Below are 72,089 nucleotides of genomic sequence, written 5' to 3' on the forward strand. Positions count from 1 at the left end.
AGTACATGTTTACTTACTAGCAAAAAAAGAAAGGATAAACAAAAGAGTTACAAAACATAAACAAAAGCCAAGTCTGGTAATAATGCAGGTACACTGTTATTTAATCACAATGAACCTTGCATGAACAATACATTGCTTATTTGAAAAAACACAAATTGGTGCCCCAAAGAGTGAGGGAGAGGTAAGGGGTGCAGGTTGGTGTGATTGCATGCAAGGATAGAGGGTTTTTCAGGATCAAAGTGACGGTCAATGGATATTGGTCAGAATACAAATACAGATAAGTTGCTTCCATGCGGAGCCAGAAGAAAAACACATAAATGTTCAACAGTTTTCAGATTGCCATGCTCAGATGGTCTTCGTGAACGTATTACAACTGAGGCATAAGCTGGCGGAATCATAGGTTGTCGATGTTTCGACCCCAATGTAGAGAAGGATCAATGGAGGCCTTACAGGGGGTCTTCCTCAGGACGGGGGAAGGGGGCAGCGGGTGGGGCGAGGGGGCCAAAAGCCTGGTGTATAAACAACTAAAGTTAAATTAGTATATGCACCAAGCTACGCAAACACTACGTTTAAAAAAAACACACAACAATTACTGTGATGCTGATAATCACAGTGTGGTATACATGGTAGTACGGGCACAGTGGACTCCGCAGTTGCAAAGAGAACGGAGGAGGCAATTGGATTACCTAAAATCAAGATGTGAAAAGAGACAGTGCTTAGGGATTGCGAAAACAGCATCATGCTGGATGGCGGTCGTAATGAAAGTGAAATGAAACACTCACTGAGGCTAGAAGAAATCAAATCTCCCTTCGTGGTAAAATACTTCCCAAACAAGCCGTCGGTCAGCCAACCCGGATTACATCTAAGGAAAGATAAAAGTGAAACTAATAATGGGTTTACAAGTTAGAAAACTTGTAAACCCATTATTGGTTCGCAAGCGTGATATAGGAAATAGGGAGATCGCTAACTAAGGGCAAGTTCAAATACCTGGGAGTGCTCCATGGTCCGAATACCGACAGCCGTAACCGCGCTCATTCCGAGTACGGGCTAAATTACAAGGCTGTTTTATGCCCTGAAAAAAGCAGCGCGTGCACGCAATCCCACACGGTATGCGTGCTACACGGCGGCAAGTGAAACAAGCATTGGCATTGCCAATAGGTCTCGCTTGTGGGACCTTATAAGTATTTAGTTTTGCAGCACAATATCCTTGGTGCAACAAGGATATTGTGCTGCAAAACTAAATACTTATAAGGTCCCACAAGCGAGACCTATTGGCAATGCCAATGCTTGTTCCTCCTGTTTTGCACCGTTTGCTCCTCTTGTATTTTGTTTGCTCACAATTGTCACTTTTGATTCATGTGACTTAACGTTTGCTTTTGTAATTTGTTCACTTGTAATTTTCTCCTCATGTATTATTACTGTTCCTATTGTGAAGCGCTCTGAAGCCTTCGTGTAAAGTCCGCGCTATAAAAAAACGCATAAATAAATAAAATAAACAGTGCACAGAATGTATCCCGCAGGCAGCAGCAGAGTATAGTGTGTGCACGGCGCTAGAGCGGACTCGAGTGTGCTCTGAGGCAGGACAGACTGTACCTCGCAGGCAGCAGCAGAGTACAGGGTGTGCACGGCGCTAGCGCGGACTCGAGTGTGCTCTGAGGCAGGACAGACAGACTGTACCTCGCAGGCAGCAGCAGAGTACAGCGTGTGCACGGCGCTAGCGCGGACTGGAAATCTCCAGTGCTGCAAGGATCAGATGTAATCCCTATGAAGAGGGGGGGGGGCTACTGGGTACGGTAATAATGGGGCGGTGGGGGAAGCGTTTATACAGAAGGCACATGACAAAGGGGTTTGGGCGCAGACAAAGAAAAGTTAGAGAGAAAGGAAAATGATGAACGAACACGACAATACAGAGTGAAAGGGAAAGAGAACAAATGGAAGCAAATGGTGGGGGCCTGTAGGAGGAGGGGGTGCGAGGGATGAGGGAACACGGCCTGGGGGAAGCTGGCTGGGGAGGGGGAGGAGAAATGCAAGGAAGGCTGTGTGCCGGCCGGCCGGCCATCCAAGAATAATTAGGGGAGGAGAAGCCGAGAAGCCGCAGAGCGCACGCTGGGCGAAGCCCTTTGATGTGCTCTGCGGCAAATGCAATTACGAGGGAGGGAGGCTGATGCGCGTTCATGTTTGATCACGTGGTTCACGTGAACTTCATGAAAACCGCCAGCAAAAAGCTGGTGGTTTCACGAGGATTTTCGCTACTTGAATTCTCGCTCCGCTCGATGCGCTTGCGCGCATCGATAGGTCGCGAGACCTAAAAAGACTAGGCACCCACAAGCCGGGAGCGGTAACCATGCCGACTGGGGTCAACAATGTCAGTGAAGGAATGAGTAGCCTTGACAAGACGGACATTAAATGCATAATTAATGCAGAAGTTTAAAAACCAAACAAATCAGCCTTGCGTTTCAAGGGGAGCGTGCACCTCTCGCACAGGAGGGTGAAGGCGCCTGTAGTCAAAGTGCTCAAAATTACGATGGCAAAACAGTAATAGTGTTGCAATAAATCGGTACCATGGAATAGGGTGGCATGTCAACGGGAATAGCACCTCACATTTAAGAAGGTGTATCAGGAGAAAGGGATACCGGTACATAAAGTACACAGAAATTGTCAATATGCAAACAAATGACCCTTGGGAGATCATGAGTCAAATCAGTACTAGGGTGAAATAGCACCAGGTAACGTACCTTTCAACACAGGAGGGTAGAGTTACCAGGCAATGCCAGTGTTCATACAGACAATGATAGATGCACAATGACAAGGAGACACGTACCTCACAACACAGGAGGTGTTGGACTTGGCCCTTCTGGCAGGTTCACCCCTGAACTTTTTGCATTTGAGCTCTGAAATAATTATAATGATTTCTGGTCTTTGCGCACTTTAGCACTGTGGCGCAGTGTAAAGTGCGTGCGCTCTCTGAGTACGTGTGTGAGATTGGCCTGCCCTCCCATAGGAATGCATGAGGAATGTATGTGTCCATGTTAGTTCCTGATGCGTGGGGAGTGCAGGCTCGAGTTTGGTATGTGCGAACTCGTGAGATTGAATGCTGCGCGATGATGTGTGCCGAGTTCATATGTCTAGTGTGGAAGTGCCACTTCTAGAAGTTGGTGTGCCTGTGCAGTGAATGTGCTGGCTTGTGATTGTCTGGAGCTGGCTGGTGAGCCAGGCTCCATGAGTCATGATGGGTCTGCCCCAGTGGTGAGTGTTGAGATTAGCATGCTGATGACTGGGGAGGAGTGCACCTGGGACCTGAATAGGGCTGGGCTTTCCCCACACAATGCTGGCTCCACCCCCTGTGGTGTGTCTGATGACCCTACCCATCCTGTGAATAGAGAGAGGGGCTGAGCAAAAACAAAGTGCTCAGGAACCAGTTGTATCTGGTTCACCCCTTGCCTGCACCTTTAGACAAAGGAATTTTGTGTATAAAAAGAGGCTGTGACCTCTTGTAAAATGTTCTTATTCTTGTTTGGAGACTTGAATCTACCATGGGCGTGCTGCTGCTGGGGCCCAGGGGAAGGCTTGCCTCCCTGGGCCCTGCCCAGCCCCTGGATGCTGGAGGACTCTCTGCCTTTCCTGGGATGATTGGAGACTTTGCTTTACCCTGGAAACCTTGTCCTGTGTTGACTGGGACCCTTCTTGCTATAGGGGTCATCTCTGGGGGCCTGTTGGTGCTATCCATGCCCCCAGCGCCTTAGGAGTGCTTTATTCTCCTTACTGGGCAGAGCGCTGTCGTTTTCCCTAGGAGGGAAGCGCTCCTGCCCCCTTTTGGGCCCCCGAGTGCACAGGTGCCCACCCTGCGTCTTTATTTGCGAATCTTGCGGCGCGGGAGCCCACCCAGTTAATTTGCCGCTTTTGGCCCGTAGTTGTGCAGTTTCTGAGCAGGTGCCACCCCGCATTGCCCCCGTCAATGTGCGCTTCCCGAGGGAGCCTACCCCTCATAGTGCCGAAGTGCCGCCGGTGATGGCGAGGAAAGGGCCGCCGCACTGCCCGTGGTGACCCGGAAATGTTGCCGGCCCAAACCGGAAGTCCCGCCCAGCAGCCGCGGAGCGAGAAGGAACCTGCCGTGTCAGGTCGGCGAGGCTCTCACGAGGGAGAGCCCCAGCCCGCCTGCTTGGTGTTTCTAAAATCCCGAGGGAGCCTACCCCTCATTTGCCGCCCCGATGGCCGCCGCGGCCCGCCTCGTTGTGGGCGGGGCCACGGGACAGAAGCGGAAATGGAGGCGGCGTGTAGTCGGTGCGGGGCTCCCGTGAGCCCGAGGGAGCCCCGAGATGTATGACGCGGGAGGACGGGAGCCCACCCCGCCTCCCAGGGCCTGGCAGCCGAGTCCCGGTCCCGAGATGGGGGACCGGGTGAAGTCTGGCGATCCGAAGGCGGGGCTCTCCTGAGGAGTGAGAGCCCCGCAGGTGCCACCAAGAGTTGCAGGAGACGCGGAGGGGCCGAGGCACATTGCCGGGGCCTGCCCCGCCGCACGATGGAGAGAGCTTACCCCCCCTGCGACAAGCTGGTAAGTGAAGCCGGGGGGGAGGTATTGGGAAGCAGCATGCCGGTGCCTCTCTTCAGGGCAGCCCCGCTTGACAGAGGGCTGCCCCAACGATACGCCCCTCATCTTCGGAGCCCCAGTGAGTGGGGGGCTCCATGTTGCCGAGGCCGGTCAAGGTCCCGGGCCGGTGTTGTCACACGAGCGGCCCCGCCTGGCTGCGGGCTGCTCCTACGTTGGGGAGCATGTTTGTTTAAGGAGCTGAGTTGGCTCACCCCCCCCTTATTTTGAGAGGAGCCAGAGTACTCCAAGACCCACATACCTATTCAGAGCCTAGAAAGTCTCCCACCGTGTTGCGCATTGGGAGTTCCTTAGCCTTGAGGGCTCCAACATATGGCAGTTGTTTCAGAGGGCCTGTGAGGGCTCTGACCGCAGTTTTGATCCTACAGCTGCCCAGCAAGTAGTGGGCAGCTGCTCCGTTTAGGTTTCTCTTTTAGGAGGACATTTACTTGGAATCCAGGAGTGAGACACACTCCTTTACCCCCTGCCCTACATTGGCCTTCCCCAACTGCGCAGCACTTAGTGCCAGCTGCAGCGTTTAGGCCCCTTGCCATTGTCCCCAGCTGCCCAGCAAGTATTGAGCAGCTGCTACGTATAGGTTTTTGGCGCAGTGGCGCAACCTAGACTTTGTTGTGAGTTATGTGCTTCTTAGGGTGCTAGGAAATGTACTGTGTGTTGTATGTTTTGCGCACCCTGTGTTCTGTTACCTCTGGATGTGTTTTTATGCATCATGTACAAAGTTGCTTTCCTTACACCGCTGAATGTATGTTTATGCATCATGTGTTTTCTTCCCCTACACCTCTGAATGTTGTGATGCATCATGTGTAATGTTCTCGTGTTTATCCCCCTAAATGTATAGGTGGTTGTTCTTCCTAGTACAGGTGTTGCTAGGGAGGTCCTGGTTCCCTGCGTGACATTCTCGTAAGGAGGTTAGGGTTGCGTAGGTGGTACTTACCTTTTACCAGTGATTACTGGTTGGGTGCTCTATTTTCTATTTTGTGCTAAAGTGATTATTATTCTAGTTCTAAAAGTGCATAATCCTGACAGTGGTCCATGTGGCCCTGTCCTGTACATATCCCCTGTAAATTCTGCCCGTGCCTGTTGGCACATTGTAAAGTGTGTGTTTCTATCTAATGTGTTTTGTAATACAAAGGCTATTTTTACATATACCTTGTGTGGAGTTCCTTTTGTGGGGGGCCTTGGATGTTGTTGCTGGTGGGTGCGTGCGCAAATGCTTTACACATCGCATCTGAGATAAGCCTGACTGCTCGTGCCAAGCTACCAAGAGTGTAAGCAGGGGTTGTCTTGGCGGGTGACTTCCTTGCCCTAACGTAGGAATGGTGGTTTCTGCCTGGCTTTGGCGCAAGCCTTAGCCAACCAGAAATCCTATTTCTAACAGGAGGGTATAGGTGTTTGTACAATTCATTCGCAGGGTGAGGAAAAAAGTGTATGGCATTTCAGGGACAGAGTGTGGCTTGCTGTGCATTGCTGCTATCTAATTCATTTAGCCCATTGTTAACTGAATCAAAAAGGGACATCCACTTTGATTCCCTGGTGTTCAAGATTAGTCCCATGTTACCTCCTCTTGGTCCCAAGGACCAACCATTGCAGATTATCCGGGGCGTGACCTAATCTTTTGAAAGGTTCTACTAGGGGTGCTCAGGGTGCCTCACAGCGAATCTGACTGCAATGCTGTAGGATTCTAACTTTCACCTTCTGCTGAGTCTGGCCGATGTAGATCAGGCCACATGGGCATACAATTCCGTAAATAACATTACTTGTATTGCAGTTGGTGTGGCATTTTAAACCAATCCTGCGTTATTTGTACTCAAATTCCTTCGTCCGGATCGTGGTAGCACATGCCTTACACCATCCACAACGATAATGACCAAGAATCCTTGGTAAATTCCACAACGATTGAACTGTCGCTGGGTCAGGGGACTCAAGAAAAGACAGGACAATGTGGTCTCGGATGCTTTTGGCCTTTTTGTATGAGTGCATCGGAGGTGCATCCTGTCCTATGTCGTCAGATATCAAGGCCCAGTGTTTGTTAATGATTTTCTTGATGGCATTGCTTCTGGTGGAAAAGGCTGTGACACATATCATCCTCTGGTTGGTAGAATCCGTCCCGTCTCTCGGTTGCAGTAAGATTTCACGTGGGCTAAACCAAGCACGTTTCCTGGCCCTCTTGATCAACCTGGTAGGGTAGCCATGTTCCATCAGTCGGTTTGCCAGATCTTCAGATTCCGACATGTAGTTTGTTTTATTGGAACAATTCCTACGCACCCGCAGGAATTGTCCAAATGGCAGATTGTCCCTGAGGCCTCTTGGGTGGTGACTGTTGTACTTGAGAAGAGAGCTGCGCTATAGGTGGGGAGGCGCTGTGAAAGGGACGTCACTTAGAGATGTGAGAAAAAGCAAGGGGTGTGAGTGGTTAAGCCTTACCAGCTCTGCAGCGGAAACAGGCACACTCACACAGGCGCAGAAGGCCTTGCAAAACTGCATAGCTGTCTGACTGTCGCTCAGAGGGAGGGTCAGGCAGTAAGCAGTCAATCAACTGTATTTATTTTTAATTTTCTTTGTTTAAGTAAGCCACAAAAGGAAAGGGGGTGAAGCCCTAGTGCCTTTATGCGGGAGCCGCTGCTTGCAAGGTGATGCAGATAGGTTCTCCTAGAAACCATATACAGTGGCTTTGGGCACTGCAGAACTGTTATGGCACAACAGTTGCCAATAGTTTTGGGAGAGTTAATATCCACCCTGTGCTCGGGGCACTCTGCTGGCTTCCCATGCCCAGACTCCACTGACTTCCCATCACTGAGAGACAGAAGTTTAAGGCTTTGACTCTCATATGTTAATATTTGGGCCCCTTCCTAAGCTTCACATTTCTAGAATGAAAGAGGGAACTCCAGCTGTGTGTTGGGCAGCAACATTCTTCTGACTTACATTAGAATTAATGCCAAAGATGCAGGTAACTCTTTTGCCTTGAACACTGAGGGACTGGGTCTCAGATGCATTTGTAAGTGTGGGAAGTAGTAGCAAAGAATTACTTGTTCACAATCTAAAGACTTGCTGGTTCCACACCTGGCTACACTGTTCGAAGAGATGTTCATTGATGGCATTATACCACCTTCGATGAGAGAGGCAATCATTGTAGCTATACTTAAGCGGAACAAACTCCCGACTGACTGGTCTTCGTGTCGAAATTTGTCACTAATGAATGTAGAGGTTAAGATATACGCAAAGACTTTGGCGTCCTGGCTTACTCAATTGATCCCTACACTAGTGGCTCCAGAGCAGGCGGGTTTTGTACCCAGCAGAAATTTGACATATAACCTTAGAACTGTGTTCAAGGCGATACAGCACACTCGTCAGGATGTGCAAGCAGTAGCAGTACTTTTTGATATGGAAAAGGCGTTCGACTTGGTTGAATGGCCATTCATAAAGCAAGTTCTAACACGATTGGGGCTGGGAGGCATCTTCCTGCAGATGGTGGGGGTATCATACAACTCTCCAACTGCCAGAATCAAGATAGGCAATCACGTCACTACCCCAATACATATGACTAGAGGCACAAGACAGGGGTGTCCTCTATCCCAGATACTATATGCACTAGTGGCGGAACCACTGGCTTGCGCACTGAGGGAATAGCATAAACAGAGGGGAATACGGTTCCTGGGCTATGAATTAATCTTTTCCACATATGCGGGTGACACTCTACTTTACGTTAGGGACCCTGACAGCAATCTGTCCCCCATATTGAGGGAGGTTGAGAAGGTTGGCACAATGTCGGGCCTTGGGTGAACTAGACAAAATCATTAGTCTTCCCACTGATGCCTGCCACTCAGCCCTTTACACCTGATTACCCGTTACAAGGGACGACGGAACCAGTACAATACCTAGGAGTCAAAATACACACTGACTCAGAAGTAGTGTTCAGAGAAAATTATGGGGTTGCGATTAGTAAGTACGAGGAAGTGATCGACAAATGGATCCGACTGCCGCTGTCGCTAATGGGCAGAGTTTCGATTATGAAAATGGTAATACTCTCCCAATTTCGGTTCCTTTTTTCCAATATCCCTATGGTCCTCCCTGGGTTTTTGTTTTAGCACACTAACCTCGTTACTGATAAAACTAACCTGGGCAGGGAAACAAGCTTGAGTCAGATGGGATATTCCCACACTTCCCTACTGTTTGGGGGAGTTGGGGGCACCAGACCTCGACTTATGTTACAGACTAGCACAAAGCGCTCACACTCATTGGATGCACGGTGCACCTGATACACCTCATACACAGATAGAGAAGGTAGTGGCATTGCCACACCTGCTTCCTGCACTGTTGTTTTCCCCCACCAGACCGGAGGGCTGGGATTCTTGATTCTATAAACACTACTAAGCATGCTTGGCACCACCTGCTGAAACTACAAGCTGGAGCGATAATATACTTCCCGCTGACCCCACTAGAGTGGTGTCATTGGCTGCCCCGATGTAGAGATCAGGGGGTAACAAGACCACTAGGCACTGTTAACGTGCAGATGATTGGAGATATATTCAATGAGGGCGCAGCAAAGAAATGGGAGGAGGGAGGAAGCTACGAACAATGCAACATTACTACATAGGTTCCAGTTTCACAGAATCAGACACGCCCTGACGGGAATCTTAGGCAGCGATCTTGCAGAGCCGCCTGTATTAGCCCCCTTCACATACATGATTAAAGCAGACTCCTCTACCCAAATAGTGTCTAAGCTTTACAAACTGTCTCTGGGATATCAAGAAAACTTATATACTCAGACTCGTCTGGCAAACTGATCTGGGCAAAGAACCAGACGACACAACGTGGCGATACTGTTGCGTAAGCACAAAACGTATTTCCCTGAATGGTAGACACCGGCTTATACACTTCAAGTTCTTGAATAGGGTATACTACACACCTGAGAGGTTATGTAGATATGGGCTGCAAGACACTGCGAGGTGTGAACGCTGCGGCGAACACCTAGTGGATAGTTTTCTTACATTTTGCCTGGATATGCCCGGGGATAGCCAACTTTTGGGTATTGTTATTCAAGGAATTGAGCGATATTATAGACCTAACAATCACACCTGATACTATGCTTACATTGTTGGGGTTTTCCAAGCCTCTGCCGAAAGCAGTGAGGCTTCTGGTATGTTATTGGCCAGGCGCAGAGTAGTGATGGGTTGGTCAAGGGGCCTGATCCCCACTATTGCTGGGTGGGCTAGAGACATGATGTACTGCAGCACACAGACCGAGAACTACAGCATGTTCCTCCCCCCATGCAGTCGCCCCAAAAATTTCTGGGCATTGTACAAGACATACCTAGCGCTGAAGGAAACGAGACTAAGAATGCTGATACTCTTACATATGAGGAAGAGGGGCTGGGTACTGATACACAGAAGAAATAAGGAAATTTAAACTGTCAAACAGCCTGCCGCTGCTGAGTTAGCTAGTAGGAGGGACGCAGGGTGGTCCTGTGCTATGTAAAAGAATTGTAAGCAATGTGGTATTGAATGTGAAAAATATCATTAAACCATGTAACCATTTATGGAAAGTAGACAATGGAAGATACGAGCTGACTTGATAGACTATGATGTGGTATACTGTGCTTGATTTATTTTTTGTGCTACTCTGCACCTATACTGCGCTGAGTTATGTCTCTTTGTTATTGAGAAAATGTTAATAATAATTATTTTAAAAAAATAAGAATTACTTGTTTACGTGCTCTTTCGTGCCTTTGTGAATCAGCTCTAAAACATACAACTCCCTTTTAGTAAGAGTGCACATATTGCACAGTCCTTTCTGTCTATACTAAGAGGCACATTCATCAAAAGGCAGCTCAGCAAGTCACCTTGCTGCACTGTGCTGCATGACAGGGAAATAGCAGTACTGTGCTGTATTTATCACAATATGGTGCATCCCAGCACTGATGCACAATGGGCTGCCTAAATGAAATGGTAAATCTGGGAATGCATCAAAATCCTTGGGTGTAGTGTGAAAACACCCACGCAATGCCCATATAACACATCCCTGATGCTCAGTAACGCAACCTGCCGATTTGCACTGCATTGCGTCACCCTGAATTTATCAAGTCACTCAGGGCCATGCAAAGTGTCCTTGCGTGACTTGATAAATCGCATTTTGGGTTTGCGTCAAACATGCACCATGTTGCATGGTGTAAAAGTGACACAACCCCAGCATAAATATGACCCTAACTGTCTATGAAGATTGCCTGAATACTCCCATTTTAGACATTCTGTTGCCAATTCTCAAATGCATGTAAGATTGCATTAAACAGTACTGCAGGAGTATTATTTTACGTACTCTTTTGCCTAGGATGGTGTTTACTTTGGGAATTTTCTACCTTGTGCTTTGAAGTCAGGGGTGGTTTCTCAATTATGGCTCTGTGGCTGTGACCCTCTGAAATGCCTACTTGTTTACTTCAATACATATTAAAAAGATTTATTTATTTAGAGATATGGTTGCACCTTTAAACAAATCAATGTATTTAAGTCTGGGCTGTCTGTCCTAGGCTGTCTGCCTCTGAAGCATGAGACAGAAGCCAGGAAGTAAATCAGCTTTCTGCAATATGATGCATGACACAGAGCTTAACTTTATAAAGCCCTTCTTTGTCATTGTAGTCTATGGTGGTATGCACTGTAGGTCAGTGATAATGTCAGTGTCGCGATTTTGACTGTCAGAGTCTGCATTCCTGCATAAGGCCAGACATCTGTCAGTCACAGGCATGGATCCCACCCTTTCCCATTCATCCCACAATAGGACCAGATGCAAGCACGTTTGATTTGGAGCCTTGTCATTGGTACTGGTTAGTGTTATAATGTTAATGTTAAGTATATTGTGCTGAGACCCCTGGTGACGCTAACCTCCCACACAGTGATAACGCAGGCCCTGGCTGCAGGTCTCTGGCCCCTTTAGAAGTGGAACTGCTGTATTTGTTCCACCACAAAATTGATCCAAAAGAAGAGCAGGGATTTTGTTCCCTTGCTAAGTAGATCCAAATATACAAGTCAAACGCAAATGGAGTAATATGTGCTTACAGTAAAGACTGTTACATGCTGTATGGCATTAAAACTGGCCCTATCTTCATGTCATTAACAGTAATACCAAAAACATGTAATAATTTTCAAATAATTAATGTTATGAATGTCAACTATTTACTTCCGCTTTTATTTTCACATGCTTTACTTAATCTTGCAGTCCCCAAGAGATATTAGCTATTTCATAATTTGATGTGTTCTGCATTTTTTGTGCATCTTATTACTCTTGTATAGTGAATATATTCAGTTGTCCCAAGAGTTTATGAGGGGCTTTGATTGAGAGATCTGGCTCTGACGCTGAAGGCAAAGCAAAGCAAAGCGTCTGTCAGTGGGTTGGCCTCTCTGCAGAGTGTAAAAAAACAATGGTTGTGTATTGCAGTTGCAATTGCAATTGTGTGTAAATGTGTGTGAAGGGGGTGCAGAGATGGCAAAATATTTTCAAGGCAAAAGTAAAGGACAATAAAGTGGTGAAATGTGAGTGAGTATAGAGTATGTTGGGGTGGTGAAGTGAGGGAGATACAAGGAAGTGCATTCGAGGGACAGTGAAAAGAGGATGCTGAGAAGGAAAGAGATCAAGTTAAAGATGTATGGATGGGCGAATTGTGCAGAGAAAAAGGGCATACATGTCTACGATAAAGCGCACATAAGAGAAGGCCAGTACTCCTTCCACAGACCTCGATAATATTTAAGTCACAATCTCACAATTAAAACATTTCCAATCTTAATTATTTATAACAAGTCATTGCTGTTACTTATTTACCTTAAACAGCTAACAATTGACAATGCCAATACTACTGACAGTATTTAGGTGTATGTCAGTTGTTATATCTCTGGATGTCGTAGTATCTCAGAGTGAAACCAAAAATACCGGTGGGGTAGCACACTATGACAATCACAGAAATGTATTTTACATGTTCCCTTTTAGAGAGCCCCCACTTTTTTTATTCCATTTAAATACCTGTCTGCACATATTTCTATATGACTGATTGCAGCACGCAACTGTGGGTGCCTCCCGAAGCCTGGTCAAAGTTTTTTCTTCCAAAGTCCATTCTACATGCAGTGCAAGACACCGGGCAAGCACACACTTGAAATGGCCTGAAGCTGTTGCACTGTACAATTTGCACATTACAGTAATTGTTGAACATATTAATGCAGCAAGTTATGGGGCAGTTTTTAATGTGTTTAATATTTCAAGACTATATCTTCCCACTGCTTTATAAACCTTGCTTTCTTACTAAATTTACAAATATACAAGAAGGTAGTAGTGTTCCCAAGATTGGGAAAAGACTGCACATCAACAAGTAGAAAAACAAGTATCTTGCTATTAGGTAAATGGCATACAATATAAGCAATTGCTGTAAGTACAGCGGGGTGCTAAATAAGCTGTGTGCACTTGCTACCAAAAAGTGCCATAAGTAGATTGAAAACAATCCACTGGGAAATTCATAAAAAGATCAGCGAGTACAGCACACCCATAGATAGTATTTTAAAGTCTGAATCACAAGAAATATAGTTAATTAACGACTAATGTTAGATATGCAATTGTTATAGAAATCTTAGTCTCAAAAAACAAAATGTCCAGACAAATTCCAGAAGATAAGATGAACAGTCCACGCCGCTTCAGTGGATATTGTTATTTTTATTTTTATTCCAATATTTGACAAATCATACACAGCCAACACGTGTTTCGTCTGTATCAAATGAGTACAATGACTTTCTCAAGGCTAGAACAAAATTTCTATAGGTGTTGTCAATAACCCGATGGGTATAAGTAAGGAAACGTCTCTGCAATAAAAGTGATCCACAACGTATAAGTGATCATTAGGGTAATCCACAATGTTTATAGAGTAAGAACACCATGTATATTGTCCAAACTAAAGTATATGCTCCACAATGAGTACGACTCTATAAAACATCCGTGACCATATCACTAAAAAAACTGTGCCTGGCATCCAATACACCTCATTGGGGAGTCCTGGTATTAAATTCAAGTAAAATGTAGGCAACTTACAAAGTTCTAATGTTTCAGATATCGAAGATAGGTCACAATGTAGTAAGCAATCCCCCGTTTAAGACTTACGCCCCTTCATAAATAACTACAAGATGCTCGTAAGGCCTCTTTATAGCTATATAATAACGATGATGCTAGCCTCCTGCTGACTCCTGGTGAAAGTGCAGAAAGTGCCAAGCGGTAGAAACAAAGGAGAGGTATGGGGTGAAAAACAATGTTGGGGCCCAAATGAGCTTGAATAGAAGGGCACAGATCACATTTTTTAGTGTAGTTCCTATTATCCCAATAGGCTCTGCGCATTGGAATAATACCTTCAATAGTAAAGGCCTAGACCAGACGTTAACTAGGTCTACTACTGACGATATTAGACTTAAAGTTTTGGGTTTGCCAGCTAGCTCAGAGTTCACTAGAAACTTTCTCGAATGTTCAGGAAGGAATTAACTTCCCTGATTAGACAAGAAGGGATTTAGTTTCTGACAACCATAGAACATGACAACTTTGCTCTCCCCTAATCAAGAGTGTATCTCGAGAGTCGTGTGAACAAAAGGCAATTTATTTTACTCAGTCAGTACGTGCATTCTTAGTCTCATCAGAATGTAGAGAAAAGGAAGAGACGGGCGTGTTCAATAAAAAGGTGTTATTTATTGATCAGTCTCTTTTCTCATACAAGAGAAATGGATCGATATTATTGCAATACTTATAGTTAAGTAAAGTGCATACATTAAAAGCAGAAGTATAAAATAATACTGTAAAAACATTGATATGGTTTCTAAGCCATAAGATGTTTTAAAATGAATAAAATATATTTTATACACATATACATTTGACTAAACGTACTCAACTGGTGTTTCTAAATACGCCTACCCCGTGTACCTGACCTAAGCCTAATACGTGGGCGGGAATAGAAAGTTACAGTTTAAGTTAAGTTTGTTTTTGCCAAGTGAATAACTAAGGAATTCTCTGTGAGGGGTTATTCAGTTCTGTACCTGGAAGTTAGGATGAATGAGGGATGGTATCTCTCTCTCTGGTCTCGATATTCCAGGCTGCCTGCGAGGGCTACCCGGAAGCGCCGGTGCTGGATTTCTCGGCAGGAGAAAGCAGCGCGTCTCGTTCTCAGCGCGTCAGGAAGGCGGGGCTGTGCCAGCGGGGTCTGCTCTGCTCTGGGCTTCGGCAAGTATGGCTGCTCCGTCTCGTCACCACCGCGTGTGTTTGCATAGGGCAATATCGGTAATATTTATACCTTTAAGGTGCCGAGATTGACGTAAGGATGGACATAGATACGTCAATAAGGATGTCATACGACTTGCTCGTTAGCACATTCTTTTGCTGAAGTTCTAGGTGAAATCAAAACAATGGCCGCAGGGTTTTGCCCAGGTTGTCATAGGTTTGATTTGTTATGAGAACTCCGTATGCCTTATCAGGGGCTGGAGGAATATCGCTTGTCTAATTAGATCGCAAGCGTTATGACCTAATCAGATAACACGTTCCTGTGCCGTAGTGTAACTGCGTCAGATAACGGTATCTGCATCATGGGGGTTTTCTGCCTCATGGGCTGACTGCTAGTTAACTGGTTGGTTTGTTTAACCAGAATAGGGTCAGGAATAGGGGGATCGATTCAGAACCTATAGAAATACATCACACCCACTCCACGCTAACTATGGGCATATTTACTAATCTATGCATAGTAAAAACATACTATAGAGTATAGTGTATACCTTACCACCCCAAAATACATAATACATAAATGCATTTTGAAATTTTTCAAATATACGGAAGAAATTGCAATCATTTGTATTGTATGCACTCAAGCTGTAGAATAATGCCAAAGTAATCACGCATTTGTATACATTATTGCTATTTGGTATATGAGAATTTACACATGAAATGGCTCTTAATACAGAAAAAAAGTTCGAGACCATTCCATCACACAATAAAATATTTATGAACATACCAGCGGGCAGCTAATGTCTATAAGCTATCTAAAATTTAGAAACCTTAGTTCTCTAAGAATAGTTCTTACTTTAAGCAGAAGATAGTGTCCCGAAAAATATGCAAAAATATTTTGGGGCTGCTGAAAAATTGCTGTCCGTGAACTGGAGGTAAAATTGTTCATGTGACTTTATTTTTAAAGTTGAAGGCCGAATTCAGGGAACGCCGTGTGCGAGCTTGCTCAAAAGTCTCTATTTCTGCTCTGGTGAGAACATCATATCATTTAGGCTTTCGAAAAAGCTGTCAACAGCTTCCTGGGAAAGTTCCACTAACTCGGAAAAAGGTGTAACCATGCATTCGTGCGCATGATTGTCTCCATTGACATTCTGATTCGCATTGCTGACAGAAGGTCGTACCTGTTCGATGCTGCTTTCATCATGAACTTCACTACCCCTTAATCGTAGTGGTGAAGCTTCCACGAATGCCGTCATCAGGATTGGTAGCCTTTGAGGGCAGCACAAAGCGTGAACCTTGATCGGGCTCAACAATGTTTCTGCATCCATTGGCGCATCCGATTGTAGCGTCAGACAGGTGTCTAACACGCATTCTTCTCCGCATAGCAGACACCTTAATACAGGTAAAACACATCTTTGCCACATTGGTCGAAATGATAGAAACCAAGTCATGTTCAGGTCTCTAAGCCGGGAGAGTCCCAGGATTTTTGATATCCGGTCCCGGTATCCAATGGCTAGGATTGTTTCTTCCCTTGTCGCAAGAGTTTGGTCTTTTACATGGGTTGCCATAACGAAAAATTAGGACCAAGAATAGGATTCCTGCAATTAGTCCCAAGATCAGGGGAAGTCCGCCAAAAATCGAATGGACGAAATCTGGAAAAATACCCAGTATGGCTTTGAATGGTGTTAATGCCATCGAAAATACTGTCTTAAATACCTTTGAGACCCCATTGGTATCAGAAATATTTAAGATTTCATTCAGGATTTCTGCGAAATGTAGGGGGGAATTAGTCGATAACAATGAATGTATCTTTGCAGTCGTCCTTGCGACTTGTAGATCATACGTTTCTTTTGATGACGTGAGCCTTGTAGGCGTCTTAAGAAGCACTGTTTTCATTCTGCTTAAAGTATCTATTCGAATAGAAGTAATTTTCAAGTTGGGCCATGCCCTTGCCTCCCTGTCTGGAAAGGAGCTGGGGAACAATAAGCGTCCACAGCACTTGACCTTCGCAGTCGTAGTTACGAGATAAGGAGTCCCGGGCATAAGACTACAACATCTGCGATCTACAATTAGAATGTAACTCCCATTATAGAGTCTTTGAAAGAATGGTTCTATCTCTGTTGCAGGTGCGCCTTGCTGGTGACATGAAAGGTTGTATGAATTCCCTTCACAGGCTCCATGCAAACTAATTCCGTTACACAGAAGCGTGCCGCTTAGTGACATCGCACAATTATTGCCACTAAGAAACACTTTCTGTCCTTTATTACTGACGCACTGTTTCCAATCTGGATGTGTTCTGTTTTGGTTTAATACATAATTTACGTCTATCTCTTCATCTATAGTGCTATTGCTGTACATTGTTGGTTTTGGAATAGACGGTTTATTTAAGTCTTTAATTTTGGCTAGGCCAAGACAGGTAGTTTGTTGAACGGTGTCATTTAAAAATATCATTTGTTCTGGGATCATGCAGGCTCTAAACAAAGATTCTATACCCTGTACATGCCATTCTTTTGTACCCCAAACACTTTTCAATTCCACATTTTTGTCCCAATAATCAAAACCAAAAGTATTCATTTGTTCAAAAAATGAGTCCGAATATATCAATTTTGTGTTTGTTATCATGGTCTTAGTTCCTGTCTTGTTTGACAATTTGAAATAAAATGCTTCAGCATTACTTATGTTAAAACCTGAAAAGTATGAATATTTGTCATAGAAGGTTCTTGAGCTTCCTTTTGGAGGGGTTGCACAATGTTCCCATTGATTATAATTTAAAACATTTCTAGGTTGTACAGATCTATGTAAAAAATGGTTACCATAGTGGTTATAACAGTACATACTATCATAATTTGTAGAACCCTGCAAATAATCATGTTTGGTAAATTTAGCAGACATTACTGAGTCAGACATCATATTATTAATGCTTTCGAAGTCCCAATCATCAGCAAATGAGCTTGGTTTTGCAAAGTCACTCAATGAGATCTTAATTTGGTGTGGATATTTCAGGATTTCGACCGGACCATAAATTTCATAGTCAGTGTTGTCCCAGGCTACCCCACCCGGTATCGGATTGGCTGTGAAGTTGACTGAAGAAAGTTCTCTTTTCTCGACGTGTGACGATGTGTGTGGTTTGAGGATCAAGTTGATTTTCTGACTTGCTGTGTCCATTTTAGCATATTTTCCCTCAATGAAGCGTCCCAAAGTAAGTACCATGATGAGCCAAAGTATGAGGATAAATGCACCAAAACCCACCCAAAATTCGATCCATGGAGAAATCAGATATGTTTCTTTCAGTTGTTTCAAAAGTTCTTTAGCTTTATCTTTAAAGGTTTTTGATGATGTCTGTGTCTTTGATTCACTGAAGCCTTCAGAGGAATCATCGAAGTTTATGAAGTATCCGGATGCAGTTCTGTCAATTGTTCCAATTGGTTCAGGATTACTGTTTCTTGCATTTGCACTTGGTACTTCATTATAGATTGGTGTGTCTCTGCTAAATGTTTTTATTTGGGTTGTCAGAGGTCTGAGTTCTATTGCATTGTTGCATAGTCCTTGTTGTTCTTCTGTAGGCATTTCGAATGTGATGAGCCTCTTCGTTAGGACCTCTGTACTGGTAGCAAACCTTGGTGTTCGGCTACTTATTGGGAGTCCACTTGGCCTACTGTTTGTTATCGGCCACATGATTGTGGTTTTACCAGGTCGATGGATACAACTCGGTTCTCCTTTTTACCAGCAAGTGGCGGTAGTACAACAGATCTTGTCCCGTTGATAGACAAGACAGGAACTGCTTTCCTGTAAGAAGGCCCAAATTCCTTCTTTACCGCGATCTTTTCCCTGACTTTTGGAATCCAGACAGGTCTTGCTGGGACAGGTGGTGGTTCTTCAGTGGTTGTTGGCTGTTGTTTCAATTTTATGTTGCTCAGGTCTTTTCTTGTTTTGTTTAAGTCCTGCAAAATAGCCAAACGGTCTTTGATATCAAAGCTTTTTTCTTTCACCACTGAAGTCTGACTATCAATGTCAGAGATCAACATCCTAGTTCCAAATAATAATTTGTACGCACTGAATCCCTTCAGAGAATTTCTTGGCAAGTTATTTAGACTACGTTGGACACTTATTAGATGTTTGACCCACCCAGCTCCCGAACCTAATATCCTTTCCGTTATAGATTGCTTTATGCCTTGTTTTTTTCTTTACACCATCCCGTATCCCTCAGGAAGGAAGTGAGAAGATTCCCGCTGTGCTATGCTCATTTGGCCATGTTCCCCATCAGGCTGGAGGGCTAGAGTGAAAACAATGGTCAAACGTAGCATGCTCTTAGCGTATATGCCATTTAGACTCGCTAATCTTTGTATAACAGTCCAGACGTCAGCCGAGTGCTGGTGATCTACATTATAAGTGGAAACTAGTCTGTATATGTTAATCGCAAGCCTTCCTTTTTACTCTTGATTTTTTCTGGAGTAAAACGACGAGGTATTAAACTGTTTCTCTCCCCACTGCGATCTCTGTTGCAGTTTGGGCAGTTTTTTACAAACATGGTGTGACGCAGGCTCATGCCTGGCCACCAGTACCGTGATTGTAATTCTTCCAGAGAATCTTTTAGTTTGAGGTGTCTGAGACCCTCGCCCATATGTGCGTCTGCGATTAACAAGTTTCTCCTGTCCATGTTTGGAATCACTCTATCCCCCACTCCAGGGATTCGGGCAAAAGGGACGGAGTTTGCATCGATTATGTATGTATAATTGAGTGGATAGTTGATCGGTAGCGCTGAGCAGTCGCCTTTTGATGACGTTTTCACCGCCAGCACTGTTTCACCGTCAATGTATTTTAATGTACGCTTTTTTCGAACTACGGGTGCCGATTTAGTAGCTGCCGCTGTGGCTGTCTCAGCCAATGAATTCCCTGCAACGTGAACGCCATCACGCTGATGACTCAGTGAGTGTGTCACGTGAGCCTTTGGTAGCTCTTTTTGTAAAAGAGCTATTTGTTCCCAGAGCAGTTTCTGCTTTATTGGTGCATCTGTGTCATCTTTGTAACCATTTTGAATCCATGTCTGCAAATCCTTGTTATATGATTTGACGCAGTAATATGAATCTGACACTATAAGTGTCGGGAATTCGCGATCCGCATTATCTAGCGCCATTTTCAATGCTATTATTTCAGTTTGTTGTTCTGAATTAGTTTCTACTGAGTGTGTTTTTGTTAATAGAGGTTTTAGTTTACCTCCGCGCCACACTTCTTTTGTAATCCCACATGTGGGGTTGTATGCCTGTTCTCCCCAAACGGGGGGTTGAGCATGTCCGTCTGTATAAATTACACAGGCGTAATGTCGTAAAGGCAGAATGTCGATTGGCAGAGGGAATGTTCTTTCATATTCTAGTTCTTTTAATTCTTCTAGTTCTGGATCAAAGTAATAGTATACTTTGTCCGTTGTGATTGAATTCACCCATTGTATCCATTCCGGATTCAATGTTGTTGTTGGTAAATTACACGGTGTTGTTAGTGCCTCTAAGGCTGATTCTGCTGTTCTGACTGTGATATGTCTACCGTCAGCTTGATCTTTTTCTCTAGCTATTGCGGTTTGAACTGCATGAACAATTTTTTCTTTTTTGCTGAATTTCTGTTCAGCTTCTGTGTACAAGTGTGATTTGAATGCAATTGGTACCTTTTCTCCCTCATTAGAGGTCAGGTATGTGAATCCGCATCTTCCTGGGATGACTCGAATCACTAGATTGCGTGTGTTATCACGTGTTTCTAATTTTGTTTTAATTAGCATGTCTGTTTGTAAGGATCTCAAAATTTCTGTGTGTATTTGAGTCCAATTGGATATTTTAAAATCTGGTTTTATCAGATCATAAAGGGGTTTGACCCTTTCTGCGTAATTTGCAATGTATGTTCTTCCGAAATTTAGGAAGCCTAGAATCGGCTGTAGGTTTTTTAGTGTTCTAGGTGCTTGGATTACGGCACATTTCTCTAGGAAATTGTCAGCCAGGCTTTTGCCTTCACTTGATAATTCATATCCTAAGAACAGGAATGTCAGATGGGCAATTCTGGATTTTTTAAAGTTGAATTTGTAACCCTCTGCTGCGAACCCAAGTATTATGGTGTTCACTCTCTTCAAGTGAGTCTCCAAGTCATCATCTGTTAAGTAAATGTCGTCGACATAAGATAATGCTTCATCATCATATATTTGTAGTAATTCTGTTACTCTCGCTGAGAATACTCCCGGGCTGTTCTTGTACCCCTGGGCTAACCGACAGAATTGTTTTTGAGTGCCATTTATTGAGAACGCAGACAAATATCTGCTCTCTGGTGCTATGTTTTGACAAAAGAATCCATTAGAGATGTCTAATGTTGTTTTGTATTTTTTGCGCACTATGTTATTCATTAGTGCAGCACTATGCGAATTTTGCACTGCAAAAGTTTTGCAACATGTGTTAAGGTGTCGGTAATCCAAAACTAGACGATATGAATTGTCTGGTTTGGAGACCGGAAACAAAGGGTTGTTCATTTGTGAGGTGCAAGTTTCAATCACCCCCTGGTATTCTAGCTGATCTAGTATTTCTTTTACCTGTTTTTTAGCTTCTTGCTTAATTGGATACTGCCTTTGTGCAGTAGGTTGTGATTTTAACTGGATTTTGTGAGGAGGAGAGTCCTCATCCCATCCCACGTGATTTTTATATAAAGCAGGGGCTAGAGCCACTGCCCACTTTCTAGCAAGTGTGTATTTTTTATGAATTGGGATATGATTTGAGAAGGCAGGCATAATTACTTCTTCGCCATGAGGGCAATCCCTGACAAACTCTGGTGGCCAGTCTTTTTCAGCTAGAAGGATATCATAGCCCTTGGAGAGATTATCCCAAAATAGTCCCCTTATTTTTCTAGTCTTATCTCCCTCTATACGTAATGTTATTTCGTATATTTTGTGAGGTTTGCTAACTCTGGTGTCTGCAGTTTCCACTTGAAGATATTCATTCGTGTCCACTGTCTCCAGATGATTCATAAGGACTTTGCGAGCTATGCTCACTTCTGCTGCGCTGTCTAGCATTGTCTGAGCCCATTCCCCGTTTTTCAGTTGTGTCCTCAGAATTCTCGGCATTGTTAACTATTTTAATGCTGGCTACCTTCTTCTTTGGAAATAGTAATTTCTTTTTTAGCTGAGCAGGTTCCTTGTCTTTGGACTTGGCGTGCTCTTCTCTTTGTTCTGATCGTCCTCTTCTTTCCGATTTCTGCGAGGAAGTCTGAAAAGATTGAGAGGGACGTGTATCAATGTCTTGATATCTATCAGGCTTTTTTATATTATCCCTATTTCTAAGGTTATATCTTTTCCCAGAGGGGTCACTCTGGGGTGACCTGTGTCTTTGGTTCGGAGATTTCTCTCTTCGCCTAGGAGACCTTCCTCTGGCCTGGAATTTCTTTTCTTTGGGATTGGATTGTTTGTTTCCATCCCAGCTCTTTTTCTGTGATGTTGAATTATTATTAAAAAATATTTTTTCAGGACTTTCAATTAGTTGTGGTTTTACTGGTATTCCACCTAAACTATCTCTACCTAGTTCCTCATAGGATTTTTCTATGATTCTGGCAATTTCAGCTGGTTGGTCTGCTATATCTGTTTCCTTTAACCTCTGGCGGATCGCCACGTTTGCTGCTTCTCCCTTTATGTTGGCTAATAATATAGCCGAGACCTGCTTGAAGTCTTTTAGTAATTTCATACCAAGAGTTAAAGCGGGTTCTGGACCGTATTCATCTTGAATTTGTTTTAGCACATCTGGTATTACCGAAATGGATGGAACACCGTGCGTTTTTGTGTAGATGGAAGCAAAGACTGTACCCCAAGTGTCACAGTCCTCAATGTGTGGTGCGATTCCCATTGGAAGACAGATAGTCAGAATCCTGTGCTTTTCTAGCGGGGTGGTGTCTGGAAACACCGCCTCTATTTGGGTGATTTTCTGCGCTAGCCAGAATGGTATTTGTTCCCGTTTAGCCGGTACTTTACCTAGGCAGGACTGGATGTTCTGTGGTGTAATTTTATTTGTGTTCCCCTGGTGAGGGGTCAGCTGTGGGAGTTTAATCGCTGGTTGAATTGTTGAAGTCCGCATCACATACTGGACTAATTGTCTATGTATTTTTATTAATTGTTTTAGCTGTGTTAACAGGTTAGCTGCAGACATCCCGTCGATGTCTGGATGTGGTGTGTATCCGGCTAGGACCGGCCACGTTGCTCCTGGTCTACCTAAAGGACCGAGCCTGGTGATGTGATTATTATGTTTTAGGGCGCCATCAAATAAGAGCAAATGCTCTTGAAATTTGAGTGGTACTTCCACCTCCTCGAAAGGAGTGTACGTTTCAGGAGGTTCCTCTATTTTGTAATAGTGGAAGTACTTTGTTACAGGATTTGCTGCTGGAAAATTTATCCATGAATAGTATACCTCTGTCTGCCGATATTCGTGTGCCTCAATTACGAATATGACTGTACCACCTCTAGGTGTCAGTCCATTTTCTATAAGTTTTATGGTTATAGATTTCCTTTTAATGACCGGGATGAGTATTATATCCGGGTCAGCTTCCTGTATGGTAGCATCAGCTGCTGCGAGTTCAGTTGCTAATCTAACTGCCTCTCTTTCATCATCACTGTCTACCATTTTACCGACAGGATGGTTATTTCTTTTGTTTGCAGATCAGGTTTCTTATGGAAACAAAGATTAGATGCACAATATTTTGGAACAGTGTATCCTTCAACGTTGACTATACCAAGAACCATACATAGGAGTTCCCTCCTGCGAGACCTGGCGGATATAACCTTTTACCCACTCCAGACGTCTTTGGAGTATTATGGGAGAAAGGGGTCTGAGTGAGAAAGCACGACTGAGTTACTTTAAATGTCTTACGTTAGTTTTATCGCCCTTTCCAAACGCGTTGGGCGCCATGTAGTGTAGTTCCTATTATCCCAATAGGCTCTGCGCATTGGAATAATACCTTCAATAGTAAAGGCCTAGACCAGACGTTAACTAGGTCTACTACTGACGATATTAGACTTAAAGTTTTGGGTTTGCCAGCTAGCTCAGAGTTCACTAGAAACTTTCTCGAATGTTCAGGAAGGAATTAACTTCCCTGATTAGACAAGAAGGGATTTAGTTTCTGACAACCATAGAACATGACAACTTTGCTCTCCCCTAATCAAGAGTGTATCTCGAGAGTCGTGTGAACAAAAGGCAATTTATTTTACTCAGTCAGTACGTGCATTCTTAGTCTCATCAGAATGTAGAGAAAAGGAAGAGACGGGCGTGTTCAATAAAAAGGTGGTATTTATTGATCAGTCTCTTTTCTCATACAAGAGAAATGGATCGATATTATTGCAATACTTATAGTTAAGTAAAGTGCATACATTAAAAGCAGAAGTATAAAATAATACTGTAAAAACATTGATATGGTTTCTAAGCCATAAGATGTTTTAAAATGAATAAAATATATTATATACACATGTGTTTCTAAATACGCCTACCCCGTGTACCTGACCTAAGCCTAATACGTGGGCGGGAATAGAAAGTTACAGTTTAAGTTAAGTTTGTTTTTGCCAAGTGAATAACTAAGGAATTCTCTGTGAGGGGTTATTCAGTTCTGTACCTGGAAGTTAGGATGAATGAGGGATGGTATCTCTCTCTCTGGTCTCGATATTCCAGGCTGCCTGCGAGGGCTACCCAGAAGCGCCGGTGCTGGATTTCTCGGCAGGAGAAAGCAGCGCGTCTCGTTCTCAGCGCGTCAGGAAGGCGGGGCTGTGCCAGCGGGGTCTGCTCTGCTCTGGGCTTCGGCAAGTATGGCTGCTCCGTCTCGTCACCACCGCGTGTGTTTGCATAGGGCAATATCGGTAATATTTATACCTTTAAGGTGCCGAGATTGACGTAAGGATGGACATAGATACGTCAATAAGGATGTCATACGACTTGCTCGTTAGCACATTCTTTTGCTGAAGTTCTCGGTGAAATCAAAACAATGGCCGCAGGGTTTTGCCCAGGTTGTCATAGGTTTGATTTGTTATGAGAACTCCGTATGCCTTATCAGGGGCTGGAGGAATATCGCTTGTCTAATTAGATCGCAAGCGTTATGACCTAATCAGATAACACGTTCCTGTGCCGTAGTGTGACTGCGTCAGATAACGGTATCTGCATCATGGGGGTTTTCTGCCTCATGGGCTGACTGCTAGTTAACTGGTTGGTTTGTTTAACCAGAATAGGGTCAGGAATAGGGGGATCGATTCAGAACCTATAGGAATACATCACAATTTCGAGTTGCAGTAACCATCCCATAAAACATCACCAGCAGGCAATCATAGACCCTGCACCTCATTCTCTTTAGACCATGGGTATTCTCAAACTTTCTCTCGGGCCAAATTTACAGTGTGGTTTGTGGCCGAGGGCCGCACCATTGGGGGTGGGGTCAGTGGGGTAGGGGAGTGGGGTTAGAGCAAAAAAAAAACTGTGACCATGAGGTTGAATACAGGCCCCTGCAGCGGACGCCTTCGTCCACTGAGCCACCAGACCCAGCACACACACATCTTTCTCTCTCTCTCTCTCTCTCTCTCTCTCTCTCTCTCTCTCTCTCTCTCTCTCTCTCTCTCTCTCTCTCTCTCTCTTTCTCTCTCTCTTTCTCTCACTCTCTCTCTCTCTCTCTCTCTCTCTATCTATCTCTCTCTCTGTCTCCCTCCCTCCCTCTCTCTATCTCTCCCTCTCTCGCATTGTCTTCCTTCCTCTCTCTCTCCCCCTCTCTCTCCCTCTCTCCCTCCCCCTCTCTCTCTCTCTCTCTCTCTCACTCTCTCCCTCTCTCTGTCTTCCTCTGTCTGTCTCCCTCCCTCTGTCTTCTTCCCTCTGTCTCCCTCCCTCTCTCTCCCTCTGTCTCCCTCTGTCTGTCTCCATCTGTCTCCCTCTGTCTCCCTCTATCTGTCATGCTTCCTCTGTCTCCCTCCCTCTGTCGCCCTCCTCCCTCTGTCTGCCTCCCTCCCTCTGTCCGTCTCTCTCCCTCTGTCTGTCTCCCTCTGTCTGTTGCCCTCTGTCTCCCTCTCTCTGTCTCCATCTGTCTCTGTCCCTCTGTCTGTCTCCCTCCCTTTGCCTGTCTCCCTCCCTCTGTCTCTCTGTCTCCCTCTGTCTGTCTCCCTCTGTCTCCCTCTCTCTCTCTCTCTCTCTCTCTCTCTCTCTCTCTCTCTCTCTCTCTCTTTCTCTGTCTCCCTCGCTGTCTCCATCTCTCTCTGCCTCCCTTTCCCTCCCTCTGTCTCCCTCTGCCTCCCTCTGTCTCCCCCTGACTCCTTCCCTCTGTCTCTATCTGCCTCCTTCAGTCTCCCTCTCTCTGTATCACTCTGTCTCCCTCTCTCTGTATCCCTCTGTCTCCCTCTCTCTGTATCCCTCTGTCTCCCTCTCTCTCTGTCTTCCTCCCTCTCTCACCCTCTGTCTCCCTCCCTCTCCCTCCCTCTCTCTCCCTCTGTTTTCCTCTTCCTCTCCCTCTCCCTCTCTGTCTCTCTGTCTCTATCTCTGCCTCTATCTGTCTGTCCCTGTCTCCCTCTACGTCTCTGTCTCGGTCTGTCTCCGCCTCTATCTGTCTGCCCCTGTCCCTGTCTCTGCCTCTATCTGTCTCTATCTGCCCCTGTCTCAGTCTGTCTCAGTCTTCCTCTCTCCCTGTCCCCCTCTCTCTCTCTCCCTCCCTCCCTCTCTCTATCTCTATCTCCCTCCCTCTCTGTCTCCTTCTGTCGTCTCCTTTCCTCACTCTCTGTCTCCCTTTGTCTCACTCACTCTGTCTGTCTCCCTCTCCCTCCCTCCCTCTGTCTCCCTCTCTCTGTCTCCCTCTCTCTGTCTCCCTCTCTCTGTCTCCCTCCCTCTCCCTCCCTCTGTCTCCCTCTGTCTGTCGCCCTCTCCCTCCCTCTTTCACCCCCTGACTCCCTCCCTCTGTCTCCCTCTCCCTCCCTATCCCACCCTCTCCCTCCCTCTGTCTCCCCCTGCCTCCCTCTGTCTCTCTCTGCCTCCTTCTGTCTCCCTCTCTCTGTATCCCTCTGTCTCCCTCTCTCTGTATCCCTCTGTCTCCCTCTCTCTCTGTCTCCCTTCCACTCCCACTCTCTGTCTCCCTCCCTCTCTCTCCCTTTGTCTCCCTCTCCCTCTCTGTCTCTGCCTCTATCTGTCTGTCCCTGCCTCTATATGTCTGTCCTTGTCTCTCTCTGTCCCTGTCACCTTTCCGTCTCTGTCTCAGTCAGTCTCTGCCTCTATCTGTCTGCCCTTGTCCCTGTCTCTGCCTCTCTCTGTCTCTGTCTGTCCCTGTCTCTGTCTGTCTTCGTCTCTCTCTCTCTCTGTCTCCCTCCCTCTCTGAATCTCTCTCTCTCTCCCTCTCTCTCTGTCACCCTCTGTCTCACTCACTCTGTCTGTCTCCCTCTCTCTCTCTCTCTCTCCCCCCCTCTGTCTCCCTCCCTCTGTCTGTCTCCCTCAGTCTTTCTCCCTCTCTGTTTCCCTCTCCCTCCCTCTGTATCCCCCTGACTCCCTCCCTCCCTCTGCCTCCCTCTGTCTCTCACTCTCTCTGTCTCCCTTTCTCTGTCTCCCTCTCTCTCTGACTCCCTCCCTCTCCCTCCCACTGTCTCCCTCTGTCTGTCTTCGTCTGTCTCCCTCTGTCTGTCTCCCTCTGTCTGTTTCCCTCCCTCTGTCTCCTTCCCTCTGTCTGTCACCCTCTGTCTCTTTCTCTGTCTCCCTCTGTCTCCGTCCCTCTGTCTCCCTCCCTCTGTCTTCCTCCCTCTCTCTCTCTCCCTCTGTCTCTCTGTCTGTCTCCCTCCCTCTGTCTCTCTGTCTTGTCTCCCTCCCTTTGTCTCCCTCCCTCTGTCTCCCTCCCTCTGTCTCCCTCCCTCTTTCGCCCTCCTCCCTCTGTCTCCCTCCGTCTGTCTCCCTCCCTCCCTCATCTCCCTCCCTCGTCTCCCTCCCTTGTCTCCCTCCCTTGTCTCCCTCCCTTGTCTCCCGCTCTGTCTCCCTCTGTCTCCGTCCCTCTGTCTCTGTCTCCCTCTCTCTCTGTCTCCCTCTCCATCTCTGTCTGTCTCCCTCTCTCTCTGTCTCCCTCTCTCTGTCTCCCTCTGTCTGTCTTGTCTCCCTCCCTCTGTCTCCCTCCCTCCAGCTCCCTCTGTCTTTCACCCTCTGTCTGTCATCCTCTGTCTGTCACGTGTGTGGCGGCCAGGGCTGAGACAGCTTCCTGGGTAAACACACAGCCGCACCCCAGTACTTCACAGGTCTTTAAAAGACCATTTACTTGTTAATGAGGCCTTGCTGTATTTCACCTCTTCTTAGTCGCCTCTGCATCTCCATTGTGACTATCGCTCGAATCGCCAGACCCCCATAGAGCAGAGTCTGCGGCGGTGTTTGCTGACACTCTTCAAAAAAAACATACACAACAAAAACACAGGTACAATGTCTGCAACGTCCGCGGGCCACCAAGGAAGGCTTGCCGGGCCGTACTATGAGTACCCGTGCTTTAGACCCTCATTGCATGTACCCTGCCCTAGCACAGTCATGTGAAGAGTATGAGAAGGCGGGATTTTCATTCTGGAACCCGCTTACCACTTTCCAGAATCCCGTCACAGGTCGACTGGACCTTTTTATCTGTCATAGAGTGAATTAGGCAACCTATTTACCAACAATCAATACTTTCTACACATCCCAGTTGCTTCCCCCAAAGAACCACTTATGAATAATACGAAAATCAATTCCAGAATCATCAGGCTAACAAAAATTGCTGTAACTTGAGTTCTGGTATGCATTGAAAAGAAAAAGTCAGGTTAATCTATCCCTACGCTATACTAAGTGACATCCCTACTCAACAATAGCCCATCCTAGCAAAAGGTGTCAGCTGTGGTGACTTCCAAAGAAGTTCACTCACTTCTCTTCAGTCTAGAGAATCCTCAGTCCTAGCTAAGCTCTCTGCCCATCCAACCGCTCTCTCTAGCTCCTCAGCCCATCTACTCTACCTCCACCCTTGGGGTGCTGTCCCTAATGCAAAACCCCACAATACTGGTGACACACCTTCAGGTACGCCCCTCTTGAAGGTGTTGGTTTCCAGAATTTTCCATTATGGCACCTTTCCATCCTTGTCGGTTCAAACGTCCTTGGGTCCCAGACTCTCCGTCGCTTCAAGTTGTATCTTTAAATTCCTCGACTACTCCTCCATGTCTGAGTCTAACATTCTAACACTCATACACAATGGGCCCTTCTACTCTACTGTCTACTTGGTCCGACACCTGCAAGGAAATACATGAGAATCGTCTCACACATTCTTTAACGTTGATTAGTTTTAGCCAAAGGCCGCTTTTACTAAACATTTCGACCATTTCATGCTAAGCAAAATATTTCCAGTCAGGCCTACACGATTTCCATGGACTGAACCTCTGCACGTTCTATAGGCCAAACATTCTACATTAACAATCTTTTCGTTCTTTAGGCCTCCAACCTTAAAGTAAATGCATTTTCTACTTTAAGCAAGCTTATCATGAATATATATAAATGCAAATATGAATTTTAATAAAGCAGACCTAAACACGCAATGGTAATCTATTAAAACGGCATCATTAGTGTTTCAAAACCCTTAACATCTGTTCTGCATGTAGTTCTGACATCAAATACTTCAGTTCTCAACCCTACATCGCATTTAAACATGATTAGTAAACCCTTTATATATACGGGTGCTGACTACTTGTACATATGATGCACCCCTACAATTTTTCACTTCAGTTTAGCGCTCTCTCAAGTTTGTCCCTCAAAGTGCATCACAGGGGAATCCAAAATTGCAATCGTGAGAAAAGGAGTGGAATTCCACCTTTATGACCCCTGAAAAGTGCTAAAATGTACATAAATACTTTATGACTTTATCAGAATGATGTTCACAACATTGTGCAGTTGTTTTGTTTAATTCATGTGCAGTGTGTCTACAATTACACAAATAGATCTGTTCTGGAAAGCACACAGGAATGGATCTGTAAAGTTTTTTCACCGTTAAGAAATAAACAATGCTTGTTATAGAAAGTGTGGCACTACAAAGCATGCATCCGAGGGCTATTTACATGTGTCTACCACCTCCAAATCTTTTACATTACACCTTTGAGTGATCACACACCAATGTGAGTGTTCAGGGAAATTGAATCACATTCAGGTCAACCCCCTAACAGCTTCAACTTCATGGTATTCATAAACATTTTGCAATACATTTGGCACCTCACCTAACAGCACACATAATATATACTGCAATAGCCACAATGTAAGTGAAGCACCGCATCAAAGAGTCCAATGCAATTGGACTTCTTGACAGTAGGCTTGCTAAGATGGTGCAAACAAATTTTAATAATTGGACCATGTTCATCAGAAGGGGGGATATAATCCTTGGTTCATGGTTTAGGGCCTAGTTAGTAGGGTGTTTAAGGAAGTTCTGACACACCCGGAACCAAGATGCTACCCAGGAGACAGCTCTGTGCTTAGCAAGTGTGCAGGGCCGCTTAATGTTTGCAAACCTGCAAATATGCCTCTTTGACTGTCGAGGCTTGTCTTAGGGCAGCTAACAAGGCCAGACCTAGATTCCACATAATGTATGCTCTCAAAAGACAGCTCTTAATGAATCATTTGTCCTTACTTCTTTACTTGTTAAATATGGAATGGTGCCTGTCTGAGATCAACTCAAGTGACTCACCATGGGGGACCAAGTGAACATGGTGACTTCATCATGTTTCATAGTCCTCAGAATCATCAAGAGAATAAAGTTCTTCCTGACTAAAGATAGCCTTAGGACGGTGGTGACAGCACTCATAATGTCGCGACTGGACTATTGCAACAGTCGCTATCTCAATGTTCAAAAACAACATATGAACAGGCTGCAATTGGTCCAGAACGTGGCAGCTAGTGTGCTGAACGGAACATCCAGGTTTACCTCTGTCAAAGGAGACTTGAGAAAAGTACACTGGCTCCCAATACCATTAAGATCACGCTTTAAAGCATTATCTATTGTCTTTAAAGAGTTCAACGGTATTGGTCCGGAGTTCACTAGGAAGAAATTCTCTTGGTATATCCCAGGAAGAACACTAAGATCCACGAGAGCTAAACTTGTCCAAATTCCCCTTTTCAAAAAGACCAACTGGGGAGGTAGAAGTTTTGTTTATTGTGCAGCTAAAGCCTGGAATGAACTCAAGTTCCAACTTAGAAATGCTCCAGACTTCATATCCTTTCGCAAGGGCCTTAAGACATGGCTTTTCTCTTACTGTTAGGCCTACGTCTGATGGGTGATCAATACTCAGCGCCAGGACCCCATAGGGTAATCGCAAGCTCTACAAGTATTAATAACATAACATAACTTAATCTGTCTATGACCGATTTCCTCAAGACAACTCAGAGGTCTTTTACGCCGTACCTACCCTGTCTGCCGGAAACTCATGTCTTCTATGTTTTTTAGGTCTCACCTGAGCCAGCGCAAGCGCTGATCTGCAAGACATTTAGTAAGTGGGGTTTTTAAAGTGTAACCACATGCTTTTGGTGGCCTAGCGCTTGCGGTTATGTGCGCTTGCACGCGCTCACCCAGCAGTTTCCCGCTCCAGAGGTGCCATCTGGAGCGCGATCACTTTCACTATTTGCCGCTGCTGCGCGCGCACCACTCGTGTGCTTTATTATTTATTGCTCGCCTCGCTCTGCCTCTGTTGATTTGCAAATGCTTGTTTTCGCTTGAAAAAGTGTCAACCTTGGTTCCAGACAAATACTTATTTTCACTTGAAAAAGTGGCAACCTTGGTTCTAGACCCTAATACAAACAAAGAGAAAATACCAGCTCCTCTTTATTTACATCGCGAGTCCTGAGCGCCCTCTTGAAGTACATTACAATTTCTTTGACTTAATCTTCTACTGAACACAAAATGAAGACTAGCCTCCATGAATTTCTTTCTCTAGTTACATACAGCCTATAAACTTCCTACAATGGCATAGACCGGAAGTTTTATATCAGCTGCTCTTACCTTACGCCAGTATCCGGACAACCCGGAAGAGGAAAGGCTTATAATAATAAGTCGTTTCCCATGCAAAATCGACCCAAATTGTAAAGAAGAAGGGAGCGGCAAATAATCTTAATTTCCACAAGAAACGTCAACTACCGTGAAACTGTTGTCTATCGATAAAAAGCTTGAATAATGCCGGCTACATATGCTAAAATGATGACAAATGCCCCCTTACTGAGCATGTACCAATGAGCAGTGTCTCTTATCCAAACATGCCCAATCACAACCGAGCTTGCTCATCCTGAACACCCAAACTCTAATTCACATCAGCATTGTCGCTGGAATAATATTTATATGGTAAAACTATTCAGAGAGCCACGCCTGAGTATTTGCTTCTCTGTGCCGGTAGTTGGATTTTGTCTGCGGTTACCTCTTGCGCCATATTTTCACCACTGGAATTCAAAATGGAAATCGGGAACGGGATACCACATCAGGATTTGGATGAGCTTCTACACGGAGGCACTGCTACTTTTACTTATGGCATAGACGGGCTGGCGTGTTATAACGATTCAAAAGGGGGTGGTGATGGACGGAGCATCTGAACCAATCAAACACTCACACCCAGTCAAAAGATCTGGGTTTGATCCATCACCGTTCTTTAGCCCACTCTGCCACCCCAGTTCAGACATGGCTATATGCAAATCAGTCTGACCCTGTGCCTCATGGGAACAGTCCAGCCCAAACTGCCAAGCCATGCCTTCCCTGGACCGGAAACAAGCTTCCGAGGACCGGTTTCTGGCATTACAGCCGTCTTCAGCCCGGCTTGCTTGAATCCAGTGGCAAAGTGAGCAAGGGACTCACGTCTGAACTGGGGTGGCGGAGTGAGCTAAAGAACGGTGATGGATTAAACCCAGATCAGTTGACTGGGGGTGAGTGTTTGTATTGTCAACGCTCCGTCCATCATCACCTTTGGTTTTTCTGTGGTATAACTATTGCCATTTGCTACTGAGCACCTTCAAAGTTGCTCCAAAAGTGTCCTGTGTAGGTCACAAAAAGACACAGTTTCAATTCTTTGTTTGGTCCAAGAGCTGGCATTTTCTGCTTTGCATGCTGGTTAAAATAGGCAGTCGGCTTTAGCAAGCGCATGCAGCCTTTTAAATTTTCCTGAGGGCAAATTCTTGACATTTTTTTATGGCACAACAGTCCAATACTCTAATATGCCTAAAATAAATGTTTACACCTCCTTTTGTCGTAAGATAGCCAGCCACCTGTTTGGCCAGGTAACACTGAAACTCACACTTAGATCTATACTGTAGGAACATGGAAAGGCCGGATTTCCATTGTGTTTTTAGATTTTGCTTATATAATTGTCATTTGGTGGCCCTATTTAGGCAAACAGTGTTTACAGGACTTGTGAGTCATGCCTGGATTGAATGGTAAACATCTTCAACATCGTGAAGGAACTCTCCAACCCCAGCTCCAACACCAACGACATCCCGCGTCGCAAGCCCTCTGCGACTCCCTCGCCACCTTCTTCCACCACAAGATAGCAGACATCCACAACAGCTTCAACACCCAGACAGCCCCAGCTGACAGCAACACATCAGACCCTCCACATCAGTACACCATCGACCACCACCCCCTGCTAGCCTGGGCCAGCATGAGCATCGACTCGGACAAGACAAAGGTCCTTATCCTCGGCTCCAACCCTTCAGCCTGGGACGGCTCCTGGTGGCCGAAGGCACTGGGGGCAGCCCCGACACCCACCGATGACGCACGCAACCTGGGAATCATCCTCGACTCAACGCTCTCAATGACCAAGCAAGTCAACGCCATCTCCTCCTCCTGCTTCAACACCCTCCGCATGCTCCGCAAGATCTACAGATGGATCCCGACAGATACAAGAAAGACAGTCACCCAGGCCCTCGTCAGCAGCAGACTCGACTACGGAAAGCCCTCTACGCGGGAAGCCCGACCAAGCTCATCAAACGACTACAACGCATCCAAAACGCCTCAGCACGACTGATCCTCGACGTACCACGCCACGGCCACATCACCCCCCACCTGAGAAATCTGCACTGGCTCCCCGTCAACGAGAGGATATCCTTCAAGTTCCTCACCCATGCACACAAGGCACTCCACAAGATTGGCCCAGCCTACCTCAACAGACGGCTCTCCTTCTACATCCCCAACTGCCAGCTACACTCCGCCAACCTCTCACTCGCCACCGTCCCGCGCATCCGAAGAACAACCACTGTTGGGAGATCCTTCTGCCACCTTGCCACCAAGACATGGAACACCCTCCCACTGAGCCTACGACAGACCCAAGACCTGCTGACCTTAAGGAGGATACTCAGGACCTGGCTGTTCAATCAGTAGCGCCCCCACCCCCCAGCGCCTTCAGACTCGTGCGGGTATGTAGTGCGCTTTACAAATGATTGATTGATTGATTGATTAAAGCATAAAGATAAGCATCGTGATTTGACATCGGGTGAATTTGTCCTGTCATTTCTTAAAATGACTTCTAGGCAGATGTATTAACCGTACCTTCAACTGTATGTACAAGTGGTAAAAAATACATCACGTCTGTGAGAGTTCACCTGGCAACAGTGAACATTGTATGTTGGCCTAAATATCAACGAATCACACACTCATTCTTTACTTCAAAGAAAAATGTCTTGAGTCTGTACCAACAACTGTACTACTCTGTGCCACTATACTCGGTGCCAAGCCACTCCACTCCACAGCACGCCACTGTTTTTCTACACCTATCTACTCCACTTTACACCACTCCAATCTGCTCTGTGCCACTCCACTCAACTCTTTGGAATGGCTCTCTACTCCACTCTACTACATTCTACTCTATGCCACTTACTCCACTCTGCAATCTGCCACTCTACGCCATTCTGTGCAACTCCACTCGAAGACACTCCACCCTACACCACTCTTTGGTACTCTTTGCCATTCTGCGCCATTCTACACTCTATGCAACTCATCTTAACTCCACTTTACGTCACTCAGTTATGCCACTCCACTCTACTTTATGCAACTCGACTCTACTCTATGCCTCTCTACTCCACACCACTAAATTGAACTTTACGGTGCTCTAAGTCCCTCTACTCCCTTCAGCTCAACTCCACACCACTATCACTATTTCCTTCTCACACTGTCTCTCTGACCTTGCTTCTCTCTTCCACAATCTCACACATTCCTTGCAGTTCCTTCCCCACGCTGTTTCTCCTCTCCCTCGCTCTACACTGCAGCCTCCCTCTCTGAACTCAAACTAGTAGGCCATACCTGCTTGGATTATGTTTTAACCGATCTTTGATTCTCCAGGTAGGTAGCATACATTTTCTGATACTGCACTGTGGCTTACTGCTAAAATTATTTGGCGTGACGTTTTCCGTGTTCATATCATCTCGCATTCCTTCTACCAGTTCAGCAACAGAACTGCTTCAGGGAAGGGAGCGACTGAATGATGACTCCCCGTAGACTCCCCGTAGGAAAGTTTCTTTCTTAACCTTAGCAGTTTACAATGGTAAGCACCAGAACTGTGTTGTTAGATTAACATAGAAGAATAGCTTTCTTGATTGGGTGTGAACTGAACCACAGAGAGCACAGCTAGCAACAAAACAAGCATTGGAATAGCCAATAGGTCTCGCCTTTGGGACCTTACAAGTTTTTAGTCATGCAACAGTTGATGTTGTTGCACCAAGGATATTGTGCTGCTTAACTAAATACTTACAAGGTCCCAAAAGCGAGACATATTGGCTATACCAATGCTTGTTTACTTTTAGGTCTGTGCAAACCAATGAAGCTCTATATCACAGGAGTGACGAGATCACATTTGTGTTTACAGCTTTGTAAGATGACATGGCGTTTCTTGTGAGTCTTATTGCCGTGGCATTACCATAATGGATGCTCAAAAGAGCTTGGACAACTGAGTGAGGGGTCAGAGGTTTGAATCTTTAAGGGAATTATAGCCAGGCCCTGGAGAGGCGGCAGCATAATATTGGCAGAGCATCTGTCAAGAGAGAATGCAAGAGCCATTATCCCACTGTCCTCTTAAAGGCAGACCATCGGTAAACTGCATTGTACCACTATCAGTGGGCTCCCCCCACTCCCCAAGGTAAGAAGCCTGAGTGGACTAAATAATTCATTTCAAGTTAATCAAGCTAACCTCGACCCTTGCTAAAATGATCTCCCTTCTGAACCATTTTGGAAGCAAGAAAACACAGGAAGTGTACAGTCTACCTGATGGGTGAAGACTGACAAATGGCGTCCCTGCCACTTACTTTACTCTGCTTCCAGGACTGGAGGCCAGAACTTGGAAAGGCAGTTTCTTGTTTTAGCCTCCAGAGACATTAGTGCCGGAGTCTGCTTGGGCAGTGTCACTAGACTGCAGAGGACAAAGGTTGCTGGTGATTGGTCTTGGCTGTGGCTGATTGGCCTTGGCGGTGGCTGATTGGCCCATTTAGCGAGCGAACCATACCCGCGGGAATTCACTGGCTACATAATGTGGAAAAACTTCCATTAACCGTGGGAACTCCAGAAAACTTTTGCAAGAGGACTGGAGGGCAATGAAATCAGTCCGGAAGCAACCAACTAACACAACTGCTTGAGAGGTACAAGCACTGACTGAGTTCGTGCATTTGTAAGACCTCTAAACCCCCGACCAACACACATTCTCCCTGATGCAATTAAGGCCTTACCCAGCCCCCACAACCTCAGTGACTACACGTGGGCTGAGATGAACTATTAGGGATGTTTTATACACAGTTACCGTCAGTCCACACTTGTGACATAAGCCTGTTCTCTTGAGTGATTGCATCAATACCAGAAGCTATTCATTGATTCCTAAACAAATGATATTGCTTTTCGAGCGTCACTACGAATTCCCACACTGACTTTCTCAATTATCATTTTACTTTTCTTATAAAACAATGATCTTTTTCTTAAAATTGGTGTGGGCATTGCACATTTTTTATCTTTTTCTGCATTGTTACTTAATTGTTGGTGCACACTGCAGAAACAAGCAGATACCATGACCACTGTGTTTCATCCAGGCCAGGTCAGGCTAGGTGAGCTGAAGTTACATGCACTGAAGCTGGTTTGCGCAGAACGGGGGACCTCTGGGAATACATCTCACATCACGACTACCAATATACGGCTATATCATGGACAGATGCCAATATACCAGTGCCATAATGGTGCCAGTGAAGTGTTCTCTAAGGCCAAGAATGCCAACAATATACCAGAGTTGACCAGCATTGTACACTTGTGATCAACCTTACACTAATAATTGCGCTAATGTGCCAAGAGTTGCCATCATCTTGTCAGGGCAATCATTTTGAATAAAAGTGATGGGTGCAGTGCTTTGTTGCTTTGTTGCCATTCCTTCCATCGCTTTGTTGTTGTTGCAGGGCAGTCGTTTTTTTGCCAGCGGAGGGGCACCATCACATCAAGAAGGATAACAATCATCCACAAATCACCATCAGCATGCCAGGGCAAGCATTAAAGCCAGGGGTAGACCCAGGGGCGCCTCCTCTGTATTGGCGTTGAAGCATCACACAACTGGCCAAAGTCAGTCACAGAAAAATAAAGTTATATTAATATAATTTTATTTTTCTGTGAGGGGCTCTAGCTGACGGTTCGTACATGCGGGCGGGTCCGGCCCTTAGCAGCCAGGAGTGGTGGGCACTTAGAAATGCGCATGTAAGTTTGGACGGCCATCTCAGGCCGGCAAAAACAGGCATGCACACTTCTATTTCTCCAACCCAGCTGTGTTCACAGCCGGGTTGGAGAAAAGCCGCAGGCTCAGAGGCAGTGTCTGAGCGGCAGAGCAGGCCGCTCAGGCCAATCCTGGCGCTGCTCTCATAGCATGAGAGCAGCGTCTGGATTGAGTGAGGAGCCTGTGCCTTCCCAAAGGTGCTGTTGGGGCAGCAGAAGGTATGTTTTTTTCAAACATTATTTTTTCCTCAATCCCACTCCACCCCATCAACCCCTCTTCCTCCACCGTGCCCCCCAACTTTCATTGTGTGGCGGCCGCCATTGGTAGACTCCATACATGACAAGAATATGTAAAACATTCCAGCAATTACCATAATTATGCCAAGCCAGCATTATGCTATGGTGGGCATGCAAGTAAGATCCACAAATCACCATGTATTCCCACCACAATGCCAGCCTAGGGCCACTTTTAAGTCAGGGTTGGGTACCATCATCAATATGTACTCTAGATATTGCAAACATTGCCCCCAACATACCAGGGCCAACAATGCTTCAAGGGGTATCTCCATTACGCGAAAGACGGCCTTATGATGCCAGGTATGACCACTTTTGTACCAGGACCAGCATTATACAAGTGATGGCCACTATTAGGCAAAGAATGCCTTTAATATGCAAAACACTGCCACCCTCATGCCCTGGGTAGCCTCTTTAGGCTGTGGGTGCCGGATACCTGCGATGTCAGGGGCCAATTGGGAGCACCAGGCTGAGGGACACTACAGACACCAAGAATGCTCGTACCCTCTCCTACTCATGCAGACACCTACACATGCACCCATACACATACATGCAGACACATGCACCCATATATATACACATTTTACTTGACCTGAACAAACACTTAAATTTACATGTTTCTTAGTCAATGTTTTGCTTTTTTGCAGTGAATTGCTTTGTGAGTGTTTTTGTGGTGTGTGGGTGTGAAAAAATGGAAAAGATGTAACACCCCTCGGCATAGGGAATGCCATGCGAAATTCCATACCCACAGTTATTCCTCATTCTCAAGGGTCTGTATTTGTTTATTGTTTCAATTAATTAAAATTGTTAACAAAAAAAATAAGCTGGCTGGAGAACACTCCATCCAGACACTTTTTGGGCATAAATAAAAGATGATCATTTCATTTAACAGAACTGTTAGTAATATATAAGACATAATCGTTTCTTTAAAACATTCTGGTAATTACTAACTTAAGAAAAAAGGGAACGGCAAGTTTAAAACTACAGTTTGTCTCTAGTCTTTGACTGAGTCATTATGTAATAGTTCTTTCACCTTGTGGGCATATTTCGCTAATCTTGCTAGTTCCATTGGGATCTCCAGCTTAAAGAGATGTTTCATGGCATCTAAACAGGTGCGTATCCCATATTTTAAAAACATGGGTTTAAGTAAAGTGCGACGTTCATAATTCAAACGGTGACATATACAGACCATGTGGGCCATGGATTCCTCATACTGATGACACAATCTGCAAGTAGTAACAACCTCTAATGTTTTCCAACGGCTGTTGATGTCTTTTATTGGTAGTACCATCAATCTCACTGACAGAATTTGCTTTAAAATTTACTTATTCAGGGCAGAGTCAAGGTATGGCACCCTCTGAATTTCTGCCTCCAAATCAATATCAGGCCCATCTTTCAAAACCCCGTCTTTTAGCAGTTTACACACAAATCCCTTGATATCCTCCACCTCCTCTCCTCCGGGAATCTTCAAGATTCTGAGGTTATTCCTACGGGCTTGCATCTCTAATCTTTCCATGCCCATCATGAGGGACCAGTTCTACGTTTTTAAGGCATCAATATCCTTAGCGTTTCCCAGCACGGACTCCGACAGTGTAGTAACTTTGAGCTCAAGTGATCCCGTCCGGGTGCAGATGTCATCCAGCCTTGACTCCAAAAGATCAAACCTATCATGAATACTCTTTTGGTTGTTCTCAGAAATTTCGAACTTACTCAAGAGGTCCCCCCTCAGTGACTGAAATAAAGAACCTAACCTGTCCCCGTCATCGTCTGAACACTCTGACCGCCACGGGAAACTACGGACCTGAGTCAACAGCTGGACCTGAACTGGAGCCTGGGGTTGAGCCTGAGCTGGGGCCTGAGATTGAAGTTGAGATTGACAGTGGTCAGCTCCAGCCCGGGGTGACAGAAGGTCCGTGGCCCCGGATGTAGCCGGTGGAACTTGTGGAACAGGTGGAAGGAAAGGATCGTTACTAGGGGTGACTGCTGAAGGACCTCCAGCTGTACCCCCATCGAGGACCGCTTCCAAGCTCTCCGTATTCCCTGAATCCGGCATGGTCCCTAGAAGTGCATAGCAATTTCCCAGCACTAAGGGAGGAGCGCTAGGCGCCTGGGCTAATACAGCCGTCTCTGCTGCACCTTCGGACTTACAACTTGCTCCATAATTTTAAAGAAAGTCTTAAGCGATGGAGTATTCTTTTGCGATTGTTGGGCCACCTTAGGACCTTTTACCCTTTTAAAGCCTCCCGACTTTTTCTTGCTTTTATAGGGGATTAACGGTGTTGGGCCCTCTCTCTCCACAGAGTCCAGTATTCCCTTTGACCTCAAATCTTGTTGGGACCTTAATTGGTATTTATTTCTGTTTTTTAGGGTTAACATGGCGGCGGCAGGCTGACGCCGGTCGCAGGGGCTCCGAGGCGGCACAGCGGTAAAAAGAAAAGTTGTGGCATGAAAAGAAAAGCGGCATTTACTCACTTCATCCGGTGAGAAGAAGATGTTTCTTTCCTCCTTCGTTTCGGATATATATTTTTAATCGCCATTTTTACCTACAGCTCGGCTGTTTATGAGGACCCGCGGTAGCGCTCTACGGCGCTAGGACCCTGGAGACGCATGGGCTTTGAGGCAGAGACCAACGCGGGACAAGAACTTCAGGAAGCCGGCATTACATCAGCGCGGCTATCAGGAGGGCGTCGGAGGAGTCTTTGGTGCCGAGCACGGGCTGCTCTCCTGTTCACCCAGTTTCGAGGCCCAGTTTGCGGGGGGTTTTCAACAGCATTTTAACTCTGCTCATCTGATCACGGTAATGAGCTTCCAAGGAGGGGAGGCCGGACAGTGGGACTGTATGGAGTTTGATTCTTCCGTGGCTCAATCAGTTAACCCCTTAAGTGGGGAGGGGGTAGTTCCACAGCTGGTAGGAGACTCTGGTCCGCAGGCAAATATCTTCGCAAACTGCAGCAGGAAAAAGCCCAGTGGGGCTGAGGAAGAGTTGCTCACGTCACACCTAAAAAAATTAATTAAAATTGTTAACAAAAAAAATAAGCTGGCTGGAGAAAACTCCATCCAGACACTTTTTGGGCATAAATAAAACATGATCATTTCATTTAACAGAACTGTTAGTAATATATAAGACATAATCGTTTCTTTAAAACATTCTGGTAATTACTAACTTAAGAAAAAAGGGAACCACAAGTTTAAAACTACAGTTTGTCTCTAGTCTTTGACTGAGTCATTATGTAATAGTTCGTTCACCTTGTGGGCAAATTTCACTAATCTTGCTAGTTCCATTGGGATCTCCAGGTTAAAGAGAAGTTTCATGGCATCTAAACAGGTGCGTATCCCATATTTTAAAAACAAGGGTTTAAGTAAAGTGCGACGTGCATAATTCAAACGGTGACATATACAGACCATGTGGGCCATGGATTCCTCATACTGGTGACACAATCTGCAAGTAGTAACAACCTCTAATGTTTTCCAGCGGCTGTTGATGTCTTCTATTGGTAGTACCATCAATCTCATTGACAGAATTTGCTTTAAAATTTACTTATTCAGGGCAGAGTCAAGGTATGGATGGCTCAGTTTATCATGGAAGGAACTGGCTAATAGCCTGATGTTGCTGCTGGAGGACTCCAGTTCCTTCAGGTCCTCTTCCTTGGATAGTAATCTAACTTGTTTCTTTAGAATGTTTTTTAAGGTTCCAGGTTGATAAATAAAATCCTGCCAGTTGGACAAGTCTAGGTGCAATTCAGTGCAAGCAGTTAGAAGGCTGTTGGCCCACGAGTTGTTACTTTTCACAAAGATTTCCTTCAAGATTGCCTTCATTGTGTTTGGGGGGGCAGCACAAACCCCTCGGTAGTACCGAACAAATGATGCCCAATGTTCATAGCACTGTTTGCTTAGCCCAAATTCAAGGTGTACCAAGGTGTTCCGGGCATAGTCAGGGACATGGAAGATCTGTTTAAATGCCTGGCAATTGGCGCGTTCCATGATGTTGATTGATGCCGCGGGAAATGCTAGTTGGCCGTATGTAATCGAGGGGAGTAACTTAACCTTTCTAATGGGTCCCGTTGTCGAACTGCTTAGTTTGGAATTCAGTTTTCAGAGGGCATATGTCACTGCTTTGGCTTTTGCTTCAATGGATGCAGTGTGTGCTGCAGACTTCCCACTGCTCATGATCCAAACCCCTAAGTAATTGTATTTAGTTGTTGTTTCTATTTTCAGGTTACACATTCTCCACTGTTTTTTTAGTTTATTCGTATACTTCCCGAAGATTACTACCTTTGTTTTCCCTACATTTGCTCTTAGGTCATTTTCATTGTTATAGATGTTTAATGCATCCAATATTCGTTGCTTACCTGTTTTGGTATGATCCATAAGCACCATGTCGTCTGCATACTGCAGTAAAAACTGTCTGGTTGACCCAATTTTCGGAGATAACAAATTGGCTTTGGAAATTGTTTTGCCGAGGTCTGCAGTGTAGAGGTTAAAAAGCAAGGGTGCCAGTACGCACCCTTGTTTTAGACCACGGTCTGTGTAGATTTTTTTGGTCACCGTGTTCGTAGTTACCTTCACTCGTACCCAAGTTCCGGTGTAGAGAGCAGTGATTGCTTTCAACAGGGTAATCGGAATCCCCCAATCTTGTAATTTCCTCCACAGCAAATTCCTGTTGACGCCATCGAATGCTGCAGAATAATCCACAAAGCATGCAAAGAGAGGGGGCTGTTTTTCCTTAGTAGACTGTTCTACCAGGTAGGCAAGGGCTAGGATGTTCTCAATGGTCTAACTTGTAATTGCACTGTACTGGTGGGGTGTTACAGCACAGTATAGTTAATCACGAAGGTGAAGCTTACCAGTGCTTAATTTGTAAACGAAAGAGTGCCGTGCCCGAGGCTGTGCTGTGAAATTAAACGTCAGCGAGCCAACTACCAAGGCTGGTAGGCTTATTTCCATCTCATGACTCTTTAATCCACTACCAGATACTCCCTGCCCCTGTATCGGACTGCGGGTTCCTACTCTCACCCTTTGTGACGGTTTTGCATCTTTTTCTTCTTCTGTCTTTCTGATCTGTGTATTTTTCCCTCTCATGCCCTTGGTAAATATCCGATGTGGAAAAATAAGTGCCGGCCCACAAAAATAAGTTCTGTTTTTTTTGTACTCTGCAAGTACTCTGCAATTCAAAATCGGGGCCAGAGTCAGGACTATGGTAATCTTTTAAGGAATAAATTGTGGGTGTAACTGTATTGCGTACGTAGGGTTATTTTTGGGAAAATCTCAATGCATGTTAAACCACATAATGATAAAAAATGTAAATGTGTATTTAGCAGCATGCTCTTGTAGACATGCTTGCATGCAGGTGCAATACATGGATTTTCGGCGCCCTGGGTAAAGTATTATATTGTACTGTTTGGTAATTGCATTTATAGCATGCTTACTACCACTGGCGAGGTGCTCAAGGGCTGTACAGAGTGCAGCACGCTACTACAGAACCCAAGGGCCATGGGTTATCAGGTGGCTATTTTAGGTCATGAGTCACTGTGGGGGGGGATGGGGGGGGGTGACCGCTGTGGCCCATCGGGAGAGTGCTGCAAGCCAGAGGGGCATAGCAAGGAACTGACCAGGAATGCCAAGGGGTGGGGCTTAGAGGTGTTCATCACTCAGGGGTTGAGGACAGATTGTCCCTTTCAGTGGCAGGTAGCGAATGGTGCTAATAATTGCAAAGTGCAATGTTATATGGCCGCTGACGGGCAGGTGGTAGAGTTGGCAGGTTGTAGGATCTTAGGTAGGGTGCCCTCAAGATTGGATTCGCAACAGGTGAGGTGGACGAGCTCAGGGGAGGGCTGGGGTGCGTGCGTGTTATGAATCCAGCATGGCGGGTGAACAGAGGGGCATATTACCAAGCAATAGCAATAATTATCGCTATTGCTTGGTTAGAGACAAAAATTTACCGCTGAGCTGCGGCGATTTTTATCGCAGATAAACCTTGGTATTACCAAGGTTTATCGCAAATGCGATAAAAAACGGCCGCAATGCATGAATATCGCTGAAAAGTCAGCGATATTCATGCATTACCGAGCTAATGCTCTTAGCCATGTTATCCACCTCCCATTGGATAACATGGCTAAGAACTGCTCACGGCAGGTGTTAGCTTTTGGAGATATTCGCGCTTAGCGCGAATATCTCCAAAAGTTGGTAATAGGAGATAGCGATGCTAGCGACTGTTTCCAGTCGCTAACATCTTGGCACGCCCACTTTGCATGTCATTAGTGATAAATATCACTGACATGCAAAGTGGGGCCCAAGATGGTCGCTATCTCCTACTAGCTGTCGCTAACTGGTGTTAGCGACAGCTAGGTAATAGGGAGATAATTTTATCTCCGCTTTCTTGGCTGTTAAAGCCAAAAAAGCGGAGATAAACCCCCTTGATAATATGCCCCAGAATTCCTTGTTTGAGTGCACATTTTGTAGGACATGTCAAACTCTGCAGTGAGGTTTCAGGCAGTCTGTAAGGCGGTGGCCAGAGGTGATCGTTTTTTTATGCGCACCTTTCTCGTTAAAGCCGCCTTTTTTCGCACTGAAGGTGTGTGCTTCCTTTGCCCACGACTTCTCTCCCGGTTGATTTGTATGGGATTATTCTTGTGCTCTCAAGTGACAGTTTGTGACGGCTGCCTCTACTTAGGGCACAGCCTCCCTCCCCATGCTGGTGGCACCATACGCATCTGTCTGCCTCTGCCTCGCCTTGGGGCCAGACCTGCACGCACAGGCCTCGGAGACGATGCTTTCTAATGGTGGCCTTAGATTGAGTTGTGTGTGCTTTGCTTGATTCTGTGCCTGCGTGTGCACGTGCGTGTGGACGTGCGTATGTTGTTTCATACAAAGGTGACCCACTCTGAGTGGCTCCGTGTTTAAGTTATTCTAATGATGCTGCACTGGGATCCCGTGACCTCGGTCCTGACTTTGCTATAAAAAAAGTCCCTTCTGTGGGGGCTCGGGGCCCAAAGACAGTCCAGGCGGAGGAGTCACTTCCTCTCAGCACTTTCTCAGGCGTCCCCAAGGGGAGAGGGCCGGGCGCCCCTACCTTCCTTTCAGTTTCCCACCCGTTGCCTTCCACAGTCGGCCTCCGTGAGCGCCACAGATGGGCCGCCGTCCGCGGAGCCGGATTACACACAAATTCTTTTGCAAGCTTAGAATCATTTGTTTATATGTCATGAGCTGCAAAACTTAGTGAAGATGGCCGACCTAGAGGGATAGGCCATGAGAACGAGAGAGAACCAGAGACTGAGAGGCTACAGGGCTCAAGAGAGGGGTTACAAAAAGCAGCTGAACAGAAGAGAGGAGGGAATTGAAGAAGCAAGAGAGTGTGAAATACAGAAGAGAAAGTAACGCATTGTGCACAAGGAGAGAGACCACAGTAAATACATAGGAGAACAGGGAGCTCACACCTCTTGTAGCTGAATTCCTGGAAGCTATGACAGGGTGCATCCTCACTCTGTTGTTTATACCAGGAGCACCTAGAAAGCACTTTATAAATACAAACAATTCAATAATTGAAAAGAAAAGCAAAGTAAAAGAAACAAGCATTTGCAATGCAATAAGTCTCGCATTAGGAAAGTTTGAGCTATTGGTATTGTAAATGACAAATTTTGTATTTATGTGTTGGTTTTGAAAATAGCTAAATTAATAGCTTTGTCATTTACAATGCCAATAGTTTTAACTTTCGCAAATGTGACACCTATAGCATTTGTAATGCAATATGTGTTGTATTTACCTGACTTAGACGTATTGCTATTACAAATAACAATGGCTTCTGTTTTTTTTTTAAAATAATTAATACTTAAATAAAAGTTATTGTAATTTATAATGGCAATAGCTTAAACTTTTGTAAATAACTTTTGTGAAGATTATGTTCATTGTATTTTATAGTGACGAAAATCCAAGAACCGAAGTGAAATATAAACATCTTTTTGTGGCATTTGTAATTAAGCTTGAAACATTGAGAGAACATATTTGAACCAATTGTTGTTAAATGGTTGCACAGATTGATGCTGTGGTGGCGCTGAGTGATGTTGTGGTGGCGACGAGTGATGCTGTCGCGTTCAGTGATGCTGTGGTAGCGCATAGTGATGTTGTGGTGGTGCTGAGTGATGCTGTGGTGATGCGATAGATAGAGGGAGCGCGATAGACAGATAGATAGAGTGAGATAGATAGATAGATAGATACATAGACAGATAGATAGAGTGAGGGAGATAGATAGAGTGAGGGTGATAGATAGAGTGCAGGCAATACATAGATAGAGTGAGGGCGATAGATAGATAGAGTGAGGGCGATAGATAGACAGATAGAGTGAGGGCGATAGATAGATAGATAGAGTGAGGGCGATAGCTAGAGTGAGGGCAATAGATACATAGAGTGAGGTCGATAGATAGATAGAGTGAGGGTGATAGATAGATAGAGTGAGGGCGATAGATAAGAGTGAGGGCAATAGATAGAGTGAGAATGATAGATAGAGTGAGAATGATAGATAGAGTGAGGGCGCTAGATAGATAGATAGATAGATAGATAGATACATAGATAGATAGATAGATAGATAGGTTGAGGGCGATAGAGAGGGGTGTACAGAGAGGGGTGTAGAGAGAGAGAGGGGTGTAGAGAGAGAGAGGGGTGTAGAGAGAGAGGGATGTAGAGAGAGAGGGGTGTAGAGAGAGAGAGAGGGGTGTAGAGAGAGAGAGAGGTGTGTAGAGAGAGAGGGGTGTAGAGAGAGAGGGGTGTAGAGAGAGAGAAGGGTGTAGAGAGAGAGAGGGGTGTAGGGAGAGGGGTGAAGAGAGAGGGGTGTAGAGAGAGGGGTGTAGAGAGAGGGGTGTAGAGAGAGGGGTGTAGAGAGGGGTGGTGTAGAGAGGGGGTGTAGAGAGGGGTGTAGAGAGGGGGGTGTAGAAAGAGGGGTGTAGAGAGGGAGGGGTGTAGAGAGAGAGGGGTGTAGAGAGAGAGGGGTGTAGAGAGAGAGGGGTGTAGAGAGAGAGGGGTGTAGAGAGAGAGGGGTGTAGAGATAGGGGTGGAGAGGGAGGGGTGGAGAGAGAGGGAGGGGTGTAGAGAGAGGGGTGTGGAGAGAGAGATGGGTTTAGAGAGAGAGGGGTGTAGAGAGAGAGGGGTGTGGAGAGAGAGGGGTGTGGATAGAGGGGTGTAGAGAAGGGGGTGTAGAGAGGGTGGTGTAGGTAGGAGGGTGTAGAGAGGGGGGTGTAGAGAGAGGGGTGTAGAGAGAGGGGTGTAGAGAGAGGGGGTGTAGAGAGAGAGGGGTGTAGAGAGAGAGCGGTGTAGAGAGAGAGGGGTGTAGAGAGAGGGGTGTAGAGAGAGTGGTGTAGAGAGAGGGGTGAACTGGGAAAGTTAGGAACTCTATGAAAAGTAGGGAAGGTTGACGAGACTGCCGACTTTGGTGCTGGAAACCAGGGTTCCCAGAACCTGTGATTCTGGGCAAATCACTTAATCTCCCGTGCCAAAATGTGTAAGTAACCAGTGCACATGTAAAGCGCCCCAATACCTCGAGTTCGCGCTATATAAATATGCCCCAAAAAAAGCATGCTTGACCATATTTTAGAAGGACTATCGGGCTTGCCCTTCCAGTTGAGGAACTGTACTAATTTGAGAGCTAATGTTCCGTTAAGAATGATATCAAACAACTACAATAGACTATGCAATCACTGGAGAGATTCTCGTTACTAAACGATACGTTTGAAATCCTCTGCATAGATGCTGAAGCTCTTACTACGTCCGATTTAGTACCAAAAATAACCGACCGTGTGATTCCTCCAAAACTTTCTTGGGATCACTCATCTGCTTAGCAGTAACCCCACCTATTGTACGTCAATCTACCTCTGTCTCTACTGTTTACAAGCAGCAACAGAAGTACAGAACTTGGCGTCACCCCGATGCCACCGAAACCGGAACAAGATGCCATATCATTGAGCAGAGGAATAGCCAACAAATGTGAAAATAAATATGACAAAGGCAATAGTTTTGATTTCGGCAACAAATTAGTTTGTATTCTTTTGCAAGCATGTGAATTAGAAATTAACAAATTAAAAAACGTTGTCATTTATGATGGCATGCATATGTTTGCAAAGAAAATTACATTGAAAAAGAACTACTGCAGCTGGAGGTCAACTTAGAATGGTATTCTGAAGCCTTTATTCTAGGTTTATCGTTCCAGGATGTCTTCCATATTTAGAAACACTCAGTTGGTCATCTTGGAATGATAAAACCATCATAAAGTATCTCAAATATTATTCAAAGATGGTTGCCTGCTTGTGAAACAGTGGCTGCAGTGCAAGTTTATTAGATGACGTCCTTCTTTCTTACTTTTAATCTTGATGTAATCATTTTTTTACTGATTTTATAGTAATGCAACGGTACCTAATGTCTTTTTAATGTATCTAAAATGTATCTTCCCTGTATTCATCTGATGTGTTTTATGGGCTGTGCCCGAAATAAACGATTACTAACAAACAAATCCAAATCTTAGTTGGTACAGACTATTTACAACTGAAGTTCAACACAGATTAAAAAACTGCCCTGCAAAAATGATGCTAACATTGAATCGTTCTTTTTGAAAATGACGTTTTACTTTATCTGTTATTATTGGCCGCAGCTTAGGTAGCTGAGTTTACCAGCCGTTTGACCTTCATTAAAGAAAGACACGCCTAGGGCAAAAGGCCAGTTAAAATGTCAAGGGAGGGAATTTTTGCACTAGGCCAGCTATACATGCGTGACCAGCAGCACATAATACGGTTAAGTGTGAATATGAGCTGCGGGAAATTGATTGTAGTTGTTAATACAGCTGAGAGATTCTCCAGAGCAATTCAATTGCAGTAAAAGATAGGTCTTGAGCTTTATGAGAAAGAACCTAATTGGACGGAAAGCAGAGTATGACAACGTTGTTTAAGTGTGGAACATCCTGTGCAGTTTATTAAGTAGATGACGCGGAGCCACGTAAAGCTCGAGACAGAGACCAAGGTTTCCAGTGGCTTTTACCAGCAAACGTACGCTCCAACCTCAAGAAACGCCCCCACCCCTTTAACATTGATTTTCAAGACAATCCAGCACACACAACAATACCGGCCCTGTAGTGTAACAATTAATAATAAATTCCTGCAGAACACCTTGCGGACACAGGAGACAGCTAGTTGCCTCGGTGTGGCGGAAATAATTCCTGAAAGATGTAACTTTGGAGAAATTTACAACATCCACCACCGAGGATCCCGTCGCCAGTCAAGACTCCCAACTACCACAGCCCGAAGCAGAGAAGGAGGGCACTGGGTGGACGACAGGAAAGCTACTCTGTGATTGGGAATGAGAGGCAAAGAGGAAGTATCCCTCTGTAATTGGTCAGCCGCTCGCACCTTCGGACTGATGACCTGGTGTTAATATGTTGGAGAAAGTCTCGTGAAAAACAGTTTTAGGTGGAGCAGTTAAAATGATGCAGAGAATAAACATCAAAGAAGAGAAAAAACTTAAATAAGCACTAGATCGTAAATATTAAAAACACCACTTTTGTCATGTGAGTGGAGAAGAAGCAGATACGAAGGGCAGAGGATATAGGTAATGGCCAGAGCTGCTGACTCAGGAGCTAGGGAACCATGTTCAAGTCCACGCCATTAACATCCAGTGATTCATGGCAATCACTTAATCTCCCCGAGCCTCTACCAAAAAAAAATGAATGTTAGACTATGTAATGAAACCGGGGCCTGTGTAAAGCGCTCCAATACCTACGGTCTGAGATTGCTTTGCATAAGACTGCGAAAAGGGAGGAGGGAAGTCAATACGCTGCCGAAAGAGGTCTGTGAATGCAGCGACCTCCGAGGGAGGGGTGGGCATGTGGGAGGGGTGAGATGGTGTTGGGCACTGCAAGGGAGATCGGGTAGATGAGCCATGGGCAAGCTGAACAAGCACCTGGCATTGCGCGAAGGGGGGCGGGGGATCGGCTTCCTTTGAAGTCTGAAGGGGGGGCGGCGGAGCGGCTTCCTTTGAAGTCTGATGCCGAGGCCTGGTGTGGGATGTGGCTGGCGATGTGCACACGCCTGGCTCACATGAGCTGTACCCGATCCGCAGCAGTTTGGGTAGACTTTTGAAAGCCTTACTATAATCTCGACAAACACGCATTGCTAAAGCAATGCTGTAGGTCGAGACCTAAAAAAGAAGGAACAATAATGGTTTCTATCAGTTTGACTTACAGAGGCCCCCAGCATTTGCCGACACCATGTGGTGTGGCTACAATGCAGCCTCATCATAAATGAACAGGCCGGGCCTGTGTTTTTTTTATGTATAGTACGAGAGCAGGGCCCTTAAAAGGGAGGGAGAGTGTATGTGTGTGTGTGTGTGTGTGTGTGTGTGTGTGTGTGTGTGTGCGTGTGTACATGTGTGGGTGTGTTTTTTTTTTATATAGCTCACAGTTCATCATTTTGAATGGAGCTTTGGTGTTGTGTATCGACCTTGTAATAGGTTGGCTCTTAATGGACTTCAGTGAGAGATCAGGTCTCATGCATTGACCCTCATGGTATGGCGACACGAGTTAGGTCCGCAATAGTAGAAAAGGCCCTTGAGTCCTCAACACAAGTGTATGCATGGGAGAAACTCTACATCACACAGCCTTCAAACATCATCTCCACAGTGCTACAGAAACGTTTGATGACACTCACAGAGGTCAAGGTACAACCCCAGACTCCTAGTTTATTTATGTATTTATGTATTAAATAATGTAAAGCGCATACATTTGCCACAGGTGTTACAGTGCTCTACAATATAAACAGAATATTACATGAATGTTGTAAGTTACATTCGTTATAAATATTGGCGAGGTTCATGGTAGACTATAAATCAGAAAGGGGTGTGTAGGGAGAAGAGAGATTAACCTCGATGTCTTTCGAACAGAAGTACCTTCAGTTCACATTTAAAGATCGTCTGAAATATTTTCCTGTTAAAGGGCGGGAATTCTAGGAGCAGTGCTGCAGCATTTTGGGTTGGTCTGCTCCCACCAGATCTCTTTAGCTTGGCAGCCAGGTTCGGTGGATTGGAGGTGTGAAGAGTTATGTGAGTGACACAGGCCGTTTACTTAAATGCTGCAGCAGTTTATCACTTTACAACTTTAGCTATCTTATGTTAAAAAAAAACTGCATACATTCTCTTTGACAGACGTTTCACTGTACTCTCATAAATCTGACTGGAAGCAATGTCCAGCAAACAAGTTTTAAATATGAAATATGCACTTGTTTCAAGATGACAAAGAACCTCTAATAATAGGTTTAAAAATAACAAAGGAGTGGAAATGTCAAGTTCCATGGGATGCACTTACCTTTGCGTGCATGTCCTGCGTGGAGATAAGTTATTATGAACCTCTGGAACATACTCTTCATTAGAAACAGAAGAGGCTGATGGGGCGCACAGAGGGTTATCACTGCCTAGAAAGAGACTTTGCACCTCTGGTGGATGCGCTATGCTAAACACATGAATGAAGGCAAGGACTTTATGTCCCATATAGCCACTGGGCTTCTCGAGGACTTGCTACTGGTAGCGGCCATCTTCAATGCTTTCAGTGTGGACTCCTTATGGTAAGGGGTCTGACGTCCTTGGTAGGCATCTATTCCAAAAAGGAGCCAAGAGGGAAAAGGGAGAAACAGGGTTGCCCTCCACTCAAAGACAATCCAATCCAAAAAAAAACCCTGTCCCTTAGACGATAAGAATTGGTATTTGTTTTCAGCAATAGAGAGGCCAACTGTCAAATTCTACTGCTGCACCACCAGACTTTACCAATTTAATCTTAGGGTGTAATACCGTATCTCGTCCAAAACTTCTAAAAAACTAGAGAGATTCCTAGTGAAATTTCAAAAAGACAGTCAGAACGAACAAAAAATGATGTCTGTACCTACAATTTGCACAGTACATCAACAATCAACCGTGAAAAAAATGTGTGGAGAGCAAAATGACCCCTCACGGGTGCACCACCCTCGGGGCAACTGGCAGGTACTCACCAGATAAGGCCCATTTTATCATCATAGGTAGTCATTTTGTTAAAAAATAGAAGTGTCCAAAACAAAAACAAACAATTAAAGAGTGCAAGGAGTAATCAATATTCACTCCTTTCGTAACAAACAGTGATTAAAATCAACAGGCACACCTTACATAAAACTTTATTCTGAAATTGTAGGCGTGATTCGTTGAATTAAAAAGGCTGGTAGCTAACTCTGCATACCATTACCTATTGCCAACATGTTTCTCTGCCTTTCGGAATTTTTGACAGATTCATCAGGGCTGGACACTTTGTCACAGCACCAATGTTGGACACCTTGTTCTCTGTGACTGTCAAATTGAAAGAACACACTCATTAAATAGACCCTATGAGACCTATTCCCTAAATATACCTCGTCAGAATGTCATATTTAAAATAATTACCCTCTGCCAGCACTCTTTTCTCGTACCAGCTGAAGAGGTAAATCTGTTCGCTCCCACTGTGAGTCTATACTTGAATTGCTTGGCCCCTGCGATTGTCTCATCAATCTAATAAAAGGAATACAGCATATATCACGATTCCTAATTTACACTCACAGTTGTCATGTCCAGACTGTTAACAACATAACAACCGTTCTCCAGCTTCCAAATGACTTCTGAGAGCCGGCAAGCGTTATGACGCTATATGTGCCAAGCGAGCGAAACCTCATAATTTGTTAAGTTCCCCTCGTGATTCGATATTCCAACAGGATTCCCTCTTATTACTCTCCAACCTTCAAGTTTCACTGCACGTGTAATCGTGCACGCTCATTCCCATGCTCGACTCTATTCATGATATCACATGGGACGCCGCATATGGTTAAATGTCTCGCGGCCACTATTGTTAAAACACTGGATAAATCAAATCAAAGCCATTTGTTTGCTAAAACCCGGCTCCCCCACTCCTCACAGTATAGAGCTACACGGAGCTCTACGTCTCCTCCTATGGCCTCCGTGTTGATCAGCCCTGAATAAAAGCAGCGTCGGCGTGTGACGTTTTTCCGTGCTGGTCATGTGACCAGCGTCCTCAACGCGATCCGCCATTACTATTTGGTCTGTAAAATTGAAAGACCCTATTTGGAATACTTAGAACGCCAGCGCTTTCGCAACCCATGTCAGTGAGAACAGAATGGGCGCCGGGGGCGAAGAGCCTTATCTAGTGCAATGTAATTCCGGGAGAAGGCTGGGATAACAAAAAAATATATATAATAATTTTTTCTCTCAGATGACCAACGCTTTTTCACCAATTATCCATAATAAAAAACAGGACCTTCATTTTTAGAAAAAGGCGCATCTTGTCACAGGCGTTCATAATTTCACATTTGTGCATGTAAGTCTAGCTCTACAGTGGGTGGTATGGATGCAGGGGAACCACATCAGGATGACCCACATACAACAACAACAACGGTGATTGTGATCTTCATGCTTCGATATTAACATTCACTTATTATCCTCCCAAGCAATGTAACGCACAGCAGGAGCCCCAGTGGACACCAAAGAGCAAAAGGGTATTCTATGGGGTAAGACACCATCTTTATTATTTAACCCTGTTCCACTCTATAATCTCATTCAGACCCTGCTGATCACTTTTTTCTCTATAAATCCAACGGGCCTCTTTAGACAGAAGCACATTCTCAATATTGTTCGGAGTACCCTTCACTCTTTCAAGTACCGTCCAGGTGAAATTATGTTTTTCCTTTGAGCAGTGCTGAACCAATTTAGTAGTGAGCTTGCCTGCCCTTATGGTACTCAGATGTTCTTGTACCCTGACCTTAATTTTGGGTGATGTTAATCCAATATACTGCAGATCGCATTCACACAGCAATCGATATACCACATTGGTGGTGTTGCAATTACTGAACTGGTTAAGAAACCACTCCTTGCCTGAGGCCAAGATCACACTATTGAACTTTTTTGTTAACGGGCACACAGAACAAGAACTCCACGGGTAGTGCCCATTGGGAACGGTAGTGGTGCTCTTAATGCCCTCAGGTGGCTCGCGCGTATGGACAAGCCTGTCCTTGAGATTGCTAGATCTCTTAAAGGCGAACCTTGGGGGAGGCATACGAAAATCCTTGTTTGATAAAAGGGACCAGTGTCTGCATATAGATTGCCTAATTTTGGTCGCAATGGGATCAAACGTCATGACCACCGGAACGCAGTCTTCCTTATCCTTCGTGTTTTTTCCAATAGGACACTGAGTGGGGTGTAGAGGGCTCTCTTTTTAGCATGTTTCACAACTTTAGATGGATAATTGCGATGTCTATGCTTAGTCGTCAGATCTTGAGATTGTTCCAAGAAGGATTCCATTGTGGAACAGTTTCTTCTGTACCGGAGAAACTGTTCCACCGGGAGATTATCCCTGAGTGCTCTAGGATGGTAAGAGTTGTATAAAAGCAAAGAGTTCCTGTCTGTAAGTTTTTGGTGAACACCGGTGCTGAGGGCATCACCCTTGGATTCAATAACTAGAACCAAATAGACAGCAGTGTCATGGCTATAGGACCATGTAAATCTCAAACTGGGGTCCTGAATGTTGAGCCACTGGAGGAACTCCAAGAGTGTTTCCTCTGTACCTGACCAAATGCAGAGCACGTCGTCGATATACCTCTTCCAGAGGCGCAAGTTCCTCTGGAAGGGATTGGTGGAAGGTTAGACGACGTGCTCCTCAAATTGGCCAATGTAAATACAGGCCAAACTGGGGGCCATCGTGGCCCCCATTGAAGTCCCCGAGGTCTGGAGATACAACTGATCTTTATAGCTGAAATAGTTCCTAGTTAGTGCTAGTTTGACACACTGCATCACAAAGGATTGTGGTGTGTCGTAGAACCATTCTTGTTCACCCAGGGCGCGTGCTGCTTCCACCAGCGTCGTGTCCTGGGGAATACACGTGTACAAAGATTCGATGTCAATTATCACAAGGAATTCGGTCTTAAGGTCGAAACTCGTACTCTCCAAGATGTTTAGGACCTCTGTGGTATCCTTTATAAATGACTTCTGGTTGACTACTAATTCCCGAAGGAAGAAGTCAGCGTATTGCGAGAGGGGTTCCAACACCGACTGGATGCCCGAAACTATCGGGCGGCCAGGCGGGGGGCGAGTGGGTTTGTGTATCTTCGGCAGTATGTAGTAGGCCTGAGTTCTGGAGGTGTCATTCACCAGAAACTCCGCCTCCTTAACTGAGATCCACTTTTTCTCTTTCGCCCCACTAACCATCTCCCGTATGGTCTTAAGGAGTTCTTATGCCGGGTCACGGCTCAAAGGTTTATAATTAATGCGCACTCCCAAAAGGCGCAAAACCTCTGCGTCATAGTCTTTTGTATTCAGGACAACCACTGCCCCGCCCTTGTCAGCCGACTTGATGGTCAGCAAGTGGTTGTCCTGCAGTCCTTTTATGGCATCCCCGTCATCCCTCGTCATGTTCTTATATTTCAAAGGATCCTGTGTGCTCTCAAATTTCTCAATATCATGGAGTACTCTGGCTTCAAACACCAACACCTCTGGGCCAACCGCTGAAGTAGGTGGACAGAATACTGAGAGTCTCTTGAGGTTAGTACCAAAAAACCTGCTGCTGTCTTGTTCTTTATTAGCGAAAAATTTCTTTAATTTCAATTTTTGTACAGTCTCATGGAATTCCATCCTACATTTAAAGGAATCATGATTGGGGGTCGGGACAAACCCCAAGCCTTTGTTTAAAACGTGTTCCTGGTTTCTCGTGAGCACATGGTCAGGAAGATTGACCACAATGCTCTCTCTTAGGTCTGCATCCGACCTCGGCTGGGGGTCACTCTGGGGGAGAATGGTTGCCATTGAGGGGGTTGGTTGCCTCTCCCTCTGCCCCTTCCTGGCTTCCCGCCCCTCCTAATATTGGTCCTCTGGCCCGTCCTAAAAAAGACCTTAACAATGCTCCTAAGTCTTTGTTACTGCGGTCCTGCTGATTAAATCTCACCTTGTTAGCTTGTGGAATATCGTCGTCTTCCTCACTGGAAGTGTTATCAAACGTCCAGTTACCCGGGGTGCACCTGGTGTACTGTCTGGCCCCTCTCCCTCTTTGACGTGTTCCTAAGCTTTGTTGTGCCGGGCCTGATTGATAATATTCATCTTTCACATACGGAAAAGCTCACTCATGAGTATACCTTTCCAAATTACGGGTAAGCCCTTTAATTTTTTGATTGACCATATCATTTTTATATTCAGCCAGGTCATCCTGAATCCTTTGGAGATGCTCTTTGGTATCCACCAAGGTCGTGTCCTGTTTTATGCTCTCTTCAAGGTCAAGAATCTCTTTTAAGAGTTCTTCACTCAACCTTTGTGCAGTACTAATGATCAGTATCAGCCAGTCGCTTGTGCACTTGTTGGCAATAAAGCTCCAGTCAAGCCTAAATTTGCTGTCTTCCAAGAATATGCGTGGCTCAATTCTTACAAGCAAACTCGCTGGCGCTGCTCCCGCATTATAATACTCAGTCATTAAGGCGCCATGTAAAGCTATTCTCACTTGTTTCTTTTTAAGTGTGCTTAATTTTTCCCATTCCTCCCTTGCTGTTGTGTGATTTTTTTCACTGTTGATTGTTGATGTACTGTGCAAATTGTAGGTACAGACATAATTTTTTGTTCGTTCTGACTGTCTTTTTGAAATTTCACACGGTATCTCTCTAGTTTTTAGAAGTTTTGGACAAGATACGGTATTATACCCTAAGAATAAATTGGTAAAGTCGGGTGGTGCAGCAGTAGAATTTGACAGTTGGCCTCTCTATTGGTGAAAACAAATACCAATTCCTATCGTCTAAGGGACAGGGTTTTTCTTTGGATTGGATGGTCCTTGGTAGGCAGTTATGATACATAGCTGCCAGCCACAACCTATATGTTGTTGCCAGAATTGGAAAAACCTCCCAAACTTGTATTACTTGGAAATCGACGATCAACTGAACTGCACAACACTCGTATTTAAGGATATTGACTTTGCACTTGAGATCTATTTTCAGGAGTCAGCCTTTACGATTTATCATCTCTTAAATTTGCACTTGTTTGTTTGTAAAAGAGGAGAGAAAAAGATTCTCATATTGCACAGACTTTGATAATTTCTCTTAGAGACAGATGGAATTAAATTGAAGCTTTAGAGTGATTAAAATCCAGAATGTTATTGCATAACTTTGAAGGTAGTGATTTTTAGTAAGCAATGCATAATAGCTCACAGTATGATTGGCAGATCATCTATAGACTCTAATTGTGTTTCAGCTCTGGGAAGACTCAGAGCTGTATTCAACTATAAGGTTGGAAATACAGAGTTTGTCAAAAGGTATATATCACATGTAATATCCGAAGTTAGGTGCTGAAGTCAGAATAACAGAAATAATAAAAGACTCCTTTTGTCTTTAGATATGAACATTCATGCAGTGCAGACCAAACCCAGCTGTGCAATCAGGCAGTGTGACGATATACGTGTCTGTTTCCGTCTTCTATCATGTCCTTTTCCCCAGGTATACTCTGGCAATGTTTGATCAGTGTACTTTTCATAGTGGGTTTGGAGAAGGGTGGAAGCACACATCGCTCCTGTTGGATGCGTTTGCGAGGTTAGTGCATCTTGACAGCAAAGCAGCTCGTCTGACGGGTTCCAGGTCTCCAAACCATCTGAAATAAAAACACTTTCAATTACCACTTAACATGTCAGTGGAAGATCAAATACATTACTCGGTCTATTATAACAACGCTGGCACTGTAAAACATTTCACTTTGTTCAACCCAACAATGCTGTATCCAAAACAGCGTATACTATCATGTTTCTGCTTTTCTTGAAACAAACAGCACGTTTTTGTTTCATACCAGACCTTAAATACAACTTATTTATTGTCTCCACAGTGTGGATACTCAACTGAAAGGTCTATCTGTAGTCTTGGCTTACTAGTGAAAACAGTCCTGCCTAAGCACATGTGTGTGTGCTGTTTGCCCTGTTTTAAACTGTGCTGCCTGGTCCTAGTCTTTGTGCCTGTTAGTCTAGGGTGCTTTCCTTGCTCCTGTTGTATCAGGCTTCACGGGGCGTGTGTGCTTTCTCTTTGATTCTGCATGTGTGCTATGCCTCTTTTTTTCTTGTTTATTATTATTTCTACAACATTCTAAACAGAATATTTATTATTGTGTACGTTACATAGCGCTGACTCCAACACCCTTTACATGGGAGGGAGTAAGTGGCCCCATATTAACGATGTGTAGAGCATCAAGACTTCCAGATTGGTGGTGTAAGATGGTGGTCGCAGGCTAGACTGTTGCCCGAGCTGAATATACCCAACCTCAGTGATGTTACACAATCCTGTCCAGCAACACCCACAACAACATCCCTGCACTTAGGGTTGCATTGTGAGGGCCGCCAATACGAGCTAGAGGAGTGCTATAGCCGGCACCAGAAGCTGCTTGGTCTGATGGCTTAGAGGTAGAGGAGCAGGGGTGCTAATCTAAGCTGGTGCCTCATTTATGGCCCTTAGGACTTAGAGTATTTGCAACTTGGCGCAGATAAAAAGGAAGCCGCGGTGCGGTCTGAGGCTACACGCTGATCTGCGCTCCCTGCCACGCAACGGAGCAGTGGCGGCTCCTACACTAAGGCAGAGGAGCGTCACTCCACTGATTTTAAGCAATGTAAATAAAGGAAATATTAAATGATATTAACTCAATGTTATTATCATTTTATTGTTTCCAGCTGCTTTGCGGGCAGGTGGATGGGGCTGCTCTGCTCTCTGGGGCCGGCCAAACAGTATTGCACACTTTGCATGTTCTCGATGCAGGCTGCATTACAGCCTGCGTGGAGAACATACGCAGGCCCCCAGTCCCCATCAGAGCGCCAAACTACGGCGCTCAGACCAATTACAAAGCTGCTTTGCAGCATTGTTATTGGTCAGGGAAGCCTGGGTGTGCTTCCTGGTTCATGATCCTGTTCCTGGCTCAAGTCTGACAGAGGAGAGATGGAGCAGAGATGCAGAATGTGGGGATAAGGTAAGCGGTTTAAAAAAAGTGGCCTGGCCTTCTTAGTCCATGTATACATTAACTAGGTTTCTTTCTGACTCTGGCATGAACTGTAAGAAACTGACCTCTGCACCTGAAACTGACCTCGCAAAGCCAATTTCCCTGATCGATCTTTGTCTGAGATTGCCAATCAATGTTCAGGACATCATTAACTTTTAGTTTCCTTGCACATGCCTTATCTTGTTCATCATCTGTTACTGTTTCTTTTTTATGTTTCTTCATTACATTGGTTATGCTTTCAATTATAGGTTTGTCCGGCCTTTGGAGATTGAATTTGGGACATTCATAATGATTAACTTTTGGGTTGGGATACTGTACATGTAATCATGCCATGCCCTGCAGTGCCCTTAAATCAGATTAACCTTTGTGAGCTATGTAATTATAATGTTTTGCCCATATCCAGCTAAAATCCCAAAGGCTACTCACCTGCTGACCCTCCAGATTTTCCATTTGTTTAGGAATGTAATTGGTACAACTCCCTTACATGCCTGGGGCGGGATAAAGAGTATATAAGACGTGAAGTAAGACCATTCTAGCAGACGGCCTCATTCAGTTGCTAAGGCTTCTGTGTGACGTAGTCTCACCTCATTTAAGGTTAATAAAAATGTTCTTTTATATTTCAGCTTCACGCCCAAATTCTTTATTATTGGTTTGAATGGACTAAGTATCAGTGAGACCCCTGAGAAGGAGTTCTTGTTCTTCACGTGCCTACATCTGCCCACCACGTATGATATTATGGTACCTCTAATCATGGTTATATTTGCCTCCCACAGGGTGAGGGAAAAGGAAACAGACACTTATTTAGTTGGAAATATTCATCAATGTCCTGGCCCATCCTGTCAGAGAACTGACCATCTGTGAGTCACCAGGAATTAAGGGCTCAATTTATATATCGGCGACGGAGTAAACATAATGCCAATATGAAGGTCTGCCCTCCCGATTTAAATGCAGGCAGACCTTCAGTTTGGCCTCAACGGAGACTGCTCCAATTTGGATGGGCAGACATGTAGTTTTTTGATTTCACTGGTGGTAAGAAACATTAAGTTCGTTATAATGCTCCCCCATACTACAGGAGTCACCATTACCAGGGTGACTTTGTTCGCCAGGCTACCTTCACAGGCCTACGTGAGGGCAACACAAAATGGTGGCACAATATAAAATGGAGTCAGTCTCGAGAATTACAGAACCTCAGACCCTCCTTTTGCCATTACGTAGGCAATAACCTAAGACTCATGTTAATCTGAATCTAGGTCTATATCGATATTTATTAGGTCGTCAAGGTGTTCCTGTAACATCATCTTATTATTCTCTACTTCTCTCGGGACAGGTCTCCGAACACACATAGTAGCACAAAGACTCACTTCTGGTGGACCATTTTTGGATGCTAGAGGAGGAGCCACTTCCTCTTCCATGGCAATTCAGTCAAATGAGAACTTAATTAACATTTACTTTATACAATTGCACTGGAACCGCTTGTGCAACTGTGCCCAAAGTCCGTTCAAAACCTCTCTGGCAGGCTTCTATCGTCCATCAAATCTGCTTCCATTGTCTTCTTCCGCATTGGGCCTCTCAATTCAGGCCTCTTCATAAAAATAATACTGCTTAGTTGGAGTGCCCTACTGGCAAACACCCACAACTCACTCGAAAGTCTCAATGTCTCAAGGCAGTGCACCAGTGTCTCTCCTCTGCGGCAGACACTACAAATAATGTGCTCTTCATTGGTCATGGGCACAGATCATCTCGTGCAGACCCGGGTCTACATTCTCAGGCTCCAACACTCATTATTCAGTGTCAGAGGACGCTCAGGCTGCTCTTTCATGGGCATCATAATGTAGTGCCTTTTGTCAATCTTGGATCCTCCGGTGCACTGCCCTTCCATTGGAGCAAAGAAAAGAAAGGGGAATGGCCAAAACTCAGGCCAAGGGGCTCAAGGGACTGCACACTGTCAGAGGCTACCAGCACATGACAGGTAAAAAACTGAAGCCTCACAACAACAGGGATCCTTCTCTTTCGCTCTTTTGCACTGAAACGCTGGTTCTGTGATGCCCAATGCCGTCTGATGGAGCAAGTACGATGCTTTGGAGATACCATTGATGGCGCGCTGGCGATCGCTGTCCAGCCTTGCTACTTTCTGGGTGCTGGGACTGTAGGGCCAAGACGTCTGCCATTCATCTGTAGCTGTCACTGATGGAAATTAGGCTCAAATAAATGTTCTGCAGGTTATTATGACTTGATACCGCAGAACCTAGTGATGTAGGAAATGTGGCACAGTTGTTAGTTTTCTTCAATTTAGTACAAAAACAGTTCATTGTATTTAACAAGGGGACTGCAAGCAGGTGGCCTGCAATATTCAAAGGAGTGGCCATACGACATGGGACTATTGTGATCTAAAATACACTGTCATTCTCATAGAATACAACGACAAAGGCAGTAGGCAAAACAGTGCCTCTAGCCTCTTCAATTGGGTTCTCTTCATTATTCTCTGCCATCTAAGGGTAGATAGCTACATGGGAATTCTATCTGAATGGATGTCCTCACACATAGTAGCATTGTCTAATGGGGTAAACATTTTTTTTTCCTCAATCATTACCTCTAGGTGTTCCTAAATTCCTTATCTAAAACACCGCAAAAGAGAAATCACATGATACAGATTATCAGGGACATGTAGATACCTCCCTTTAATAATTGTGCATCACGTGGACTATGCAATACAAAGGCTAATGATCAAAATGTAGAAACAAAAAACAAGAACTAGAGAGTCCTAGTATTTCCATGATTAGAAAACATCTGATCCCACCAAAAATTAAAGCAGCAGGAACAAAAGAGAACTGAAAACCAAATTAAAATAGGCATTGAATTTGTCATGTTCAAAAAATAAACGTAAGGTATCTCCTATTGAGGTGGAAAACTTGTCTTACTATAGTATCAAGCCAGTTAACCAATCCATCACTACCCTGACAGTTAGACTGGAAAACATCAAAGTAGGCCTGAAGAAAATTCTTGTAAACCAGTCTGATCATACAAAAGGGAATTATACATATTATGGGGGTCCCTGGTACATTACTGCAGTCTGGAAGTGTAAACCTGAACAATACACCAATAATAATAAATAGGCTGACTGGTGAAAGGAATACGGAAAAGGGAAATGGGACTAGGACACAGCTAAAATCCCCAATAACTAGGCACAATGCGACATCGATCAAGGGGAGAAGCGGCAAAAGAAAAATCTATAGGAAGAACAAGAAATTACTCAGGTGATAGTCAAGTTTGTGATACAACACCAAGAGTATGGGTGATACATAAAAGTCAAAATAGTACACAAATTTTAACTCTACTGCTGGCCGCTACACCATATACGGTAATCTCAGCTAATGTTCCAGTTCCTTCTTCAGGGAAAAATGAAACCTGGTTTCCTTTGAGGAACAAAGCCATACACTACTTAGGACGCAGACTAATGCAATATAGAAATTAGGTCACCTTGTACAAGAGTCACAGATCTATAATTTCATCCTTAGGTCCAATCAAGGAAACATAAATCTAGGGCTGCCTGTTCCTTGAGGGAAGGGGCAGTAACGTGACTAACTGCAGGTGACACACTTTGATCCTGTATATCTCTTTTATTTTTCTTCAATACTATTATAGCCAAATTGACATACACTGGTGAAGTGTTGTCTGTCTTGTTCACAGCATGAAAATATCACATCTGTGAAATTTAGTATCAGAGCAAATCCACCCAATTGTTGTGCAGCGATACGCATCGTCATGCAAATCCCTTCACAACACAGGGGAACTTGTAATAGTATCAAAAGCAGCAACATAAAACAAAAACATACATAAAATAAAAAACACTCATGTCAAGCCATCAGATATACGTGCTGTACACCAAACACAAAAAGCATAGACAAATTAAAATAGCACATGTAAATGAGCGGTGACGCACGCACTTCATCAGCCCAAAACCCAATATTCGGGCCTGCTTAATTTGTCAGGCTTAAAATTAAAATTACACTTTGTTTTACTTTACACACCCTCCTTTTGACAGCAGATCACCAGTTAGTGGAGATCGGCTGTCAAATACGACTTACTGTGTCGCTTCTGACCAACAGGAACAATTCATAGAAGGACAAAATGCAAAAACGTGAAAAACACACAAACATTTCTTTTCAAAGGAGTCATACAAAAACCACATCTTGCTTCAACATACTGCCTAGCACAGTCCTCCAAGAGCTAAGAATAACACCTCAGCAGAACATCTGTTTTCACTTACTCCTAACCCCCACCTGACAGACCTTAAGGTCAAAATCTGCCTCGCGCACTCCGCGGCTCCTCACTCTGAAGCTGTCAAAGAAAAAAAACCTTCCCAACTCTTTCTAACCTGCAATAACTAACCCTATACAAAACCACATACCATATATATTACTCCCTTTAGGTGCCACAATCCACTCCTATTCCCAGACTCACAAACATCTACTATGAATAATTCGCAGAACACAACAACACAACATACCAGCTTTAGAACAAGTGCTTGTTACCACCCTATGCAATGGTACTCATTTCATCAACCTTAAATGAATGAACATCTCAGTAGGTCCAGCTAGAGTTAAAACCTTCAACCCTGATATTAAACATAAACCTCTGCACCGGGCGGGCACATTGGCTCACTGAGCCATTAAGAGCAACCCCAAATGAGAACAACCTGCAAATTTGTATCATACCTAAATGTATGCATTTACTGAAGCCTAAGGCACTTTAAAAGCTACTCTAAATGAAAATAAATGCTGTTTAAATAGTCTATTTACCCAAATTCGACTTTGATATTTGTGGCACTCAAAAATAAATATCCTATAATTGTGCTACATATTAATCATCCTCAGAATGTTCTTTACAGATTGCAGAGATTGGACATTAGACATATCTCATGTAAATCCTGAGAAAAATGAGTTTTTTATGCCTGCGCCAAGTGAAATTCCATATGCAAATGTTCTCATTTTTGCGGTTCAACACAACTTAAATTAAATTTTAATGCTAGGAGGTCATAATGTGAGTATTAAGCTTTATAAATATTTAAAAAGATTTTAAAAGCACTTATTTTTTTTTTAAAAAGTAATTTTCCATAATTAGTAATTTTTCTTTTAATAAAACCATTTTTAATAATTCCACATATAATAGCAAGCTGCATCCCTTGCCTATAATATTTAGACGCATTCATTCACAAGCCTAAGCACATAAGCCTAACTTGAAACATGACAAATTTTTGAGCCACTTTTATTTAAAAGATCAGTTATTTTAATATTAGAACCAAAAATGTGCTTACAAAAAATGCTTAAAGAAAGGAAACCCTTAATTGAAATGTTTTCCTGTAATACAAAATAATGAACCTTATTTTTGTAACCTTTTTAAAACACTATTCTGAAATGCAAAGGTTCACCTGTGTTTAACTGGGAAAGTCCTGACTGAGTAAACATTCCTGTCTATTCGTGATTGCTTCGTGTTGCTTGCTTAGCGGCAGCAACAACAGTTTCTTAGTGTTGAAAACGTGGGCACGGTGGCTGTCTATTTAAAACTAAAACTAAGACATTTCAAGTTTCAAAATGCGTGTGCAATACAGCAAAATCCAATGTATTCAGATTATGTGTTTGCCTGTTAATATCTAATACAATGTATCTAAGGAAAATGCTGTAAGTTTATTTTTTGCAAAACACACAATTTCGTTTTTGAGGGCTTTTTTATTCCTAGTGAATGTGAATTTTAATTTTATCTTTAAAGCATTGTACATGTGCATAATTGCTTACTCTATAAATTAAATAGCAACATATAGCTATTTTAGCCTATCACATGGTTAATTTCTGGATTTTTATTTCATTTCTGATTATTATTAATTAACTAACAGTTTGCATAACAGACTGAAAACATCAAGAAAAAACCACAAACACACATTGAGCTTATTTCAGACATAAACAGAAAGGGGTCAAACACTCAGGACACACAATACAGCGCGCTTTTAGTCATTTATTTCATAAATAGCGCCATCGCTATTTACTTACAGAAGTTGCACTAATGGGAAAACCACATAGTCATTTAAACACACATTTAACCCACAGATCAATACTCAAGACAGAAACAAAGGACAGCCCACAGACTGTACTTAAACCAAACCATTTGTAAATACTAGTTGTAAGTCATATTTACAAGAAGCGCTTCTCAATAGTGTTCCAAAAAACTGCAAAAACAGTCCCACAGACCTTTATTTCCAAGAAGCCAAGATACACTCAATTCACTAGCTTTGGCTGGCAGAACACCAAAAATCGCTCTGCATATCTCCATTCATAAAATTGCACAGTACAGAGGATCCTTGTATGTATTATGTCCATATTTTAATTCCCTGGGGATACAGAATCACCAAGGACGAAATATGTTTTTATACCTAAACCTATTTAGGTATTCCCTCTAGGGGAGACGGCTAATTTACTTCACATCACACTATGGTACCTTCCAAAAAGCAACACATTCTCTGATGTGAGCTTGAAAACAGGTATGCCAAAAATACTGCAGAATATGCAAATATTATAATCAAAATAGTGCTTAAGGTACTCTCCGTAGGTTGCACCGTTCAAATCTTATACAAAGTAGAGAAAAGTCTCCTCATTACCTGCCTACATGAATTGTAATTCGCATATACAAACCTATACAAATCCAAAGTTGGCCAACACAAATTCCAAAATTCCAAAGCTATACCAAACAAATAGTTGTCCAAATTCTAACTGCCAAATTCTAAATGACCTAACGGTCTTTTTTTTAAAATACTCACGCCAAAAAGGTTCTCAGTCAGGAGTGACATCATGTGGAGGATCAAAATCAGGAAGATCAGAAATATACTGGGCTGCAGAGACAAAGAATCCCCAGAACCTCCGTGCACAGAGTACCTCCTTAGTAGAGTCCTGTCCTGTCCTCCTCAGTAGATTTCTGTCTTCTGACAAGATCACTCCCTCAGATAGCCACTTCTCTGATGAGGCCCATGTTGGCCGCGCCATTTGAAGAACAAGAACTCCTTCTCAGGGGTCTCACTGATACTTAGTCCATTCAAACCAATAATAAAGAATTTGGGCATGAAGCTAAAATATAAAAGAACATTTTTATTAACCTTAAATGAGTTGAGACTACGTCACACAGAAGCCTTAGCAACTGAATGAGGCAGTCTGCTAGAATGGTTTTACTTCACGTCTTATATACTCTTTATCCTGCCCCAGGCATGTAAGGGAGTTGTACCAATTACATTCCTAAACAAATGAAAAATCTGGAGGGTCAGCAGGTGAGTAGCCTTTGGGATTTTAGCAGGATATGGGCAAAACATTATAATTACATAGTTCACAAAGGTTAATCTGATTTAGATGGCACTGCAGGGCATGGCATGATTACATGTACAGTATCCCAACACAAAAGTTAATCATTAGTAATGTCCCAAATTCAATCTCCAAAAGCCGGACAAACCTATAATTGAAAGCATAACCCACGTAATGAAGAAACATAAAAAAGAAACAGAAACAGTAACAGATGATGAACAAGATAAGGCATGTGCAAGGAAACTAAAAGTTAACGATGTCCTGAACATTGATTGGTAATCTCAGACAAAGATCAATCAGGGAAATTGGCTTTGCGAGGTCAGTTTCAGGTGAAGAGGTCAGTTTCTTTCAGTTCATTCCAGAGTCAGAAAGAAACCTAGTTAATATATACATGGACTAAGAAGGCCAGGCCACTTTGTTCGTCAGGCTACCTTCACAGGCCTACGTGAGGGCAACACAAAATGGTGGCACAATATAAAATGGAGTCAGTCTCGAGAATTACAGAACCTCACACGGAACATGGACATCTTAGAACTTAAAGCCTCGTTAGAGGAATTGAGCAGACGCTCAGTCATAGATGCGGAATGAGACACACTCAGGAAAATAGAGGGCTTACGCATGACCCTGAAGGAGAAACTACTAGATGCAGGTTGACCGCAACGCAACATAGAATATATGAGCAGGGGAGCAAAACAGGAAGAGTAGCGTACTGGTTAGTGAACCAGGAAATCGAACTTAGGCTGGTGGCCAAGATAGTTGACCTGGAAATAAAAAAAATACTCCAAAAGCTCCCTACTAAAGGACTAGAAAAGTTCAATGTAGGTTGCGGTTATCGGAAGATAACCATAAATGAGGAGGGATGGAACACTATTCAACTAGGGATGTGTATGATATGCTAACCATATCCATATGTATGGAGGGGGGCAACACTAGTTGTTTTTAGTTACCCTCACACACCCTAGTGGTGTCATGCTTCATCATCGGGTCACCCCGACTCCTACAGGTCGGGGTGGGCTCAACCACAGTGTTGGGAAGCTCTTATAATAATGAAGGTAGACACAGGAACAGAAGCCACAAGCCGGGGAGCGGGTTCGTTTGAGAGTTGGTAGGGTACGTCCTCTAAACAAGAGAGTATGCCCTAACGTCCCGCCCTCTGAGGTGCCTGCGCCCAACATAATTTGGATGGAGCCTGGCATTCCTTATTAACAGAACCACACACACACGAGGAGAAGCTACTCTTCCCTCGCCACATCAATAGAGTAGGGTATTCCCCCTCTTTAGCATCCTCACACATAGAGGGATCTCTGAACCTTGCCCTGAGGAAAGTCCGGGACCTTTATGGCCTTATAAGGACTGAAACATGTCGGCACTTCACTAGGGTCATAGGACCATAAAAATCCTAATAAACCCCGTTTTATTCTATTTTTAATAACCCAACCAGACCCATAAATAAAGGGATACCAGGGGTCTGATTGAGGTATTTTATTTATACTCCTGTGTCTACCTTCATTATTATAAGAGCTTCCCAACACTGTGGTTGAGCCCACCCCGACCTGTAGGAGTCGGGGTGACCCGATGATGAAGCATGACACCACTAGGGTGTGTGAGGGTAACTAAAAACAACTAGTGTTGCCCCCCTCCATACATATGGATATGGTTAGCATATCATACACATCCCTAGTTGAATAGTGTTCCATCCCTCCTCATTTATAGTTATCTTCCGATAACCGCAACCTACATTGAACTTTTCTAGTCCTTTAGTAGGGAGCTTTTGGAGTATTTTTTTGATGTATCGTAGTCTTTGGGAGGGCGTACTCCATATACCCTCTCCAAACCCCCCGGGGACCACTGAATTAAACTACAGTGGCCCTTTGTTTTTGCAGACCTGGAAATAAACCCACACATTGCCTCTAAAGACATTGTAGATGCCTTCACTACATATATCGAATCCCTGTATAGAGCGGTTGATGTCCCAGCAAAAGAGATTGCGCATCCAATATTGAGAGAGTTTTTTCCCTGTCCATGCTTTGGGATGAGGACAGAGCTGAGCTGGGCACCCCGATTGCAGACACTGAGATACTGGAGGTGATACAATCCATGAATGCATGTCCTCAGGGAAGATCCATGGCGCTAAAGGCTTCCCCATCGATTCTTTTAAAAGAATGGCATGTTCATGGAGGCCCTCCAGACACGTAGCCGGCTGATTTATGTGAGACCACAAAAGTTATCCCAAAGCAAGGGAAGCCCATCACTTCTGTGTCTCTTATAGGCCCATGGCACTGATTAATATGGAAGTCAAACTACAAGTCAAGATTCTGGCCTCCAGGGTGTCCAGGGTAGCTCGAGCACTGATTGACAGAGACCAAATGATTTCCTTCTGCATAGAGAAATCAGACACTGTATAAGGCGGCTTAGTGTCAAATGTTGCAAATTATCAGAACTTTCGGCTTTGGTCCTATTGGTCTTTGAAAAAGTTTTTCATTCAGTGTCTTAGTCCTTCCACCTACCACATCATGGTCCCAGATTTTAGGTGTACTTATGATAGAGTTCAAATTGCTCTGTCAGTTGAAGGGGTGCATTACAATCATGGGTAGTCCGTTCCTGCATATCATTTTTTATCGTGTTAACATTTGTGCCAGTAGATCGTGTATTGTAATAACGTGCAAGGTGAAGTGATAGCCATATTTCCGTGTAATGTGGGAAATCAACATTGCATTTGCGTATGATTAGATGAAATCCTTAATGTGAAGAATTGTACATGTGACTAATGAACGTTATAATTTGTATGCTTATGTAACGCATTGACTTAAATGTGCTCAGAAACAATGATCATGCATACGTGTGCTTTATGAAATTACGTGCTGTTTCCTATGTTGACCGAATTCTGTAGGCCTAATGATTATTTCTCCCTACTGCTCACAAGTCAGGTTTGCTAGTAGAATTCATGTCTGCAGATCTTGTTCTTTCTCATATTTCCTGTTGCAGGTGGAGTAACCCTTCATTTTCTGGTTAGAATAATGTCTTCATTTTAGGAGTTAGGCTTAGGGAGGAGAAAATACATTGAACGGCGGTGCTGATAATGTGGGATGGTGTTCTTTCTCACCGGAGATAGCCTTGGAATCAAGGTCCTCAAGCCAAGGCCTGGGATCATCGCTGCCGAATGGAAAGTTACCTACAATGAGGTGTATTGCGTGGTTTGGGTGATGCTGCACAGCCTTATGGGATGTTTTGAATTAATTCTTCTATTAGAGTTAGGGGCAGAGTTCGGGGACTTCTGCCTTGCCTTGAGAAGAGAGAGCATCTTGGAACGAGCTCTGTAGCTTTATGCTACTTGACCCATTTACTGTGAATGGTCTTCTTAGGAAGCCTTTACATGCTGACACCTTTCCAGACCTTGCCTTGGGGAAAGCTAAGTACGGATGTCATGTTATAGATAGTGTAGGGACAGACTAATGCTTTTTTACCTATGATCCACCGATGAAGGGGCCTCTTGACGTCGGAACGGTCATATTCTGTGTATTGATTCTTGAATAGGTTATTTAGTGTATGCTGCACCGTCTTAACTTTAGCCGTTGATTTGGCTTTATATTAGTTCCAATGTATTTCTTCACCCTCATCTTAAGGTGTTTGTATATCCAGCTGTTCTTGGCATTGTAATAAACTAACTAAACTTTGAATCAAGATTCTGTGATTCTTCGGACTCATTGTTCATTGGAACTGTAATGTATAATTGGCTAATTTTCATCCCCTCCACACTTTCAAGCAGACAAAAAGAGATATTGGCCAGTGGTTCCAGAGTAAATCTAGAATGTGGAACCCAGTTCCTTCTCTTACATCTGTTATACTCTAGAGACCAGTCCAGAGTTTGATTTAATGGAGTGCTGTCTCGCCCCTTCTCAATTGCCAGGAGCACTCAGCAAGGCAGCACCCTCTCCCCTTTGTTTTCACCCTGGTTATGCAACCGTTGGCCCAGTAGATAGGAATAGACGCACAGGCATAGGGCATTGTGTAGAAGGAGGATGGAGGCCTGAATTGCGCTATATGTCGACGACATCTTGTGATACGTGCAAAGGCACAGAACTCTTATTTAGGATTAATGAGCATTTTGTATACTTATGGTGTTGCCTCGGGGTTGAAGTTAAATTGGGCCAAATTAAGTTTAATCTTCCTCACAGACGTAGTGCATTTCCCAGCACTGGACTCTTCTACCCTACAACTAAAATCTTGGGCGTTCAAATACTTGGTTATCCACATCTCTCTCAGACCAGAAGAAAACTGAAATTTTGAAAATCCTACCTCTGCTGAATTAACTTAAAATGCAGATGTAAGCCTGGGGCAAACTGCCACTTTCTATAATGGGCAGAGGTGCCCTATATAAAATTATTTCCCTCCCCCAAATCCTCTATATAATTCAGCACTACCCATATACATAGCCCCCTCAATTTTCCAAAATGCTAAAATCCACCCTCACTTCCTACATGAGGAATGAGGGCTCTCCAAGAGTGGCCTACAATTAATGTGTACAGTCAACATTTGACGGGGTTGGGCATTCAGGACCTCCAGTTCTACTACTGGCTTTCCCAAATGCTTCCAATTAATGATTGGGTATTCAGGGACCGGGATGACCCAATGTTCTGTCTCGAACTGAGGTACATGGGTACATATGGTACTTCTGACTCAATCATATAACGGGAAGTCAGCGGCCTACTCCCCACAAAAATTACACTTTGCAGCTGTAGCAGTGCTCTTCAGCCAATAGAATTGTGTTGAACGTTGACTAAGGAAACCTCTCTTTGGGTTGGTAACTGATCTCGGAGGTGAGCGGACTGACCGGCTTCTGACAGTGAGATAGCACAGAACTGTCCAAACTCAGAGACATTTGGGCCACAAACCATATGAAACCTTATGCAGACTTGACCGCAGAACATGACCTACACAACTCCCAATTCTATAGACTTGTGCAACTACGGCACACTCTGGACAGTTATTAAAATCAGGCTGACCCTCTTCCAGAATGTAAGCACCTTTGAGGCGAAACTGTTCATGGCAAATATTGAGAATAAGGACATTTTTCTATACTGTACCATTCACTGGTGGATAATGATCCAGACCCTCTGATGGAGCTTTAAGACAAATGCTCAAAGGATATAGGGGATATAGACCATGGCGACTGGAGAGATACGAAAATGGCCATGCATGAGCAGCATAACTGAGACTCATTCAATTTAAATATTTCCATAGAGTTTACTTCTCCCACACCAGATTATACTATATGGGTAGATCCCTATACCCTAACTGTATGAGGTGTGGCCAAGCACAAGGCTCTTTTATTCACATTATCTGGGAATGCCCCATCATCCAGACATACTGGAAACAAATCAATAAACTCTTGGATGAGGTTGGCGGTATCTCCATTGTGAGGCCCCCAAGGAGTGTTCTTCTGGGGATTCAGGCTGGGTGGAATGGCAACAGGGTTGACAAGACACTGATTGGTTAAATGGGAAGTGGCCCATCGCTGCAAGCCCTCGGCAGTACCCCCAACGTGGTCGGAGTGGATTAGAGGTGTGAACTAATGCTCCCTTGCAGAGGCTGTGGGAAGAAACATACCAAGATCTGGAGCAAAAGGTGAGATTATTTTCACATGACTTGAACATCCCCATGTTACTGCCCATCCCCCTTCTCTTTCAGTTTTCTGTGAGCCTGGCTTTGTAACATGAAATCTCCTACAGGCAACACCACCATCTTAGACCCATGTCTCTCCCACACGCCTCCAGCCCTATGCCTCTCTCACTCTCCCCTTGATTGCTTAGCAGAAACAACTGAAGTGGTTGTGAAGTGGGGGGTATCAGTTTTGCGTACAGTTCAAGTTGCTTATTACAATATATAAATAAGTCTAATACATT

Source organism: Lissotriton helveticus, chromosome 7, assembly GCF_964261635.1.
Source record: "Lissotriton helveticus chromosome 7, aLisHel1.1, whole genome shotgun sequence".
In the NCBI taxonomy this organism is placed as follows: domain Eukaryota; kingdom Metazoa; phylum Chordata; class Amphibia; order Caudata; family Salamandridae; genus Lissotriton; species Lissotriton helveticus.